This window comes from Onychostruthus taczanowskii, unplaced genomic scaffold, assembly GCF_017590055.1.
Source record: "Onychostruthus taczanowskii isolate IOZ18803 unplaced genomic scaffold, ASM1759005v1 scaffold35, whole genome shotgun sequence".
NCBI lineage: Eukaryota > Metazoa > Chordata > Aves > Passeriformes > Passeridae > Onychostruthus > Onychostruthus taczanowskii.
This window is the reverse complement of record NW_024500905.1, coordinates 5301513-5373601: the sequence shown is the minus strand read 5'-3', so window position 1 is coordinate 5373601 and position 72089 is coordinate 5301513.

Below are 72089 nucleotides of genomic sequence, written 5' to 3'. Positions count from 1 at the left end.
GCCCCAAACTGGACACAATTCTCTCACATGTGCCATTCAGAGGGGTGTGATCACTTAATACACCCCAAGATGTGCAAAGGCACTTTGGTGACTGATACTCACTTTATTGCCTGCCAGGATCCTCAGGCTTTTTCCTGCAAAAATGCCTTCTTGACCGTCAGCCCTCTGCATGGGTTTTCCCCATCCCAGCTGCAGACTTTGCACATGCTCTTGGTGAACTCCAGCAGGTTCCTGTTAGCTCATTTCTCCAGGATGCTGAGATCCCTCTGAGTTGGAGTCCTGCCCTCCAGTTATTGACTTATTCCACTCAACAGGAGGAAAGGAGACAAATACTTATAGTCAGAAAAAGATTCTTAGGGCTATCAAAATGTCTCTCTAGGTATTATTTTTATATAGAACCATAGAATATCTCAAATTGGAAAGGACCCATAAGGATAATGGAGTCCAACCAACTCCCTGCTCCTTGCAGTACTACCTAAAGCTAAAACATGTAGATAAGAACATTGTCCAGATTCTCCTTCACCTCTGACAGGCTTAATGGCATGACCAGTTCCCTGGAGAGATCAGTTCCGAACAAACAGTGTGAGAACTTTTCCTAATGTTCAGTCTGACCTTACCTTGATGCAGCTTCATTCCATTTCCATGTGTCTTATTTTTACCTTTGTAGCCTTTTTCAGAGAGCTATAAGAAAATTCACTTTAAATAAAGAAAAGGTTTGCAAAATGAAATATTCACTTGGCTGTAAAGGTTCTGGTTCTAGCTTGTGAGTACTTGAGCAGAAAGTATGATATGTGGAGTAGTTGGAAGTGTATCCAATGAAAGTGCATTGACTCTATGTGTTTGAAATTGTTCTGATAATAAAAATATTTCTGGTGCAAGCTCTTTTTGTTTCTTTTGCATAATATGGCAATGCTTAGAGTTCTGCCTCACAGGAATGTGAAATTTATTTCAACAGTGTAACTCTCATTAGCTTGCACCTTGTTTATACCTTGTGTTCGTTGCTTACTTGAAGTTTTTTTCCCTGTGCTTTTCATGCTCTGAATAAAGGCAATAAAATCTCCCAAAGCCTTCAGTGAGAGAAGAAGCAGGTCTGATGTGACATGAATGCTCCATTTCTGCAGGTTTGAACTGCTGGGTCATGTTATCACAGATGTAGGCAATGTCCACAGGTGTGAACTGAGCTGTGGAACAAATTCAGAGAGCCTGTCAGAATAGGTACCTGACATTATGGGATGAAGCTGTATATGTAGGGGGAAAAAAGCTTTGACAGAAGAATTGGTTGCACTTTTCTGTTAATTCCCCATACAAAAAAACACTGAAAGCCTTATTTTTGCATATGATTCTACTCAGGAAGATTACCTCGTCATGTGGTGATCAATGAAGTTATTCTTACCTTTTCAAAAGGACTGTGCAACCTTTAATTAGCATGAGGAAGCTCTTTATCTCTAGAGAAAGGCCCTTCAGAAGCACAGTGCCTGAAGCATCATAGTGATGTGGAGGACAAAATGCCTCTTATTAAGACATCAATCCTACTTCCCGCAATACCCGATCTCCGTCTGCCTGCAGCACCCCCCAGCATTTCTAGGTTTATCAGATGATATGGAAGCTGATGAGATGGAAGCTGTTGGTGTTCTTGCCAGTTTGCATGCAGAAGCACCAATTAAGCTTAAAAATAAATAAATGTTAGCAATACTTGAAGTGGTATATTTCCTCTGCTATACCTGGTATATACTGCACCATCTTCTGGTCAATATTAATTTCATACATGGATTTCCTTTTGAAAGACTTCTGCAACCAAAGCTCAGAGAGAGTATCTCCATCAGAACATGATTTGTGTGGTGGTCCCAAAACTTTGTGGTCCAATCCAGTCCCCCACAGAGCATGAGCTGGGTAGTCCAAATGAAGGCTGCTATCCAAATAGTCAAAATACACAAAATGTTATCAGTGCCAAGCCCTCGCACATGAAATGTAGGGTAAAATGTTATTTTTCTACTGCCATCCTAACCCCAAAGTGACCAAAACCCAAAAGTATTTTTGCTTTGTCAGGCTACAGGGACCGTAACTGGATTTAGCTTTCACGGCCCAGCTCTTCATCTGCAGGTTGTCCTCTAGGTATTGTGTGTATCAGAGACCTGCTGAAGCACTGTGTGGCTTGGGGACATGAGAAGTGCAAGGAAATATACGAAGTTTCTTTTAGGCTAGTGTGAAACTAGTTGTACACATGGGTTTCCTGCTAATATGCAACATGGACACATCAGGAGACCTGGGATGGCAGGCAGGAACAGGAGCTGGAAGTTGTCTGCCCCACTCCTGTCTCCACACGTGGAATTACCTTTGTTCTTGGTCCTGCTGAGTGGCTAAATCCCTATGCTTTTAGGGATTCAAAAACTAGAAATTCTCTCACCAGCAGGACTTAACTGAGAAGGTATTTTCCTAGCACAACTGTTGTACTGAATCAGGATGGCTTTAAAAAAGCAGGGGCTGGGGCCCTGGGTTCCCATTTCCCTACAGAGCCTCCCCTTCCTGCTTTTGCAGACTCATGCTTTCTGCACCTTCCCAGAAATATTTTGGAGGCGATATGAAGAGAAGGCCTGTTGCAGCCCTGTCTTTTCTCAAAAATATGTTGTCCAGCTGAGTGGGAAAAGTATTCATGCCAGAAAAGTGGGTACTTCTCACAGTGGAGGACTAATAAGTGCAACATTATGAGCTGCATGAAAGCAGCCTTTATTTACATACGTAGGCATAAAAAGGGCTCTGAGGAGGGATCTTAATTGACTAGCAATCACAGCAGAAGATATCACAAAATCATAACACTTCTTGCAATCTATATAAATATAAATATTTCAACATAAGCTGCCCATAAGCCTGCAAGTGTCACATTTGCCAAAGGCTACAGAATGACTTTTTCTACAAGAATCTACCTGAAAATATCCTGAAAATAATTTTCTAATTTCACAATAAGCATCATCATTATGATTTTGCTTCTACAGTCTCTTCTTACTTTCAATTATCTGTTCCTTTTGAATGCCTGTAGCTAAATCTGCTAATAATGGGATGGAATAAGGATTAGTTTGTTTATGTGCTTCTGTTGGCAGCTTTTCTTAGGGGAGGTGGAGCAAGATGATTATATCCTCTCTGGGGCTCCTCTGCTCTGGCTCTTGTGAAAGAACATCTTGCCCTGATGATGTTGTGAGCTGCTTCAAAATGTCAGCAGCAGCAACACTTTTGCTGTCAGTCTCAGCAAAAAAAGCTGAAAGTAATCAAATAGATTTCAATGCAGAGACAACAGGAAAATAAGCAGGTAAAAGGACTTGTAGGTGTTTGTAGGGGTGGGGGACAGTACTAAAAGCTTGACTGAGTACAGGCACGTGTGCTTCAACATTTCAGATGGAGTGGGAGCATGTTTCAGAATAGAGGACAGTCTTGACTGGTGCCTGGGTTAAATATGGGTTAAACGTGCAGGGAAGTGATTTGTGTCTCCCATATGGAGGGGAATTTTTGAGTGACCTGCCAGCTGCCTTCACTGCAGACTTCCATGGGGATGTCTCAAGATTAAGTGGGATGGGCAGATGAGGGGCTTCTTGTCTGCTGGTGGTGGCTTAGGAGCAGATGGTGAACAGGAATAAAGATTGTCTCCCTAAATTTGAGCTGTGGCTTCTCCTGCACAAGCTTTCCTGCAGTTCAGGCCAGCCAGGCACTGGCTTTCAAATGCCTATCAGCCATGGTCTTGTTGGCAGCATGGTCAAGCCTTAACCATCATGCTTAGAGTTAGGCAGTGCTTTTTAAAATATTTTTTCCTTAATTAAGTAAATAGTTCTGGCTGTACTTGAAGGTTTGAATATCAGCTTGGATGTATGAGATCCCAGGTGCCTTATGTGGTACTCTTTCTCACATAGTTTTGCAAGGAAGGAAGTAGGATATTTGAGCAAGTTGTCAAAACTCCAGGGTCCTAGACTTCAGGCTGAGTTTACCAGATGTGTTATGTTTTCACAAATCACAGTTGCAGCTATAGTGAATGATGACAGAGAAAGTTAAAGAAATTATATTACTTTTGGATTTAGCTCTTAGATTTCTGCACATCTTCTGTAAGCAGGAATATGAAAACTGTTTTTCTCATTCCTTTTTTGTGTTCTTTCCAGCATTGGTCTGTGGTGTCTGTGGCCCTGTACAGTCAGTCTGATTATCTGCTTTCCCAAATACATGACATTCTGATATTAATATACTGGCATTCATACTGGCACAACTAGTATATATGGAACCTTGTCAATAGACAACAAAAACAACAACAACAGCAGCGAGGATTTAGAATTTGTTGGCAATTCCAAAAGTTTGATGAAGAGGTAAAAGTGAGTATATAAATATTTATTAAATTGTGTTAGAGTAAAAAAAAAAAAAAAAAAAGCTCTTCTGGTTTAGTTGTGAAACAAGATACTAGAAATTTTATCCATTCTTCTGCAGCATCCTTCAAGGGTCTCTTGTACCTGCTTCTTTTTCTGCAAAACCCTCTGTCAGTAGTGTGGGACATAAAGCATTTAAGCCTAGACAAGCACATGGCTCTCTTTCTCCCCTGCTCTTGTTTTATAATTTGAGTGGTCTCTTTATTAATGTAGTAGTAGTAGTAGCATCAGTAGTAGTAGTAATAATAATAATAATGGCATAATTCTCTTCATACTTCTTCCTAAAGGCCCAAAAATGTAACTGCTATATCTGCTTCATTTCTCCCAATTGGAACTGATTTAGTGACAAAAACCCAGGGCTTAATTCAGCACTACAGTGCTGCCAGTCAAGGGACAGACCTGTGAGAGCATTAGCAATGTGCCAGTAATGGCCATCCTGAGTACAGCAACACTCAGGAACTTCACTGGTTGAGAACTGGACCCATTTCAGTTGTGCTGTAATGCAGCACTCAGGCTAACTTGAAGGATCTTCCAGGTTCACAGAAACCAGGCTTCTTCAAATGCTCTCAAAAAGAAAAAAAAACCCACAAGCACTGAGCACTGAAAATGTTGCATTGGGGGAAGTCAGTTCAGTTCTGGAATGAGCTGATGGGGAAAAAGTTCAAACAGGACTGTCTGAACATCTCTGCTTCCGCAGCAAAGGCAGCCACGGGAAATGTCCTAAGCAAACACAATGCCACAACAATAGGCAATCTGCACGACCTTCTGCTTATTCCAGCTGACATATCTGAAAATCAAATTAACCTCTGGCTTTTATGGGTCATGGTCTTTCAACTATTGTGTGTAATAACCTGTGAAACCCAATAGAAAAGATGCTTTTTAACAGATTAAAAGCAAAAAAGCAAGAATAATGATCTTCCACCAAATAACTGACATAGAATAAGCATGCTGACATTCTGCAAAAATAATTATTTGTGATTTCACATTTGTACCTACAGTGTGTTGTTTTTTAATTTAAAGTATTTTTTTAAAACATCTTTAATTATTTCTGTGGAGCTGGAGCCTCTTTTGAGAGCGATACATGCACCTCAAATACATTTAAGCAATGAAATTAAAAAATTAGCATGCCATAACCTAATGCTGGTTGGTGCCAGTTGTTTTTCAGCTTAGACATTGAAAACAGTTCTCACTGTGCTGCAGAGCACTTCCTTTAGTCCTGTGTTTTCACACTCCTTTACCCTCCACTTGAGTTCTTTCCTAAAGCCCTGCCTGAAGCAGGGAGGTGCCAAGGGCTCACTGCCCATGGCTGGCACAATGCCTCAGTCTCTGAGGATGCGGTGCAGTCATGGTGCCCCATGGCCAGTCCAAAATTTGTCACTAGCCTCAGGAAAACTGACTCTGGTCTCCCTGAAGACAAGAGTAAAGTAATTCTGCTGTGGCTTGATGCCTTCTTCTGCCCAGCACAGTGTGGGACTGGCAGTGAATGTAATGGGGGAGTTTCGGGGACTGCTCAGCCTGGATTTAGAAGCTCCAGCCTTTACAAATCCATCTCAAAAAATAGGAACCATGGTCGCATCTATGCTCTTGTCCTTGGTCCTTTGTGCCTGTGCTTTACTATTGCCAACCAATAAAGTATTTCCTCCATGAATTTCGTTATATCTCCATTTGCAGTTTTACAAAAGGACTTAACTGAACTACAGGAATTTACAGTTCCAAAAAAAGACCCATGATTAAGAAAAATCTGCAAAAGTGTAATCTATATTTGGGCATTATTTATTTAACAATAAAGGGTTTCTGTTGGTGAGGAGCACTGTGAGATACTTCTCTTCAGAGTGCTCAAATAACCCTGCTGGACAGACCTCTGTTTCAGCAGCAGTTAGGAGGAGATGACGGCCTGAAAGTCAGGGTGAAAGTCATGATAGCAGGGAGAGAAAGTCTGCAGCTCAAGAACAGACCAAAGAAAAGTGTTGACACCACAAACACAGCTGCGATGTTCCATTAAATCTGATGAAGCCTGAAATCCAAAGCAGGTTGGAAAGGCTTGTGTAAACTGCAGAGGAAGCATTTAAAAATGCTGGTAAGCAGGCATCTCTCCGACCCTGTTGGCAGCTACACTAATGTAGCAGATTTTCAAGGGTGAAGTTCTTTGAGAGAAGTTTCTCAGGGAAGTTTGGTCTCTTAGTGCTTTCAGTCAAACCCAGCCATGCCCTGAGTGTAAACAAACACATTTAAGGAAAACAGTGGCAACACTGTTAAGTTTCCTGTGTTGTTCTCATATGCTCCTCACGAGGGATTTTGTGTCACAGGACCATAGCTCACACATACAATTATTGTTTTATTTGATGTCCTCAAGCCACCCAGTGAAAGTCCACATCCAGGTATTTTTTTTAACAAGGGACTGAAGCTGGTGTTTGGCACTGCAGTATGCTGAGCTTGCTGTCCCTCTCTGTGAGTGCTCAGGGGGCTCACCCAAGCAGAGCAGTGACCACGACCCAGCATTTCTATGTGATCCCTCTGCCTGGAAGGGCTTCTCCCAAGGCAGGGTCTCTTCCCTGAGCACAGACTTGCAAATTACCAGAAATCTTCCCAAGAATGGAAATAAGAAACAAGTCTCTGCCTCTCCTGGGAAATAAATTAGATGCTTAAGACATGCTGAGAAGTGGTTTGTGGAGGTTAGCAGCTACCACACAGGGGAAAATGGTTGAGATTTTAAGATGGGGCAGCAGAATGTTGAAGTGGGAAAGGCATCCAGCAATTATAAAGACATTTATTCAGTAATACAGATTATTATAATTTTAGACTATTATCATAATATCATAATGCCTTTATTTGTTTCATAATAAGGTTTCAGCAAAGACTGCAGTTCTTGGTGAAAAAGAAGTTTGGGAACTATTGATTTCATGAATAAAGGGTGATTTGCTAGGTGTTAGTAAATATTAATGATTTAAACAACATTGCATGTAATTTTAGAGTTATGAAGATCTTGATGTAGAAAATTCATAGCCATTTAAGCTCCCTTGATGCTGTTATTCTGCAAAACACAACCATAAGAAACTAGAGGGTTAGAACCTGTTTCCAACTGCTTCTGAAGCTGCCAAGGAAAGCAAACCTGATTTTTAGAACGTTCTTCCACTTGGCTTCAGCCACTTTTTAGCTTCAACAAAATTGTGTGCTTAGCACCTCTTGAAAAGCAATGCATTTCCATCAGGTGCTCATAGCTGGTACTGGATCTGAAGTTAAGCACTGATTATATCTTGAACACTGACTCAGAAAAATAAACTTGCTGTATCATAATAGTGTACTGCAAGAATTCACACACCTAAATTAATTTTTATATGATAACTTGCCAGAACTGCTCACCCGTGCAAAATTAGTGATGTGCCAACATTGTCAGATAAGCACATAACCATATTGTACCAACACTGGCAGGATTAGCACATAACCATATTTTCTGTCCTTTTGTTTGGCAATAATCATTATACAAAAGATAGTAGTAAAGGGGAGCTGCTATGCATGTGGTTTTAGTTTTGATAGCTGGGGTAACAGTCACGGTCACAGTGAAATGAAATAATGCAGGTGTTAGCACAATAGAGTTTCCAGAGAAAAAATCCAGTGTTAGTTTTGATAATCTCCTTACAACCTGAAGCCCATTGCTTCTCCCTAGGTGAACTGAAGTGCTCTCAGCCAGGGCATTGAATTGCAAATTCCTTTGCAATTCAAACTTACTTCAATGAAGTCACAAAATCACAGAATGGGCAAAGTTGGAAGGGACCACAGTGGGTCATGTGGTCCAATCTCCCTGCTCAGGCAAGATCATCCTAGAGCACATTGCACAGGACTGCACTTAGACAATTCTTGAGTATCTCCAGCGAGGAAGGCTCCACATCTTTGGCCAATCTGTTCCAGTGTATGGTCACCCACACAGTAAAGAAGCTCTTCCTGATATTCAGGTGGAACTCTATGTACATCAGTTTCTGCCTACTGCCTCTTGTCCTATTGCTTGGCATCACCAAGAGGAGCCTGGTTTTACCTTCTTGACACCCTCCTTTCAGATACTGATAGACATTGACAAGATCCCCTCTCAGTCATCTCTTCTTGAGGCTGAACAGCCCCAGTTCCCTCAGCCTGTCCTCGTAAGAGAGATGGTCCTGTCCCTTAATCATCTTTGTAGCCCTCCACTTGACCCACTCCAGGATATCCATGTCTCTCTTGCAATAAGGAGCCCAAAACTGGACAGAATACTTCAGATGTGGCCTCACTAGGCCTGGCACCTGCTGTTCAGCCAGTTCTCAGTCCACCTCACTGTCCACTCATCCAGTCCACACTTCCTGAGTTTGCCTATAAGGATGTTTTGAGAGACGCTGTCAAAAGCCTTGCTGAAGTCGAGGTAGACAACACTCTCTGCTCCCCCCTCATCCATACAGGAGTTGTTTCGTTGTAGAAGGTCACCAGGCTGGTCAAACATGATTTACCTCTAGTGAATCCATGCTCACTCCTCCTGATCACTTTCTTGTCATTCCTGTGGGTAGAGATGGCCTCCAAATTGAGGCACTCCATAATCTTTCCAGGGATTGAGGTTAGGCTGAGTGGCCAGCAGTTCCCTGGGTTCCCATTCTTGCCCTTTTCGAAGACCAGGGTGACCTTTGCTTTCTGCCACACCACCCAGATGCAAAGGCACCATGGGGACTCTGTGAAAGAGATCATGAGATCACAGCAGCTTGTGCTTCTCAGGCTTGTAGACAGTTATCTTTTGTAGAAACAGAATGCTCAATACATTTTTGTATGAGTCATATGTGTTCTTCCTCTTCAGCCTCTTCCCAAACAAGTTCTCAGTGTTTATGCATATCACTTCTAGCCATTATCACAGTAATCACATATCTTGCATAATAAAAAGTGCATGTAAACTCAGAATACTCTCAGTAAAATAGAGATTAATTTTTTATTCCAACATTATTTATTATAACAACAACAACAACAAAATCTATGTAGAAAACTGTTGCCTTTATAATAAAGAGAAACTTTGTGTGAGAATCTCCTCTAGGGTGGTGGATCTTTTGATTTTTTAAATATAAATCTCTTCAGACTGCTTTTTCTTTTCCTTTTGCAGAATTTTTTTTTTTTTAAAGCTAGAAGGTAACATATTACCACATTTTAAATTTTGACAAGTTCTTTTGATTTCTTTCATAAACTCCATTAAAGCCAAAAGGGAATTCTGCACTTACATTCTGGAGCATCAACATGATCTTGTGATTCACACTAGAATTCAATCTGAATAGAAATATTTAATGTAGTATAAGGGAAAACAAAGCTACCCCAAGGTTTCTGCTTATTCTGTGCAGGGAATGAATTATCTCTGTAGGAAAGCTAAAAAGCTGTATCATGTACATGCATTCATGTGCCTGCATACATAGTTAATAGAAAACATCTCATGTTTTTGTAGATGGTATATGACACTATAAGTCACCTGAATTCAAGTGGAAGAGGTTTCCAGTCTGGAATGGAATGGGATGGGATGACTGAGTCTGTCCTGGTGTGCAGGGGTGATCCCTGTACGCACCTACCCTGCCCCTGCATGTCCACACTGTTCCCCAGGCTGCCTGCAGCCCCTGCTGCTCTGCACAGGGACAGGGCTGCACCCCTGGGCAGCCTCTTGTGGCCTGAGGTACACCACAACACCCCAGGCACTGTTGTGGTGTACTCGTGGTCTGGGAGAGAGCTTGCTCTTCCATAAGCATCCCAGTCACTCTGACTGGATGTGGTTTACGTCCACCAGTGCAAATGAGTGGCTTTGTGGGTGCACGAGCATAACCAGGTCAGATTCAGGACCAGTTTTGTGTTTTCCCCTGGTGTTGTTGCCAGCGAGGCAGTGTGATTCGCAGGGGAAATTACCACAAGTGTGTCTCTCACAAAAATCAGAGCTGTTGCGTTGTGGAAAAGATTGGTTCCACTCCCAGTTCCTTGCAGGCCCTATCCATCTTCTTCCTTTGCAATTCAAACTTACAGATACACTTGCATGCCCCCAGAGTGGAAAGGAGACACTCAGCTGTAATTACAAAGAAGACTTTTGAGATCAAAAGGTGTCAACCGTTTCTTGCAACTGTGTTTAGACTTCAAGCTAAGTCAGCCAACTGAATGCTAAACCATGTCCTGCTGAGATGCAAATAACTGGAAAGGTGAAGAGCAGAGGTCAGAGTAGTGCCTGGGGAGTTCTGGCCCAAATACAGTGAGCCATATCTCTCCTTCCTCATCCCTGGTGGGATGGGAATGAGAGTCAGAAGAAGGTAAAATCCATTAGTTGAAATAAGAGCAGTTTAATAATTGAAGTAAAGTAAAATACAATAACAATAATTCTAATAACAGCAGCAATGAAAAAGAGGATAAGAAAAGAGCATAATAAAAGCCAAGAGATCAAGTGATGCATAATCCAGTTTCTCACTACCCACTGATGCTCAGCCCAGTGAAGGGTACAGTGAGCACCCTTCCCAGCCAATTCCTCCCAGCTGATACACTGATCTTGATGTTCTGTGGTGGAATAGCCCTTTGGCCAGTCCAGGTCCTCCATCCTGGCCGTGTCCCTCACAGCTTCATGTGCACCTGTTTGTTGGCAGAGTATGGAAAACTGAAAAATCCTTGATTAAGTAAGCGCTACTTACCAACAAAGTGTACTATCAACATTGTTCTCATGCTACATCCAAAACACAGCACTGTACCAGCTACTAGGAAAAAATTAACTCTATCCCAGGCAAAACCAAGACAGCAGGGCAAAGCAGCTGCTGTTTCTAGAAGCCTGAGCTGTAGACCCATTCCCTGCAGGGCTCGCTGAAGGCTCTCCCATGTGTGAGAACGCCAGCCCCCTCTGCCGAGTTTTTCAAGAGCATTGTTGACTCCATATGTGTCTTTTGGCTCTCTGCTTTTTATTTCTGTGTTTTATCTACTGGCATCCTTAAGGTGTTAAAAGTTGCATTTAACCTTGTCAAAGGAAGACTGCTTCAATTTTACATTGAAGCATTTTTGTACACAAATCATATTTTTCTTGCAACATTTCCTTATGGTTAAATATTTGTGTTTGAATTCCTAAATTATAGTACAAAAACAGTCAAACGAGCTGAGGAAGAGCAACTTCTGTTCCGGAAGGGAGCACAATGATATCCTTAATATCTTATAAGTGAAACTACATTATTTCCAAAGCATTAGAAAGAATAGCTATATATTTTGTGACAGATAAAGCCTTTCTCTTTCTTTTTTTTTTTTTCCCCAAATTTTACGAGCATATCATGATTTCCTCAAATCTCTTTAGTGAAATGTCTTGGATTCTTTTATTTTGCAAATTGACTTCTCCTAGATGTTGACTGATAAGAGTTCTCAGGTTGAAACTTTATTTTCTCACACATGTAGCTGTTGGGGAAGTCACAGTCCTTTCTTGGATAAGTGTGTATTTAACCTGCATGGATTAATGGATTAACTTTCCTTGAATGTGCCAATGTGTGGCTTTAAGATTCACTTTCTTTTGGATGTGATTAGGCATTTTCCCTGAAAAAGAGTTTTAGCCATTAGTCCTACAAAATGACAAAACTTCACAAAAAATATTAAATTTACAGACTTCTTGCACTACGGAAGGAAATTAGGTTGGCTTGGCTTTTCTTAATCTGACCTACAACCTCAGTGCTTCAAATCCTTAGAATAAATTTCCTTGTTACCTTGCCCCAGGGCATTCCTTCTCCAGAATTCTGTAACAAATCCTGATTGTTACATGACTGCACACCCACCAAACATTTCTGCATTTCTCAGCCAAAATATTTTGTGTTTTATTCCCACAAAAATTGGTCCCTATCTGATTTAGTACAAATATGAAAATATCAGAAATATACCTAAATAAAGTGATAACAAAGAAAACTACAAATATCTTTGAAGAAAACTCTTTTTTATCCCTTTGAAATAAATAACGAAATCTCCCTTTTGAATGTATCCCCATTTTCTATTTTTCAATATATATTCCAAGAGGGAAAACGCATGACAGAGTTAAAATACATGGGAGGCAAATATTATTGTGTGGTTGCAATGCAGTACAGTAAGGTTCTTACTTCAGCTGGGACTTGATAATGGAGATAAAATAAATGATAAAGAACACTACCTTTTTCTTTAATATCTCCATGAAAATATACTTTATATTGACAAAGAGATAGCAGTAGAGCTGCATTATTTTGTTTCTGCAGAAAAAACTCTAGGTAAACAGCAGCCATTAATAAGCCAGATAATTTTCTCTAATACTGACAAAGATATTATGACACCAAGATTGTTCAGATGATGAACCTGCTTCTGTAATGTGTTTTGGATAACAGCATTATAACAGCACAGAGAGTGTGCCTCTGTGAAAGATACTAATGATTTCTTTTGAAGCAAAAATATAAAGTAAAAAACAGCTTCTGAAAATAGTGTTGATCTTGTGTTACACAGGAATTAAAGGTGCTGGTGGTGGTGTTAAAAACATTTTGTTACATTAAAATGAAATCTGAATTTTATGGGAGGAACGGGACTGAATTTTGTACTGAAAACAACATGCATTTATCTATTTATTTAAACTGTGCTCTTTGGGTACCTTTATTAGGTAAGTGTAAACATTTTATGTTAAGTCACTTTCAATTGCTATAAGAAACTTCAGTGATACTGTTGTACTTTCTATCTGATCTGTAACTTACACTGAATTTTAATGTCAAAATAATTTCCAAAAGTTTTGATGCAATTGAAAAAAGTCTAGGAATAGGTGAGAGATATTTTGGTACCTAACATTTTTTCCACCATAAAGTACTTGTAGCAAGCCTTTAGTTCAGAGGTAGGATATGAAATTTGGCTAGGGGCTTGGTCCTATATTCACTGAGCTTCTGTTATTTTTTCTGGGAAAACCTTCCTGTATTAGAAACCCAAGAAAGACTCAAGCTTTGCTGGTTTTCCTGCACTTGTTTCAACACAACAGGTGAGAATTACAGCAGAGTTATGCTGAGAGACTGGAGCTGCCTGCAGACATCCAGCAAGAAAGAGCAAGGCTGAGGGTTCTTGTTCCGCATACGAATGGGTCTGAGTGGCATTCCCAGTGCTGCCTGTTTTGCTTCATGCATTTAAGCATGTACTTTGGAGCTATGCTGTGTACTGCTCTATCCCAGTCTCACTGCAAGCCAAACTGGCTCTCTGGCTGTTATGGTGATAGAGACCATCCACTTGGTTTTATATTAGATGACAGTGATCATCTTTCACTCCATATGCAAGTAAATTGCACTTGCTGCCACAAGAATAAGAGCACGTTAAAAAACCAATTAGATAAGCATATTGGTTAATAAACACTTGAAATTGTGTAGTTGAAGGCTTAACTCAAATTTATTGTAGTTCTGATTGCTGTGTAGTGTGTGCATGCTATCATGATCCATGACTACAACTAAACTGCTAGAAACACTGAGCCTGAGAATTAGAACAATGAACCAGCTAATGGGTGTCTGGATCACACTACACAGCACATCATGCCATGCTCACAATTTTTATCACCCTAGTACCACTAAAATAATGATAATTGTAGGATCAAAGTGGTGAAGCCATTGATGAAAACATGCAGATTCTTTCAGACATCTCCTATGTCACAACAAATGGCTGACTTTTGGAGTGTGCCATTTAACTAGCTTGTCTCTATTCCCAGGTTTTAGTGAATTTCTAAACAGTTTGCAAAAGTTTTGGATTGAACTCTCCCAAAAATCATGAATCTAAGATGCAAGTCCTGCAGGTAAAGTATATGAAAAGATCAAAATTAGGATAACTGGACTTTCTCTGCTATCTCAGTTATTAGTTTTTCTCAGTTGTGTCTCCAAACAGTATCTTGGCTGAAAGTCCAAGTTCAAAAGATGCCTATTTAGGATGGCTGAAGAATATTCCCTGGAGATTTGTAAAGCTTCATGAAATTTTTTGTGTTTTCTCATCTGTTAGGAGCTCATAAGATTGTTCATGCTAGAGACCAGGAGGTCAGCTGCAGAGTAGGATTTCTCAGCCTGCCCCTTCAGAGGAGGAAGCATTCACTACATAGAATTAAGAAGCAGAGGTTCCTCTCAGATGACATCCAGATATTTATTGCAGGCAAGGAAATATAGACTACATGCTGGTGGCTCTTCCAGCTATCGCTCTAGACCTTGCTCAAGTGTTGTATGAAATGTTTGCATGGGAAGCAGCGGTCACAACTTCTCCCAGCTCACTGCATGTGGGCTTTTCAGGAGACGTGACCCAGGCACTTCCATCCACTGGCAAAGCAGCACAGACAGAGCTCTGAGCTGCCGTGGTGGCCGTGGTTGCCTCACACACACATCGCTTTGAAGCCTGCAATTGTGCTTTCAGTCCAGGATGGCAGATGTGGATTGGATCTATGGATGAGGACAGGACTATGGCCTGAGGACTTGCAGCCTGCCTTACATGAATGAGAAGGGACAGGGTCCTGGTTGGTGGAAGCATATGTAAAGGAGGAGGAATGAAAAAAATAAAGAGTTTAGGTGGGGGGGTATGGAGGAGCCAAAAACTGGGAAGAGTGGGTGAAGTAGATAGAATTGTGGGACTGAGTCCTGACAAGACCAAATCAAATGCATGTAAGTAGTCAGGGAACTGACACTGACAAATTTAGTTTGGGAAGCTTTTGTAGGCACTTGCAGTAGAAGGGTGCCTTGCAGGATGATGAGCATGCTTGGGAGATGTGTTGCAGAAAACTCAGGCTACTTAACTGTCCTGTCAGTGATGTATTTGAACAAAAATACATGCATATGGCAGCGTAAGGAGATTGGAAATTTTGTTTGTTCCTTTTAAATTAGGTGGTAACCAAGGTCAGGTTTCTCTGACAACAGGAAGATCATCATGAACAGAGTAAGAGGTAAAGGGAAAGAAGCTGTTTTCCCACTGGGTCAAAGAACACCTCAGATGTGACTGGCTCTGAAGGATCAGTGTGACACTTTCAAGCAAATACCTGAGCTCTGGAAATAGGGATGCCTGTTCCCAAACCAGGATGATCTGCTCTAGCATTGTGGGCTTGACAAGCAAACAGCTGTCCAGCACTGCTTCCCAGTCTCCTTAGGCCTTGCAGACAGAACATGACCTTCATAAAATGACCCCATTACAGTTTCTTTTTTGTAGGAAGGAAAGCTAGGAGAACGGACTGTCTGTTTATTCCTGTAGTCTCTGGCATCCTGAATTACTGATCTCTTGTTGCTATCTTAGCACAAATAATAAGAATAACTTCAGGTGATAATAGTTCCAGTTAGCCTGGAGTTCTGCTGTAGATACTTATATCCAAGCACTATTAGAAATGTGTCTGCTACATTTGGAGTAAACCTACATATTGCTGTACCTCATTCTGTCAATGCCTTAAGGCCTCAAAGCTGCTGGAGGCATGATGCTAAATGCCTCTCCAGGAGCCTGCACATACTGGGGAGCCATGGATGGAGATGAGGCTCCCCGTGGCAATATGGAAAAAAGTATATGTGCCTTGGCATTCTCAGTGACATCTGTTGGACAACTATGTTGGATTGGTTCCCAGCATTAATTTGCAATAGTCACATTAATTTACATTCAAATCCTAATTAATGAAGTTCTGGTGTTTATGGGATGGGGGATCTTGAAAGGATAGGATGTACTTTTTATTCTATTTCTGCCATTTTTCGTTCCAGTGAAACTCTACTCATGACTCACTGCTCATTACCATCTCCTGGCAATGTATGAAGAGAGAAATGTACAGCAGAACAAAATGTTTCTTACCCTGGTCATTTGCTTCTTTTCAACAGGCCTATACCCCCTTTATCATAAACTGGTAAATGGCTTCCTTATAAATTCAAATCTGCAAAGATATTTTTGTCAGGAAACACTTGAATATATGCCTACCTCAGGTTATTTGTATTTTAAATAAAGGTTATTTGTATTTATCCTCTCTGTGCTAAATGATTGGGGTAAGTGAAGAATGATAAACCCCTTTCAGCGAGATGTGCAGACAGGAAGCATTTAGGCTTGGAGCCTCCAGCAACCACACTGGACTGTCTCTGGGCCATGGAGACACCAACTATCAGCTGATGACAAGTGCTGAGGGGAGCAACTAACAAGAATGCTCTGAGGCAAAGAAGAATCCTTTATAGAGACAGCCACAGAATCATGGAATCACATATTGGCTTGGGTTAGAAGGGACACCCTTCATCTAGTTTCACCCTGCTGCCATGGGCAGGGACACCTTCCCCTAGACCAGGTTGTTCAAAGGCCCATCCAACCCTATCCAAATGGTTACAGGTATGGGACAACCACAGCTTCTCTGGGCAACCTGTGCCAGTGTCTCACCATCCTCACAGTCAAGAGTTCCTCCCTTATATCTAATCTAAACCTGCTCATGCAGTTTGAAGCTGCTGCCCCTTGTCCCATCACTACAGGCCCTTGTAATAAGTCCCTCTCCAGCTGTCTTGCAGGGCCCCTTTAGGTACTGGAAGGCCACTCTAATGTCTGTCTGCAGCCTTCTCTTCTCCAGGCTGAAAACACCAACTCCCTCAGCCCTCATTCAGATAATTAGTAAGGTGATTCTTAACTTCAGGTAATAGTAAGTTAATTAATTTATTAACCAGTACCCACATTAAAGCCCCACTGGGTTTGTGGTACTTTCTTCAGTGCCCAAGCTGGTACTGGAGCTCTTTGAATCTCTGACTTGGTAAGTTCTAAAGTACACTTTTATGTCTCCCTGCTTTCTTGTATGACTGCTGCTTCCAGATGAAGGACAGCTACATTGGCTTTGTCCCCTCTTGCTGTACAGGGTGATCCAGTAAATTGTTGAGCTGCACACTGGGACAACACCAGGCCTGTATGGCGGCATCCTGCATAGGTGTGCACCACCCCTTAGTGCCCAGTGTTGGTTTTGAAAGAAGTCTGGTTGCACAAGCATGGAGACAGCCATGATGTGTAGCAGTGGATCTTCTGGTCCATGTAGTACAGACATGGCTATTAGGAATGAAGATCACCAAGATGTAACTTAAGTTTCCATTCACCTGGGGGCATAAATGTTGCATGCGCTCTTGCCTTGGAAGAATCAACCATTTATCTTACAACCATGCAAAATTTTATAAAATTATTAACTACTGATATTTGACAGGAAAAAAGCCAGGGATGTTTCTTGGGTTTTCTGCATTTGATGCTGTTCTGGTGAAATTACTTTAGGTGGAATCTTATTAGTCAAGGGTAAGGTCCACTACAAAAATGATTTTTTTATGCTTTGGGAATGAAAAGTAGATGTCAATTTACTTTATTTAAAGATTTGGAAGCAGAACCAGAGTCCTAAGGATTTCTTCCAACTCTGGTTTGTGAGCTAGTCAAACAGCACAGAACACTGATGATGTCTCAGCAAAACAGGCATAATGCAGGAATGGTGATCTGAGCCTGGGCCAGGACATTTCCTAGGGGAGAAGGACTGTCAAGCCTAAGGATAAACCTCATGTGGAAGGTGAACCAGATTAGAGGGAGCAGCCTTTGGGAGATGGGTTTGCTACCACTGAAGAGATGTAAGGAATGGGGGCAGCAGCCACCTCTACACCTCTCCACCCCACCCAGCCCTCTCTAAGCAGCAGAAGCCGGATGAGCTCTGCAGAGATGTAGTTTCACAAGAGAGTGAAGAGAGGACAAGGCTCTTTGGCCACCTGTAACACTCTGATCCCCTCTGCAAAAACCTGTTTTTCTGATGCATAAAGCCAGTGCAGGGAGGAGAACTAGGTGCATCTGGAAACTGGAATCTGAGTTGTAGAAATGATGTAGAAATCTGAAAAATAGAAACACACTGAAATTATCCCAGGGCATATTCAGTTACTGATTAACAGAATGCACATATTTCACATCTGACAGTGGGACAAAGCATTGTAAAAATACCTTTAAGAATGTGAATCTCTGCTTTGATACTTAAAAGGCAACATCTGATGAGTGTCTGTGTTTTATTAACAAAAGACCAGGAGGATGAAAGCTTCTCAGATATAATCTTTATTTCACCAGGTATTTTTTATAGTATATTGTAGAAGAAGACGACACATTTCATTCAAGTCTATCATTCATACACAAGAAAGCATCTAGCAGCAGTTTATAAACCTGCAATTTTTATGACAATTTTAAACTTTGCCTGTTTTTCAGTCTCTGAAGGTTCTTGAAAAAAATGCCTTTGATGACCTCTGAATCAACTGGTGTTCACTGGTCTGTGTGGGGATGTGAGCTGTTGTACACCAGCTGTGGGGCTGCCTTTGGTATAAGCAGCTCAGTTGTTGTGTCAGCAGTTTTCACACTGTTTAATTTTCATAAACTTGGTTACACAACACAATTCTCAGACCTTCCAGCTGTGCCTAATGAAAATTCATACTGACACTCATTCAGGTCTCAGCATCCCTCTTGCTCTGATGTTACCTTATTATTTTTTTATTATTCTACTTAGAAAGAACTGCAGCACTCCCAGTACAGGAAATGTGATATATGTTGAAGATAATCTCCTGTCACTGCAAGGTTTCTCCTCTGTTAGTTCTCTCTCTGTGCTTCATTCCACCTGTTTGTCACCCATTAGAAAGGATAGTGAAACATTTGGTTCTTAAAGGGATGACTGCTTCATTTTATGTAATGTAACTGCATCAGCAGAACAGTAATTTACGATGAATAACTTGTTTGGCAATCTTAGGCGTTTTTCATGGATTGTCTTTGAACAGATTGTAATTTTCTTGAATTCATTAATTATTCAAAATGTTAATGATTCTGGGAGAATGCTTATGAGCAATTTCATGTGAGCATTTGGTATGCAGTACTCCACTTCTACAGCCATTACTCTCTTGTGTAGGTAGATGAAAGCACTTCATATTTTCTCTATTTTGTTGTCAGAAGATGGTAAAAATCATCCATGAAATTTTGCTCAGAGTATAAGAGTTGAGGGATAGACAAAAAAAATTAGAACATTTTCTCTTAAATTCCTGTCTAGATAACAGAGTCTTTCTCAGACTAACTTATGATCATTGTCAGATTCCTTTTATTTACTTACCAAATTTTAATCTGTTATAGTAACTTGCACAAAAGGTAATAGGGCACGTACTCATAGTCTCAGTCCTACATCTTAGGTTGTGATTGCCTTGTGCTTTGGTGAAAGATCAATTTCTCTGCACAAAATATTCTGAAAATACAGTTATCATCAGATGAAAATTTCTCTCAAGGTTTTTGTGAAGGTGAAAGTGACTGTAGGCAGTTTCGAGTCCAGAAGAATGGTGTCAGAAGTTTGTGAGGTTTGCTGGTCTCCTAACACTTGCTTTCTATTTCGACTGAAGGATGTAAGTTTCAAGTCACCTTAAATTAGCATTTTGTGTGGAAAAAACCTCAGTTCTTGAACAACAAGGGGTTTAAAATCGGTGTTAACTTTTAAAGTAATTTGAATGCTTGAGTGCTTGAACAGGAAATATTTTGTAGTGCTTCCCTCCGTCTACTTTTGCTTTAAGAGGGAAAGGAGAGAGGAAAGTTGCTGTGAGGAGGAGGTACAATTTGGGTCAAATTGTAAGTATGACAAACTTGAAAAGTCACATGTTAGTTACAATACTCCTGTGATTTTTACAAACATGAGAAATGTTTTGTGACTGGCTGCTGCTGGCTGACTGAAGCTTTCTGCTGTGTCTGAATCAAACCTCTGTGGGTACTGTACCTCCACAATGTACCTTGCTCATGGCTGTGAAGAGGAGGTCTGTTTATGGAGTTCTTTAAAAAACTAACTTCTACCCAGAGTTTAGAGTAACATGCTGCATGCTGAGTCCCTCTCTAGCTGTTCAGGTGAATAAAGAGCACTTTCCTCCTATGGCTCTGTACATGTTGAGCTGTAAGTAATGCACGTTGCAGACACTGCAGAGGACTGTCAGCCCAGCACAGGAATGGTTTTACTGCAGCCTGCATAAGCTTGTGAGAGCTCCTTTCTGTAGTTCTGCAGTCATTTTCATGATTGTTTTCCACTAAAAGCCCAGCTTTTGCTTTACTTCTTTTTCCACAACATTCTACCTCCTGGTTTGTGTTTAAAAGACAGATAGTTCTGTACACCAGATTGCAACAATGCAGGATGCAACTAGCTTCTGCTCTCCAGGAATTGGTAGCACATTATGCGTCAGCTTTTAGACAAAGATAAGGGTTTGTTGGGTAGAAAATGAAGAACAATCTATACATCTTAAGGTTCCCACAAGCAATGAAAATGAATCTATTTTAAACTCCTTTTATCAGTTAAGCTTCTTGGGGTGGGGATTTGTCTCCAAGTCACTGCAACATATCATGTCATATACATTCTACTCTATTAAATGAGTAAAAAACATTATCCACAAAGCTCAGAAGTCATGCCAGAAATTAGTGTGGCACCTAAACCTGGTTTGCATTGAAACTTCAATATCTAGCTCTGCACAGGAAGCACTGAAATGAAAACTCATCAACAGTTAACAGTGCTTTGGCACTTCCCTGGCCACAACTGAGGCAGAGTTGGGTAAGATCTCTTCCAGCCAAACATGGAATCAATCTAATTTTCTTCAAACTTCCAAATGTAAGAATCCGAATGTGAGTAAGGACATGATACAGTCGCGTGACTACGTTTCTGGAGCAACCGGAGCTGCTCGTCTGCCTAGCTGTGGTTATGTGACCCACCCACCCACGCAGGCTGGGCAACTGTGACCAGTGGGAGCCTCATGGTCACCTGGAGAAGCAGGACAAGCTGGGTGGGATAAGCTAGTACATCTTACATGAGTTGCATGGTATGCCTCTGTTTATCAACTGAATCAATCTATCCACTGAATTCAGTGGATATTTACTAGTGCTGAGTAAAGAGGGCACAGAGCAATTTGATCACCCTAAAGTGAACACCTATGTGCTTGAATCATGTATTCTCATTTTATCAGACTCTTTAAAAGCTGTCTAGAACCTCTCCCTCAAATGTCAGAGCTACGCTGCAATTGGCCAGCAGGTAAGAAGTGAGTGTGGGAGGTGCAGAGTCCATGTCCCATCTCCCTAAATCTTTTAGATTCACCAAGACTGCTAACTCACAGCTTTCCAGCCACATGCCACAGAGTGGTTACTAGTCCACAGATTTAATCCCTTCACACACTGCTATTGCACAGTTATTCTGTGCACACAAAGAAAAAGGTAAGTGAGCAAGAATTTGAAGTATAGAAGTACAAGCATGTACTTGTGATTGTGCTACACAAATAGCACTTTGTGTCAACAAAGTGGTCTAATAATTTCCATTTCCTTTCTACAAATGCCATTAGAGCTAATGTTTTTATGAGTTAAATCTTTGTTTGCTAATTCTGAAATAGGGTCTCTATTGTTTTAACTTTCTGCACTGGGAAGCCCTGCTTCTTCTATGTACATGTGCCTGGGTCTACTGGAGGTCAACAGGTATTTACTAAGAAAGAACTAGATGAATTTTCTTCCCTTGAAATACATGGAAGAGTTATCACTCTGAACTGTACAGAAATGTAGAGTGATAGGAAAGCAACAGGGAGAATAGACTTATAAATTTAAAGGTAAAATTCAAGAACAATGTCAGATTTTGGTACTGGGAAAACACAACTTGCCAACAGGGTGAGTTTATGGAATGCACTGAAGTACCAGCAGAGGCTTATTCTTTTTTGACCACTTTTAACTTGACAAGATCCTCAAATGTATTTTTATAGTTTCCTTCCTGGTATGCTCCCAGAGATAAGTGCTTGAAGTGAATATCAAACCAGAACTAGCTGGAACAAAGCTTCTACTAACATTGTGTGAAAGGAGTCACTGAATTTGTTCCTAATTCCTTTGTTGAGCTACCACAGCTCATAAACAGTAAAAAGATAACAGATTTTTAACTTGTTCACTGCTGGTTATTCTGAAAATAGTAGAAAGAAAGGTAAAAGCTGATGCACACAGGAATACTGAGTCCTGCACTTGATCAGGGTCTTCAGTAAAAAGAGAAGAATTATAAACTCTGAAAGAATTCTTCTTTGTCTCATATGGGAAGATACTTCCTGTTTCACTCATTATACTGGGCTTTCCAGCATGAATATTCCCAGTACAAGTCTGCTTTGTTCCTGAATTCTCATTCATATGTACGTCATTAAAAATATTGACTCTTGTCTGTCCTAACATTTCTGATACATTTTAAAAATTATTCTTGCAACAGCAATACTCAGTGCAAATACTTTTTGAAGTGGTTTGCCATTTTTTTGATTTTTGGTAATGGGGACCAATACATAACAAGTAGTGTTTGAAAAACACCAGAAAAGAGTAGATCCTTCACCTCTGCAGTTGCATTTGATGCTCATACACTTTTGGATGCAGTCCAGCTTCTCCTTCCACTGAACACACACCATACAGTGTGTGAATGACATCAAAGATTGACTGCAAAATCTGTGGCTTTGATGGGGCAAATGTATATCAGTAAAGTAAGTCCTGCTGGAGCTGACAAGGCAGCAGTGGCAAGGGTCTGCTCCTGTTGCAAAGCAGACTCCAGCATCCCAATGGGATGCTTCTGCATCACCCCAGGCTCTCTGAGTCTTTGATGCTGTAACAAGCAAACAATAGGGATATCATGCTGATACAAACTCAATTATTTCACAGCTTTTAAGTACTGAATGACTGAATCACTAGCCAAGAGGGAGAAAGACCACTGACATCAATGGGAAGACTCACTGACTTTAGGATTTAGTGATCGCACCAAGAGATGTGGGATTACTTATAATTAAGGTAGGTAAAACAGAAACTGCTCTAAAGGAAACCTTGTTCTGTAGCTTACATCTCTACTAGCTACATCTTTACTGAAGATAGTTGTCCAAAGGATCAGCAGCATAAAGTTAGCATGAAGACAATTTCCTATGGAGTAATGTTTACGTAGGAAAATAAGGGATAGGTTGGAAAAAATACCCCACCTGGAATTAGAGGAAGGTAATTGAAGTAAATCCCTGCAAACAAAAAAGTTTAGAACATTCTGGTTACAGTGAAAGCAAACACCAGACAGCTTCCCACTTCTCAGGAGAGACACTACATAAACCTTTGGAAACATCCTGTAGCACAGTCTATCTCATTAGAAACAAAGGAACCAAATCAATACAGAGCTACTTTACCTTTCCTAGTGTCATCTTCAGTGTCACCTAATACAGTGTAATGAAGTGCAAATGAAATTGTTGTTAGAGAGAACTTATTTCTGGTAATGACCAGTTAGAAGCTGTGCTTGTGTGGAGAAGCCAGGAGGTTGTTAATTACATCTCTGTATGAATGAAATGCACCTTCTAAGAGTAAAGGGAGCTCAAAGATGAGCAGATTCCTGCTGCTTGCCTTGTCAAGACTGCAGCTGTGGAACATATAATTAGGCAGAAAGTAATCAGAAATCAATTCGAAAAAATGCTAACAAGATACAAAGAACCTTCTAAAATCTGTAGAAGTGCCTTAAAAAAAAAAGATCTGAAAAGCTTCTACAGAAGAACAATTTCAGCACAGGAAGTGAGTATCTTTAGGTATAAGGACCCCTAAGGTCTTGGGGTTTATGAACTGAGAGGAACTGAGTTCTATTCTTAGACTTTCTTTGTATTTTGCAGTGACCTTAAAATTTAGTATGCTGATCCTAAATTAGCCAGTGAAAGTCAAAAGGCCAGATCAGGAGCTTTGCACATTTGAAGTGCTCCTTAAATGTTATATAACAAGCAAGAGTGGAAATTAAGCCTCATGTAGACCTTACATTACACCCTTCACAAAATTAATTTTGCCCTGGAGCCTGTAAAGAATTTTGCTAGTGCCAGGCAGAAATCACTGTATACCAGCCAGGGGAACCCATTCATTACACTGGTTAGGTTATAATTTTAACTACAATTTCCCCCTCCAAAAAAAGGCCATGAGGTTTGTTACAGTGCATGTGGCACAGTGATGAAAATTAGGCATTTGGAAAAGCTGTGGATTGAAGGAGATCCCAGCCAGCTCCTCCAAAGAGAAGTGCTTGCTACAGAAATAACTTACTGGAAGCTCTGCAGATTGTGTTGTATCTGCATGTGGCTGTTTGCCTGGAGACGTTCGTAGTCAGGGAAATGACAAAATTTTTAAGTAGGATCTGAGCCCTGCCACGGCAGGGTTTTGACCTCCACACAGATTCTATCAAGATAAATCTGCCAGAGAAAATCAAGGAGTGCAAATCAGCTGTATGACATCTTTGGAGCAAATATGGCTATTTCAAATATGTTAAGCAATAGCTTATTTCAGCAACTGCATGGGAAGATCCTCTAAAGCTACCACTTCTTTAGAAGAACATCATTATAGCAAGAAGAGATTAAATCCAGCTCTCCTGACTTCAGCCATCTAAAAGCCAGACACTGGGTAGAAAACAGGTAGACAAGCATTCTCTGAAATCAAAGCAGAGAGATATAAGCCCTCCCATGGCAGAGGGATTCATTGTTGTCTAAAGAAGCCATCTGGCACAAATCAAATGAGCTCCCCCTGGGAGAGGACTCTCTCCTGATAATGGACGAAACCCAGACACCAGGCAAGGTACCTGAGTCCTTGAGTCTAAGGTTAAGTCACGGGAATCCTACCTTTCATGAGCAAAGGTTGCATTTTAGTGGGAATCATTTAATACATAACATAGATACACAGGAAAAATTAAAGACAAAATATAAATGGGGAGAAATAAAGGGTCTTTCCCTTGAGAAACAAGCATAAGGAACTAATATATTTCAATGTCTGTTTAGAAAATCTTGAGCATACAACTTACTAAATAAATAAAGAGTGAAACATGCAAATGAGTAAAGAATACATATGCATAGATGACTCATATACAGTTGTTTAGTATGATAGAAAACTATCTTACTTCCAGTGGATTATGCTTTCTTGGTTTGCCTAGTCACTGGCTGGAAGCTGCCCATCCAGGGCAGGTGGAGGAGATGTGGTGTTCCCTCTGTACAGCACCTCTCTGTGCTCCCAGTGCTCACACCTCATGGGAGCATCTCAGCCAGAATCTCAGCCAGTCCGCTCTGCCACGGCCTCAGCCCACACTCTAGTTTACCTGGATTGTTAATTTGTGATATAGCTACTTTTAGCCAGGCTTTGTGGAGGAAAGTTCTTTCATACCTATTGTCTCTGACAGTACTTGCTTCTCAGAATTTTCATTTATTCCAGTTCCTATTAGCATGACTTACATCAGTCTGGGCAGTTAAGTCACATAACCTTAATGTAACTGTCTCTATGGAGTGCTCTACAGTTCAATCTAGAGGCTATCAGCTATCTAACTAAAGAGATGTTTATCAACTATGTGTAGCTCTCTTGAATAATTAATTTAAAAGATAGCATGCAAAATTACAAATAAAGCTACAGGCACTGTATTAGAATTTCATTACAATTCCTTTTTTCTCTTGAGTAGGAAAACTCATTAGAAAAAAAGAGGTGAGACATTCAAATGTTCATTCAGAGGAAGAATTTCAGATGATACATAGGTGATTACCTGTTGAATACTTGGTATTGTTAATGTGAATGGCTGGTTTAATTCCCTTGCTATCACACCACAAAATTACCCTTGACATGATCTTCTGTAATGTGATGAGTATTATTGCATAGATTAAATTTCTAATATTCTAATTAATTTTGTTTGGTGAGACAGACTGTGAAAAGGAAAAAAGTAAGCACCTCTTTACCATGCATGATTTCTTCTGTGCCAGCTTCTTGAGGTAATGTCTGGATTGTGATTCCTTTGTTGGTAGTTCAGTACATTAAAAATAAGCTAATGCAGCATTAACTGAGCACTAATAGGCCATTAAAGACAAATTTTTATACTGCAGAAAAGAAAAACATTTCAAATGTAAATATAAGTCAATTTTATATGCCTGAATTTTTGCTATCTGATGCCATTTGTATTAATAATTAATACTTGTGTTTCGTCAGGATTTTATCAGGCTTAAAAGATAGCCAAACTTTCTTGGCTGAGTATTATTCCTTTTCTTTGCAAAGAGTTCAAGAGGCCAAGATAACACTGTGCATTTCTTTATCCTCTCCTGCTGACTACCTGGCAAGAGGATGGACCCCACAGAGCGGTGATGCTGGCTTCACCACAAGTAATCCAACAGCAAGCAGTCATTGAAATGTGTCCCGCTGTCCAAAGGCCTTAGAATCTGCATCAGAAAAATCCTTTCTCCTAGTTAGGGGCACAGGGTCCCAGGACATTTATTCAATGTGCAGATAGATACATGCACAGTCATTCTGGGAAGTTCATAACCTTAAGTGCCCATACACACAAACCTTTATCAAGTATAAAGGCAAAGTCTTTTGTAGATCTGATTAAAACTAACTTTCTTGCTCCAGCATTCATCAAAAAATGACAAAAAAGTATGCTGCAAGGGCCCTGGGTGTCACAGAGTTGCCTGCCTGTTGCAGGACCCCCAGCAGCAAGGGGATCAGGTCACCCCAGCTTTGCTGGGGACCATCTGGGGGGGATTCTCACCATATCATATGCCCCATGACATATTACACATCCTCCTGTTCTGAGAAATGAAGGTTATCCTTCTAGCCAGGCATCAAGGCAAGAGTCCTTTTATAAGAAAATATATCCTTTTTTTGTGTTGAAGAGCTATTTGATGGGAATAATTTCTTAACCAGAGTTTAACTAAAAAAGAGTGTCTCCTTCTAGTGTGGGGGTGTTTCTTGTTAGGTTACTCAAACTGTACCTTACAAATGATGTGCATGGCTACAGCTAGTGATCCTGGCCCTCTGCTAGCCTTTGATCTTCTCTTTTGCCAGGGAATACACAAGCTAATAAAAGACTAGCTTGTTGTTTATGGTCAGTGAAAAATCTTTTGGGAAGAAAAGGCTTTATTCTTCATTCTAGTAAAGATCAGAATGTAACTGTACCAGGATTTGTGTTATCCTTATATAGCAGACAGTCCACTGAAATCAAAGGGAGTACTTGCTGTGCCCAAACTTACAAATGCGTCATGCTTTTATCAGATCTGGGCTCGTAGCAGATATATTTTAAGAGATTATCTTTGAATTTATCCATCTACACAGCTGACAAGAGGAAAAGAAATTGTGAATAGGTGATGAATACAGTAGTTTTCATTTCCTAAACCAACTCTCCAGATAATTTCCTAATGAAGGAATCTGTCTGTGTTGTTGGAATTACGTAAGTTATTGCATTTGGCTTTGGTATAGATAATCATGATAATAATATTTCCCTGTATCAAAATGCCATAGTAAGGCAGGGGTGTGATTTCCATCTGTATTTCTCAGCTTTTTTTTGGTTTGGTTTGGTTTGGGTTTTTTTTGTTTGTTTTTTAAATCCATTCTTTCAGATAGGAGCTGCTCACATAATCGAAGTCCAAGACATATTTTCAGCTTTAGTCTACTGATTTGTTGATTCAGTCGCCTGCCTTCTCCACACTCAGAGGCATCTTTATTACAGAGAGTTACCAGAATGTTCTGTGTTAGCATTTAAGTGCCACGATGTGCACGTGTACCAGACAACTGCAAAGGGGCAGAGAGGATATTTTTCTCACACAGAGAGTAAACAGGACATCAGAAAAAAATTTCTTGCTTAAGTCAAGTTTTCATTTGAGACTCAAATAAGATTTTGGCCAAAATCAAAGCACAAAACCAAATAGCTCCTTATTGGTACTTGCCTGCCACCATTCCACTTAGTCCTAAATGGGAGACAAGTCTGTCTCAGACCCTGGAGGCAGCACTGTTTGGAGGTGGGTTTGATGCAGCAGAAGCAGGATTACAGATCTAAAAGCCACAGACAGATGCTTTGATTATAATATTTTTTAATTATTACCTGTATTTAACTGGAATTATCTCTGATGAGCCAATACTCTCAACTCAGAATGATGTTCTGATAAATATTTTCTCATCTTTGAAATATCAGTGTAGCAGAAATATTGTGTGTCTGAAATGGTGGCATTTTAACATGTGGCACATTTGGAAATTAAATCTTCTCCTGTGTCCCCTCAAAACTGAAGCAGGTGACGTTAAGTGCTCTCATTTTTCAGCTCCTTAAGATTTTTTTGTCTGGATGAGTCATTACATATTCTGGTCACTCCTGTTACCAATGCAGTTATGAATTTCACAGGGAAAATGTCAATTGTGAAATTTTTATGTGACAACCATTTTCAGTGCAGGGAATGTTTAAGTCATTGTAGAAATATGGAAACCAGCCCTGGCATGGTATTTCAGGGGTCATGTAGTCTACCCCACGCCCCAGGGCAGGCTCAGCTCTGCCAAATTATCCCAGAGGTTGGTCTGATCTGCTTCTGAGGTACTCCACACCCATGCCCACCATCCCCACAACTCACAGCTTCCCTGGAAGACAGACTGACATGATGTTAGGTTATTTGAAATCTGTTGTTTAACAAACAATCCATGTGGCACTTTTCAAGACCATTCCTTCTCATCCTGTGATCCATGGTCTGCAGCACAGTTCTACAAATGATGAAGCTTTATTTACATTTTGAAGTTTTTTTTTACACTTCTCCTCAGCTTTCTCTTGCCTGTATCAGAAGAATCAGTTCATGACCAGTGAAAAATAATTTTCTGTTGGGGAAATGTTTCAGAAATGTAATCACCATGCTAACCATTTAACCCGATAAAGCAATAAGATACAACCTGGCAAGGCAACCTCATTTTTCCCTGAGCTTGAGATTATGTCATAATGTAGGCCTGTTGGAGAGAATCCAGAGGGCCACAAAGATGACCAGAGGACTGGAATCCCTTTGCTGTAAACTAAGAAAGCTCAGTTTGCTCAACCTGGAGAAGAGAAGGCTCTGGGGAGACCTTAGAGAACATTCCAGTACCTGAAAAGAGTTACAATAGAGCTGGAGAGAGACTTTTTCCAGGGCATGGAGTGACAGAACAAGGGGTAATGGATTCAGACTGAAAAAAGGCAGGTTTAGGTTATATACAACAAAGCAGTTTTTCACTATAAGGGTGGTGAGGCACTGGAATAGGCTGACCAGAGGAGCTGTGGATGCCCCATCCCTGCAAGTGTTCAAGGCCAGATTGGATGGGGCTTTGAGTAACCAAATCTAGTGCACGGTAACCCTAACAAAAGAAGGGAATTGGAACTAGTCTTTGTCTTTCTGCTTCTGCCCTAGTCCCGCCTTTCTTAAAGCATAGCTGAGACTTTACCAGTTCCAACAAAGGCTGAATGTGTTTCCCATACAACTCCTTTGTGCATCCCACTGGAAAGCTACATTGCCATGACAGCACAACATCATCGACCCAGGTCATCCACACCCACAGCCTTTAACAAAAAGCTGTTGTTTGGTCCATAATTTCCCATAAATTATCTATTTCAGACTACTTCAGTTTTTCAAAATAACTCAGAATTCCTCTTACATACTTACCTTGTATCCTGTACAAGAGAGCTCCATTGTCTAGTGTCCAAACCATTAAATATTGAATAATCCAGACACAGGAGAAAATCTAGCAGAGATTTACTCATCCTTTTCTCTATAAGTATAGTTTTCCAGTCACTTTTACATAGTGACTGGATAGTGTTTTCAATAAAACTGTTTCCTTAACGTGCTTATGAGACTCCCTTGGGAAGCAAAGTCAAAAGCAGTGCTACAGCCTATATACAGAAAGCTACTACTCTTGCACTCAGTGTACTGTGCTTTTCGTCCTCAGGTTCTAGCAAATGTTCTTTCCAAATATTTTTTCGGTTCTTTTCTTGTTACCTCCTGTGTTAATTCTGTTGCATTCTATGCCTTGGCCTTTCTGATTTTGTCCTTGTATGTTTGTTCTAGTCTTAACATATATCTTCCTAGTTACTTGACCTACATTCAATGTCAAATAATTTTCAGCTCACTGAAAGACTCCTAAATTAGCAGAAGTGGCTTCTTACTATACCTCCTGTATCTCCTTTGCAGGAAATAGTCTGTGCTTGTCTTTTTGAAGTTACCTTTTTAAGAGCTTCCTTTAAACTTTCTTTTTCCTCTTGTGTTTCTTCTCTCTCAATTTTCTAAGTTGACTGATGCTCTGTTTCCTCAAATCCCCTATTTTTATTTTACTGCTTTTCATTTATTCTCTTGCTAGATGTCAGGAGTACCTTTCTTTATGATCCCTGTCACAGGGCTTGCCTTCACCCTCTGGACAAACCCCTCTTCTCTCAGCAGAGACAAGATCCAAAGGAGCCTTTCCTTTTCTGAGAAATAGATAATAATATCCATTGCAGCAGGGCTGCTTGCCCTCCTTTTTATGCTCAAAGACTACTGGTGCTACTGGTGCTACTAGCAGACAGACACAACCCTATGCACACCTCAGAAATGTGACCCTCTCTCTCCACTTATCCAAAATAAAACATAAAGGTATTATGTCCCTTCACTTATAAAAGAAGTGATAAGAACTGATTTCTTATCAGTTAAGAAATAATTCTGATTGTGAATGAAATTTTTCTTCAATTAGTTTTTCATGTTTCTTATATTAGCATACAGACCTCCAAGGTAGTCATCCCACTCTTTTCTTTCTTGTCCCTTTTCATTCCCAGGGGGTTTAGTGCTCTGTTTTCAGAACATGCAGTATCTGCCTCTTTACTAGCTGGCTCAGGCTGTGCCTGATAACATTCTCACTTCTCTGTGTGAGATGTATTCTCTTTATTCAAGTATTATTGCCTCCTCAGTGGGAAGCTGCAGTTTTTGCCAAGTCCCATCTCCTGGCCATCCCATCCTGTCCACATGCTGATTTCTGTCCCAGCACTTGCCCTCAGCTGGAGGTGCTGGGAAGAGCAATCCCTACCCCTCCTTCCCAAGACCCAAGCAAAGGGCTCCCTCTCAGCTTTCCAGGGGCTCATTCAATGGGAGAGGTTTTCTAACAGGCTTGATCCAGGCTCTCAACATTCCCTGTCCCTTCTGGGATGTCAGCTTAGACCTGTAAGCAGATATCTCTGTCACCTTCATCCTCTTTCCTTAGCAGGCTCCCAGTTTTGCACATCTTAGACTAACAAAGGAGACTCTCCTTAAGTCTTACTAGTGTTGATTATTCACTTGGTACCAAGGCTGAGCCTGGGTAACTACGTACATGGTGCAGAATAAAATACACAGAAATAATACCATAACTGCACTGTACCCTCCCATTTTCATCAACACAAGAGTGGTTTCTTGACAATGATCATGTCAGTTTACTGTTTTTATGACAGGGTACACACACTTGTATGTTCCTGATTCAGCAAAATGTCTAAACATAAATTATCTAAAGCCAAAATTGAATGTTGAAATGATGAACTTATGTCTTCTTCTTGTCTAAGTCTAGACAAATGGCAGTGAGTAGAGCTCTTTTTCTAAAAATAATCTGTGCTACTAAATACTCTGAAAGTCATAGGTGAGAACAAAACTGTTCTTATTATCAAGTCTGAATTTCATTCCAGCTTGCAAAGTATTGAACACTTTTTCTCTTTGGCCCTGTTTCTGAAAATCTCAAATTATATGAGATTCCAAAATCTTATTAAAACACAAGCAATTATTTCAGCAACAAAACAGCAAACTAAAAGAGTTTTTTATTTGTCTTTCTTTTTTTTTTTTAAATCTTGTTATTTGAAAGTGAATTTTGTGACTAATGATTTTGAACTGTTTGGACTTGCCATAGTGCCAAGTAAGTGTGGCAAATGCTTGCAGGACTGAGGCCATTAGCTCAAGGCTCCAAACAGCACTGGGAAATAGACAAAATCAACTCAGATTTGGAATCTTGTTTCTAAAGATTGTTCAAGTACAACGCTTACAAACAAGAAATCATTTAATACAGTGACTAGCAAGTTCCTAGCAGGTTAGAATTTCATATATAACCTTCCAAACTGTTCCACTTAGTACAGAAAAGCAGCTGGAGAGGTTTTCTTACACAGGGGAAGATGCTTCTTCCATATTTTAATGGGAAATAGGATTGCCACTATGATATTGCTATTGCCTCAACATGCCAAAGTTAAACTCTCATGCTCAAGGCTACAAGAATTAATTTCTTTGGTCCACTGAAGTTAAAGCTAAAACAGGAAGACCTTTCTCCATCCGCATTTACAGCAACAGCAGGGATATCAGGGTGACCATGGCAGGGAGCAGATGGCAGAACACCGCTCGCTGCAGGCACAGCTGATGCAGGTGAGCATCACCTGTAATCCAGCACCACTGCCATCCTCATCTTACCTTACAATAGCACCTGCTATTGGAGGCAGTGAGGTGAAGCTGCTGCATGCAGACACAAACAAGCACAAAAATCTGTGGGGAAAAAAGTACAAATCCCTTCTGGATCCCAAATTCAGTATTTCTAGATGAAAAGGATTTATACTGCAGTATTTTTTTCTTCTCTAAGATGTAGCTCTTAACAGATGGGAATGAACAGTTTGAAATTAAACTGTATCCTGCTGAGTTTCTAGATGCCTTTTTATACAGCACTGTGCTCTGGGCCACATTGTCACCATTCACACTTTTTGGGAAGTAGTTCTTAGCTGCTCAAATAAATTTTGCTAAAATGTGATTTCTGCTATTGATGATGTTTTTCCAAGATGTCAGATGTCAGCATTTCCACAAACTACCCACTGGTGAGAACTGACTATAGCTCAGAGGTTTTGTGCCATGCTCAAGTTTGTGATTAACCTATGGGGAATGAAAATGTCCTTCAAGAGTGACAAGTCTGTCAAACATTTCATTTTCCAAATGGATAAAGCACTTGACAAGTAATTGCAGTGAGTAAAATGCCTACAATAGGTAAACTGCTCCTCAGGCCCATTGCGAGCTTATGTCATGAGATAGGCCAAAACCTGACAACAACCATGAGTGGTTGTTGTCGTCAGAAGAACACAAATGTCCACTCAAAGAGGAATCATTTAGGAACATCTTGCATTTGCTCTTTGTGCCATCTGATTAATTTAAGTAAGCAGGCTAAAAAGGTCCTTCCTTCTGACAGAGAAAATGAGAAATAGTCAGTGCTTGGTTGCTCCTTAAATGGCACCTTTCATTCTGGTGGCACATTAACTCAGAGGTCATGCTCAGGTCTGAGGGTGCTTTCACTGTACATTTAGGATGATATGACTTTTCTATCCACTCAGTGGTTCCTGATAATTTTCTATAGTGGTTTAGGAAGCCATTTTGTCATGGGAATTTGCTGATTGGTGTCAGAGGTGAGTGGTACCATGCAGACAGAAAGCATTCCCTTCATTAAGCTACAGAGGTAGGTGCTTGTGGGGGCAGAGCATGCACACTCCTGCTTACTGTTGCTGTGAGCCATGTGGCAACCACTTTGCACCCTGAGAGCAAAGGTTTGTCCATTGCAGAGCTTTCAAACAGCTCTCATTGGCCATAATGCCTTAAGTAGCTCAAGATCTGGCCGGGCATCAGCTGTGGGCTGGCTCTAAGGCACAGCTATGCCCACCTCAGCTGCAGCTCCCATGCGGCCGAGGCTGACCCGCTCCTTACTCACATCCTTTGTGTGCACCCATGTGCTCAAGGGAGTGCTGCAGCTGGGCTGGGGACATTCTTCATGGGACAATGCTGAACAGAGCCAGGTCTGCCTGGTGCCTGCCCTCTGTTCCCTCTGGAGCTGGGAGCAGACATTTGACGTCTGGCAGACAGTGCCAAATCAGGTCTCCTGGAGCATGGACATGAGAATTGGTCCCAGCCTTCAGCTGTAGCACTGGATGCTGCAACAATCACATAGGAGATTTTAATGCTTATGGCCTTGCTTTCAAACGTGCCCTGATTTCACAGATAAATTTTGTTCCCTGGCCTGGCCTGTTCCTGCACAGTGCAACTAGGCCCTCACCATGCCTTGAGTGAGCTGAAAAACTCAAAATTCATCTTTAATGCTTTACACTGAAGGGAGCTGTGTTTCCTGTGATAGTCTTCAAAAAACTGAGGAGAAAGGACTCGGGTGTTTCTTCTAGCAAAAACTGCTTGTGGTAAATGATAGATTTTGCTTAACAGCCAAAGGAGAAATTATAATGATTCTGTATGTCAAGTGAAGTGGAAAAAAATCAGGGATGTTTGAGTGATATTGCAATTTTTCTGTGGAAGAAAAGGCAACCAAAAGTATCCAATTTAGGGAAGGAAAGAGATAGAATACAGAAAAGCAAATTCAATCTGTCTACTTCATAAGAAAGCCCTGGAGTTAGAGAAGAAATTTCTGCCTGATATATGTTACAGGATCTGTGCAACACTGTAATTTTCAGGTTCTTTACATAAAATATTTCCCTCCTGTGTCTTTCTAACTAGATTGAGACACATCAAATAACATATATAGATATAAATATATATTGCCTTTGTTTTTTATTCTTTTCTGATTTGCTTGATGATAGTGATGGATGAATAATGAGGAAGCTTATTGTGGGTCAGCAATTAAACAAATACATATTGCATCTTCAAGAGAAAAGAAAATGGGGGATAAAAGGTGAATCAGATGGAGCACTCCTGAAAAAAAAATCCAAAAAACCCCAAAAAACCAACCAACCAAGAACCAGAGCAAATGAGTGATAGCCCTGTAACTGCAGAGAGAGATACGTCAAGCAAAAACTAAAGATCAAAAGAAATGCCATTCATAAGGAAAATATGTATCTTATCAGGATGGATCAGCAGCTTTTAAATTATCAGTTAGCATTTGAAATTTCAGATTATAAAATGTTGACAATTAAAGCTATGTTTTGCCTGCCAGGATGTCAAATGCTGCTCCTTGGAGGCCTGACTCATTAGGCAATTATTTGAGCCACTCCATTTCAGAGAAATTACAAGCACAAAATAAGCTTGGAGCTCAGCAGAGACATTAGCTATTATTGGAGTACAACCTTCAGTGTAATTTCTCTGTAACTGACTGAATGCAATAAGAAATTGTGGCCTCCTTCTTTGCATCTTTTATTACGCTCCCAGTTGGCACCAAGAAAGAAGTGATTATTAATATGCCTTTTGATATCTTATGACTCCCTTTATTGGTAATAAATGTGCCAGGAGTCTGTCTGTGGGTGACCCAACTGGTAGCAAGAAGCCAAGTGGTGACAGGCTACCAGCTCTAGCATGCTCTCATTAATAATAGTATTTTCAGGTTTTTATCCTTTGGGTGCATGAAATAAAAAATAATCATAGAACCACAGACTCATTTGGGTTGGAAAAGAGCTTTAAGGACATCGAGTCCAACCATTAACCCAGCACTGCCAAGTCCACCACTAAACCATATCCCCAGGTGTCATATCTACACAGCTTTTAAATACCTGCAGGGATGGTGATTCAACCACTGCCTTGGGCAGCCTGTTCCAATGGTTTAAAATCCTTTCAGTGAAGAAATTTTTCCCAATACCCAAACTGAACTTCCTCTGGTGCAACTTGAGCCCGTTTCCTCTCATCTGATCTCTTGTTACCTGGGAGAAGAGAACAACAAACACCTTGCTAATGGAATTGACATATTAAGGGGCTACAAAAGAGAAAACTTTTTTTATGACAAAAGGAAGAAGAGCTGACAGTCTCAAATGTCTTGCCAACTCTTTATTTTGGTCGTGCTGGTTTATTAGTTACCTTCTACACCAGGCCTTGGTGTAGCATTTGTGATGCTGTGTGTAGACATTGCAACATCACAGGGGACCTGCACTTTTACAAAGGTGCAGTGACACTAAAAAAATCCCCAACAAATACACCAAATCCACCAATTCAAAAGATATAGACTTCAATACTGGGTATTTCTACAAAACTAGATTCCTTAGTTTCTGAATGTTCATATTTTCTATGTGCATGTTTAGGGATGGGTAGTGAAGGCTAATCAAGGTAAGGATTTAGCTCAGATATCACCTGACCTTTGAAGCACTGTGTCTGCAAATGACTAATGGCACACATAACTTCTATTTTAGCAGTTTAGATGCCTACAAACACAATAATTATAGAGGCCAAGTTTCTTTGCTTAGAAGTGTCAGGCTATTTATAGAAATAACTTGCAAAGGTCTCTCTGTCTCAGCCTTGTAGGTAGCATATTATGCTCTCATAAAACTGTTGGCAAACTCTGCTGTCTAATGGCTCAGTTTGCAGACCACCTCATCCCACCTGGAAGACATGCTGGCTGCATCAGTCTGCTCTCATTTTTTGGATCAACTTAGTATATGTGGATGGGCTAAATGTGTCACTCTCCCACAGATTAATGACCTGTGAATTGTCTGGACAGTCTGTAATGTTGAGAAAACACAGCAGACACCCTTCCTCTTCTACCCAGCCTGCAGGAATGTACTCAACTGCTCTGAAAACAAGACCCAGCTATGGATGTTTATTCAGCTCCCTCTTCCCTCCCTTCCTGGAAAGCACACTGAAAGAGGGACATTCAAAAATAAGAGTCAAAGGAAATTTTAAAAAGCTGAACTGAGTTAAACAGCTCTGTGCAATATTTAAGAAACTGGAAATAGTAAAAAGATAATGGCTAACCACACAGAGACACAGGCACGCACAGACACACATACACACATATATATGTAAATTATTCTAAAATTCAGTAAGGCCCTTTCCCAGCGTTATCCTACAGTGTGTTGAAAACATCGCAACGTTGTTGATGCTTAGAAGCTGAAGAGCAGGCAGATTGTCTTCCTCTCAGTGCCAGTTGCACCAGCTGTGTAAGTGGACTTTCTGTAATCCCACATCAAAATAATGCACTTCTAATCTTACCCTTTAAATGTGACTCCTGAAAAAGGACACTGCATCCCCTCCCTGTCACTGCATTTTCACAAAGAACCATATTCTTCATTTCATGCTTCAGAATTACTGTGCTGTCCTGAAAGAGCTTTGCATTCAGATGATCTTAATTTTCTAATAAAAACTATCATTACTTAACAACAGGAGACTCAAAGACACAATTGCTCCTCATGTATCCTAAACATGAAAATATCCCTCAAAATGAATTAGTTATGATTTCTTCTTCCACATGCTTTAAATATCAGTTCTCATAGAATGGTCCTAGGATCATTTTACTCCTGTTAAATTGGGATTTTCTCAGAAGAGATTAAGTCCCAAACCTGGTGTGCAGTCCTTAATCACAGGATTAGTCACACTGATTTAATGAATTTCTTACCTATAGTAATAACAGCAAGATCAAGTTACTAGTTTGTTTTTTTATTCTGGATGGACAGCAGCAATATCTTGGATATTCCAAAATCCCATTTACCTTCTTATCTATGCAGCTACCCATACATGTAGCCCTTGAATGTGTGTGTTGGAGGTACACACAGGGAACACTTACAGGCAAAATCAAGTTACTGTCATGAGCCTCGGGAGCATTACCAACCTAGCCCCCCCAATGGGTTACGCCTATCCAGCCTGATCCCTGTTAAAAAACAGAGTCCCCTCAGCATCTCTGATGGTCAAAGCCTCCAAGCAATATGTAAGAGGGAAAGGGGACTGAAGAGTGGGAAATTATTTTCAGCCTCAAAAGCCATTTGAGACTTGTGATGTGAGCAGCCAAACAACCTTGTTTCAGTTTTAGAAAAGAAAGCGTGAAAAGAGATTTTGACTAAAATTTACAGAAGTCCAGTTAGGTTTGGAAAGGAAAGCTCTTCATCCCACTCTTGTGACAGATTGTATCTAAAATGTTATTTTCCTTTGCCAAAATTTGAAGTTCAGCTAAATTAAGAAAAAGTGCGTGATGTGAAAACATGATATATAGAACACCAGAGGTAAACACCAACCAAACAGGCTGAGGGTTATGTTTCCCCAACATTTTTACTGTCAAAATAGGCAAACAAGGCAGCTGTTTGAACAGCCTGGGATACTGGGCCCAATATGAGGGCACCATTGCTATGTTCAGCTGCTTTCCCATGCTGGGGGCTTCCCTAAACACCTTTTAAAATGTAAGGTAACAGTGATTCTATCCACAGCAGGAGCCCAGGTACCAGGGATCACCAGCAGTGCCAGCAGAAAATGCTATCGAAGCATATAAATTTTCACCTAGAGGCTTAAAATTAGTCCCAGCCTTTTTGAGGGCTGCAAATTGTTTACATACAGCTAAGCACAGAACGAGGTATGTGTGCATGAGGTATGGGTGCTCCGCAGCAAACACGTATGAGTGATTGGAACCCCTGGCACTTTTTTCTGGGCAGCAGAGGTTTGCCCAGGCCAGGGGCAGCACAGGGAGCACAGCAGTCTGACACAGCCGGCTGCTGCCTCGCCGAGGGTCCAGGGAGAAGAAGCTGCAGCTTCTATACTCATAAAACTCAGTTAATTTCCTTGGACCGATTTATTTACACAACCTCCAGATGAGTACACATAACATTGCCTTTGGAAATGATCCACCTCCTTGCTCGGAGCAGAAGGAGAAGCACAAGTCTCCTTTCAGAGGCGCTTGCCGGCTGTTAATTTGCTGCCAGGTCTGCAGGGAGCGATGGGGGCGATGGGCTCCCTCACGGGGCCTGCCCGAGCACAGCCGGCCGTGCCAGCCCATGCTCGGTGCCGGCCGCTCGGCCCTGGGTGGGATCAGCACTGCCTCAGTCTCCTGCCTACTCGGGTGCTCCTGCCTGAGCCCGCTCGGCAGAGCTTTCTCGGCGTTTTCTGGGTGGTTTCTGAGTCTACCAGGGCGTGAATGGATCATTCACTAAGTGCTATTCTTCCCCCCGAACTGGTGAGGAAACGTGGAGGCATGCCGGAGGAGACTTCAGCGAGTTCCAGCCGGATGCGCAGGAGCCAGAGGCCCCTTCAGGGTAGCAGGGAAATGACAGTTTAGCAATGAGAAGGACGTGGGAGCCTGCACAAGGAGCCGGGGCTGCCGCTGGGTAGGGATGGAAGCGTGCTCACAGACACGCAGGCACACTGCTCCTCCAGTCCGCCGGCTTTCCTCAGGAAGATCCTTAAATCCAGCCGGAGCAACCAGAACAAGCATGGCCAGTGAGCCCACGGGCTGGGCTGGCCTGGCCAGAGGCCAACAGCAATAAACAGAAGCCAGCGGGGTCCCCGCTGAGCAGACCTGGACACTGAGGCTTTTTGCTGGCTCTTCGTTGGGGACATAACAATAGCCGCCGTCTTCCCAGGTCTTGAGTATATTTGGAATAACTGCAGAAGCCAAAAGGATTAAAAGTGCCAGCAATGCAAGGGTTTCTTTGTATGCTTGTGGGAGAAAGAAAGTGCTAAAGGAGAGAGCAGGAGAGAAGAGGTATATGAGGACTGAAACAGATCAAAGCAGAGACATATCAACTGAGCAGAGGTCAAACATGATAAAGAAGACAGAAAAGACTGTAAAGGCTTCAAAGAAAGGAGATAATGAGAAATAAGAGATAAATATAGGGAACCATAATCAAAGCAATCTCTGGCTGCTTCCCTGTGTTTTACAGTGCAGTGAGTCCAGGGCCATCTGTGAAGTTTTAGAAGAGGGGTAGCATAGGAAAATGCATTCCTCCTTCATCACACAGAGTTGTTCTAGAGAAGGAAGACCACAGAAACTACAGGCCTGTCAGTCTCACTTCAGTGCCCAGTAAAACCATGGAAAACACTACTCTAGTAAGTATTGAAAAACACCTGGAGAACAACACAGTCACTAGTCACAGCCAACACAGCTTCATGAGGGGAGAAGCCTGCTTGTGGAACCTGATTTCTAGTTCATCTAGGAGAGCCAGTAGATGTAATTTTTTTGGATTTCAGTAAAGCTTTTGCTGTTCTCTCTCATCCAGCATCCAGCATCATGTCCAGCATCCTTCTGGACAGCATGTCCAGCATTCAGCTAAAAAATCATGTTATGCCATGCATTGAGCAACTGGCTCCCAGGTTAGGCACAAAGAGATGTAATGAATGGGGTGACATCAGGCTGGTGACCTGTCACTAGTGAGGTTCTGCAGGGCTCCATCCTCAGCCTGGTGCTCTTCCACATCTTCATAAATGACTTGGATGCAGGACTGGAAGGAACAGTAAGAAAGTTTGCTGATGACACTAAATTGGGAGGAGATGTTGACTCCCTCGGGGGCAGAGAGGCCCTGCAGGATGTCCTCAACAAGCTAGAGGGCTAGGCAATCACCAACCACACAGGTTTAACAAGGGCAAGAGGTGGATTCTGCACCTGGGACAAGGCAACCGTTGTATGCAGAGACTGGGAAATGAGATACTGGAGAGCAGCACTGCAGAAAGGGGCCTGGGGGTCCTGCTCAGGCAGGTTGGATATGACTCAGCAGGGCCCTGGCAGCCAGAAGGGCGACCCATGTCCTGGGGTGCATCAGTCACAGCATAACTAGCCAGGGTGAGGAGGGGATTGTACACTCTGCTCTGCATTGGTGTGGCCTCATCTTGAGTGCTCTGTGCAGTTCTGGGAGCCACAAAATAAAAAAGACATTAAGATATTGGAGGGTGTCCAAAGGAGGGCCACAAGGATGATGGAGGGTCTGAAGGAGAAGTTGTATGAGAAGGAGCTGAGGTTACTTGGTCTGTTCCTCCTGAAGGAGAGGAAAGAGGAGGAGGGGAGACCTCATTGTGGTATTCAGCATCCTCACAAGGAAAAAGAGAGGGGCAGGTACCGATTCTCTTCGCTCTTGTGACCAGTGGTAGGACTCAAGGAAACATCGTGAAGCTGAATCAGGAGAGGTTTAGGCTGGATATCAGGAAAACGTTTTCACACAGAGGGTGGTTGAGTACTGGAACAGGCTTCTCAGAGAAGTGGTCACAGCACCAAGCCTGACAGAGTTCAAGAAGTGTTTGGACAATGCTCTGAGGCACATGTGTGATTCTTGGGATGTTCTGCATAGGGTCAGGACTTGGACTTGATGATCCTGATGGGTCCCTTCCAGCTTTGCATAGTCTATGATTCTAGTCTACGATTCTATGAGGTCAAAAGGAAAACTAAAATGAGAGAACAGCTGTGTCAACAGAATAAACAGATGTGATAAAGGCTGGTATTTTGAATGTTGCTTGAAATTGTTTGCAAATCTTTCATGATAGAAAAACTGTGGGAGTGAAAAAGGGAAGAAACTAAATAAATGTGGGAGGGGCATGACACAAAGGCAAGTATTTTAAATCTAAGACATTATATTACTTATATGTATAAGCAAGGGTTATTCCCAGATCTCACGATATTTTCGGGTCAGAATGGGACAGAGCAGCTGTAGACCTGGAGGAGCAGGAACACTTGTGAGTCAGCTGTAACATATTTCAGGAGAAAGTGCATAATTTTTTCCGTCTCAGTATGAATCTCAGTGGAAGAATGAGAGAGAAGTACATGTCTTACACCTTAATGTCTATTAAAAGAAGATAAATCAAGGGATTAAATGTATGATGAGGACTTGCAATATGTCAGCCAGATTCTAGGTACAAGGGCCTCATAAATAAGTATGATAGGCATCAGGGCTCAGAAACTTTGACTTTCTCAGGCAGCCATACCAGTGAACTTCTTTAGGCCTCCTCCCTGGGATTTTCAACATCCTAAATGCAAAAAGCCATAAGGAAATGGCTATCAAGAGCTGTTCCTTCAGAAGGAAAAACCATGATCCATCAGTGAGGCTTTCTGCAGCCCTGCATGTGTGAGCAACCTCTGGCAGTAAGGGTCAGGTCCATTGCAGCAGCTTCCCCTCAACCACACGAACTGGGCACAAACTGATGCTGACAAATTTAGTGTTGAAAGAACAACACTTCCATGAAGGAATAGTGAGTCTGGTCTATCAGTTGCCTCTCGGGGCAGTGGCATATGGCAGTGGCTGCAAAATCTCTGTCACAGCAGAAGAAATTGCACTGCATTGATAGAATTTATAAAATGATCAGGCAAATATGCTGTGGCTACTTTGGCCAAGAGTCTTTCCAGTGCTAGGAGGGACAGCATTTGGATTTGTGAGGTTGGACAGCCTCTTGGCTGTGGGCAATTTCTTCCAAAGAGTGGAGTAAGAGAGCGCAGGTCACTGCTATGAAAATTCTGATAAAATAATGTTGTTCCAGTGAAATTAGTTTGGACTTCTAAATTTCTCTTTTGGGAAAACAAGTCTAAATTTACAATGGAAGGGTGGAGAATCTTTATTTATGGAGATTTTTATGAACAGATGAGACAGCTGACAGAGAGTCAGCAGCTGCCTAACTGACCTGATTTTGCTTTGGGTTGGTCTCACTAGAAGACCACTCAAAGTCCCTTCCTAAATTAAAAGAACATATTGCATCCTTCATTTTCACCTAACACGAGGAATTCCGTTTCTTTTTTCCCAACATTTCAAATTGAGTACAAGAACTTTATGTTTACAGATTGTTGGCTTTTTTTTTTTTTTTTTGATCTGCAGTGGTAGGACTGCAATTATCTCTGAAAATAGCTAGTGTTGCTCTTGTATCAGCCACAAACACCTTTTCTTTATTCAATTCATGCTTAGTAAAACCCCATGCATTTTATTGAAATAATTATATTTATAGGCATCTCAAATGTGTCCAAGAGTGCAAGTAACTCCTAAGTGATTTTGTCATTATTTCTCTGCTATTCTGCTATGGTCAAGACAATTTTTTCTGTCCTCTTTCAATAAAAATCAGCATCTCCATTTCAACATCTGGAAAACAAGGTGCTGGAGGACTACATGACCTTGTTTTTCAGGGTATCACCTAAGATGCTGATCCTACAAAATTTTCCATCATGCTCTTTGAGTACCACTGTACTCGAAAAACAAAGGGCAAAGCTCAAGCATATGCATTTTTCATATCTCGGTACTAGTTAGGTGATAAACAGTGGCTGGGAAAACTCTGAACACTTTCATTACTAAGTGAACATACTCAGTACTTTAAATATTAATGACACTTGATACACCAAAGTATATGAAAGATAAGAAAAACTTGGCAACATGAGAACGAGTGTTCATGATTTCAGCATATGGGCTGCACCCCTGAAAAGAGAGAGGAAAAAAGCAAATCAGGTCATGCTTAACTCATACTATTTGCAAGCTCTTGCAGAGTGTTTGTATACAGATAGCCACAAATTCTTAAGGACAGGTTATTTAATGTGTGTGAAACAAAAGACTGATTTTGGTGCTTGGCTTGAGGACAAAATACACACAAATATAAGATTTACCTGTATTTATAGATGGACTAATATCTATAACACTCCTATTACTAAGGGTTTGTCATCACCACTCAAGTCTCTAAGGTAATATAACTGACATAACACAAGTGATGCTCAGTAGTTATATGACCTTTGTAGTTTTGAACATCAAAGCATGCCCTGAACTGGGTCATACCACTGTACCATTATATATAAACAAGAGTGCAAAGAGTAAATGGTTGACCAAAAGTTATATACTAAACCAGAAGATGAATAGGTTTAAATTTTGCCTGCATAATCTTAGTCTGGTGAGTTGCTCAATTTCTCTGCAGCTGTAAATGTTTAGGAATCATATGCTGGAAATTGCTTCTCAAGACTTTACCTTCTAGATTAAAGATTCTTTATTGCTTGTAACAAAATGTTTACTGTCGCTCTTTCCACTCTGTAGACTATAAGGGATGGACAAACTGATGGTCAGTTACAGTCCAGATGCAGCACAGTCAGGTAGGTTAAAATGTGCCCAGAGCTGAGCAGGATGCAATTTGGATGTCTGTTTGACAAGGCTGCTGTGGTTACAGCCAGTTCTTGGGCTGCCTCTTTAGCCACCTCTCTCTCAGTTCATCAAAGCTGATGGCATCTCCTCCACTTCTACCTTCAGGCAGTCCTAGTACATGGTGCAGCCCATACAGCCCAGAAGTGGGGAGTCTTCTCAGCTCATTATGCTCTTCTAGGACCCTGGAAAAGGACTGGTTTTTCTTCAGGGAACAGCAGCCAAGCTGAACACAGACCTCTCCTCTTACCAGACCCTCACAAGTCCAAGCTAGATTTATGAGACCATGTCAAGGGCTAGCTAGTAGAAAAGAACCTTGGCAGGGCTATTTACTTCAGGACCTTCTAGAAAGCTTGGCCAAACTCAGTCACATCCCAAATCTTTCTAAAAGACACCAAGGAATCAATTCCATGGCTACATACAGTAACTCTAAAACAGGAGGGCAGAGAAGACTTGGTTAAGTTCTCAGGACTGTAAGATCTTCATGAAAATAAAGCACAGAACTCACAACACACGTATCTGGGACTGATAGGAGCTTTCAGAAGTCTCTGGCCATGACTTTGTAACCCCTTTCTCAGCTGAACAGGGCTTTCTCAGGCAGATAATTGCTTTCAAATCAATAGGAAGTCTGGTATGAATAGTAGCTTTCAGCTCTTTCTGGTGTGCTCTGCTCACATAACTTTACACTGTGCTGTGGGATTTCTTATGCCCCAGCACAGTGAGATGTAAGCAGTGCCCAGGGAACCACACTTGCTGCACATCCCCAGAAGAAAGTTTTTTCCTACAGGAGCCCCAGCTAACCTCACACCCCAGCACTGGGAGGACTGGGCAGTTTGCAGAGGGGTGTCAGAAATGGTTTGCCTTGGGCTCAGAGGCGCACAGCCTCATTGCACGGCGCAGGGACCAAATCGCTGCTCTGCATCTACAGTGTTTCTCTTACACAGACTCAGATCAATAGGCATTATTTCCAATATGACCTTCATGGTGAATACTGCAGCATGGAGAACACATGATAGCTCTTACATCAATAAAAAATGTGTAAATAGCAGCTTTTAGCTGTAGTCATCAGTTTATATCATGGGGCTTTTCCTGAGGCTGTGTTGTTATTTTGTCCAATCTTCCTTATTAGCCCCACAGCAACTTCCTACTTAGTTGATGAAGTTTCTCAAAATGTCTCCTCTAAGTGATGAAAACAGATTTTTATCTTCTAGCCTTTTAATGTGATGTGCTCTATTCTAAACTAAAACAGATTCAATTTTTGCTTCTGTGTCTGGTTATTTTTTGTCTTTTTCACCCTAGTCTCCACTCCTTTTTTTTTTTTTTTTTTTTTATCCACAGTTTGACCCATATAGCACATTGTTTAAGAGTGACATCTGACTTGATTTCTGAAACTCAATTATTCAAGTAACTTTGCTGCTCCCATTAAGTAAAATTATTTAGTTCCAGAGCTCTTGATTAAAGAAAATAAAAGATGAAATCATTTATCAATGAGTTAGGATGATGATAAAAGGCCATGAGACTTAAAAAGGAGAATTATTAAAATGTCACATACACACAGCTGTTTATTATTTTGACAGTCTTTCAGAACTCTCCTCTACTAACACAGAATGATACGTTATTTACAAAAAGACTTAAACCAGTGACATTAATGAGAGTTATTGAACACACAAGATATGCATAAATCAGACTGTTCCTGAACCTGGACAGAAGAACATGACATTCATCTTCTACATTTGCAGAACAAAATCAGCTAGCGCGTTGTCTTTGACAGACAGAGGCTTTACAGTGGCCCTGTGACATCAACAACCCAACCCTCTAATCTTCACAATACCTGCTATTGCAGCATTTTGGAAGGCCCTAGCTGGTTTTGGCTTCCCTGGGAGTGATGGCAAAGTCTTTCCTTGTCCCACCACTGCTGCAGTGGCCAATGCAGTGCAGTGGCCTTGTTTCTTCTCAGAAGGAAGAACCTGTTGCTGACACACGTTTTATTTTGAAGCAGAAAACTATTTCTGGATGCCACAGGGCTGAGTCACAAGCCTGAGTTCAAATCCCCAACCACAGGATTCAGTTCCTTTTGTTTTATTGCTTCAGTTTTATTTCTTCAGAATAAAAGAAGAAGCTTCTGAGCACATGCTGAAACATATTCTCAATGTCTTTCCCTTCTGTGCTGGGCACGGGCTTGGCAGAAACCTTGTTCTGTGCCTATCTGCTTTCGGAGTTTAGAGAAGATGTTTCTTTTATTGCTTCATCCCAGGGCCATGTTTCACCACAAATATCCAGTAGTAATAAATAAGGGGGGTCTTTACCCATTCAGGTTCTGTGTTCCTTACTGACACAGAGCTCACATGACCTACAGGCTGTCACTTCATGTTGTTTTACATGCGGGCCTTGGCAGCTGCTTGTCAATCAGCAGCTGGAAGCTTTAATGTCATCACTGAGAGGGATTCTCTTAGCAGAACTGGACCCTATGGAGCCATTATTTGAGACCTGTTTGTGAAGGACTTTTAAAGAGGTCTGGCTAGCAAACCTACAGGCCTGCTGGATCACCAATTCCAGTCTCTTACTGTCATGGGCAGTCATGTCTCATAATTTTTTTAATTATCAAAGATCTAAATTTAAATTAGTCCTTAGAGAAATAGAGGCATTTGAGAGATCTGAAATTCTTTTCTTGAGTTCTGACCAAAATTATATTTACAGGCAATTTATACCTGTCTGTTTCTTAGCCAAGAATGTTCCTCATCTGAATAGCTTGTCTCCCTCCTAACACTCACCCTCAGTGTATGTATAGTCAACTGTCACAACTATACCCAGCCTTATTTTGCTGGGCTAGACAAGTGTGCTGTTTTAGCTTCTTTGTTTTTCTTTTGTCATCACTGTTGCTTTATGCCTGTTCATCATTTCAGTGGCCTACCTCCGCTGGACATCAGACTGTCTGACACAGGACTGCAGGCAACTCTAGAGAAGTTTCATCTTGCCCTTAATACTGTGTTAAAAACACATTTTCACCAAGAATATTCTATTCAGGTTGGCTTTTGTCTTTTTGACAGGGACATCACATTGGTGGCCTAATAATCTTCCTGTAAGTGGTTAAAAGACCTGTGTCTGCCTTCTCCCCTGGCATGGGAGTGAATGTACAATGAGAGTGAATGTACATCAGGGGACATGCTTCATCAGACTGGGACATGCTTCATCATACTGGTGCTTGCATTCCCTCTCTTTATAATACGTGGGGAGTTAGGCATCAAGGTTCATATCAGGTAACATCTGTCTTGGCAAGTCATATGGCCCAGAGGGATGTGCTTGCATGGAGCAGGGAGATGCCTCCAAATTGCAGGTTAGCACCTGGGCAGGTACATTAAAATGTGAAGAGTTGTTTACCAAACTTGAGAAATCATCAGAGGTAGCATACATCAAGTTAGCTTCAGAAAGGCTAACAGAAAATCAGATAGCAAAAACAGTTTCAGGTTAGAAATTAACCCAAGTTTTTCTCTAGTGGGGGATCAGAAAGAAAACTTAGTTTTAGCTGGTCAATCGATACGTTATTTAAGTTGCATCGATTAGGATCAGACATTATTAAATAATATGCAGTTACTCTATTTAGATTAGGAGAATTTCCTGTTACTGGCAGTAATATTGGAAGAATAGTATAATTTTCCTGTTGATCAGTATGTGTGCAGAAGTAAGTTTCCCTTGCACCCTTCTCACTACAGCTGAGCTGCTGCATAGCAGGAAGACAATTCCCTGGGCTGAGAGGGCAGCAGCATATGAGAATGTAACTGTGCAGCAGCACAGTGTTACATGTCCATGTATGAGAAAAGTGTTCTCTGGTTCCAGCCCTCCACTCCCTGGATTGATTCTGCGCCTTATGTTGGGCAGGCATTTGCTTTAATCTTTGTTTAAGTTATTGAAATAAGGCTTACAAAGAGAACACTGACAAATTCTGAAGGATAGGGGCCATTTTTCGTCTGTGCTCATATTCAGCTGAAAACTATAATTTTACTCTTAAAATTTTTATTCGAAGACTCTATTTCAACAGCATTTTGCCCAACTGTCCAGAGATGCCATTGTCGAAGAAGGGAGAGGCGACACCAGATGGTCATCAGCAAACTCTCAATTTATTGATAATCATACACTTGGTTAAATACAATACTTAATTAGCTCATACATAGTGCAAAACTGTAGCTCATCATTGGTTAATGTGTTATTTGCGTCATTACATCATCTGAAGGTCTCTTCTGCATTTTTGCGGTTTTAGAGCTAACTCTCAGTCCCTAATTCTGCAACTTATTGATACAGTCTTACCGAGACTTCCCCTTCTGAAGGACACCCTATCCTTCAAGACATCATTAGTCTCCTTTCCCATCTAGTTTTATCAGGCCAATTTGACTATGTCCTTTCTCATCAAGCCATTCCTGCACAAAACTCTCCACATGCCATAATTATTCTTATCTTGTTTCTATTTTTTTTTTTTAATTCAGCTCAACAAACTGATGAATAGCCTGGGATTGACTGACCTCTAATGGTTACATTGAGCTCTTCCACCTTTGTTTAAATGCCACTGAAATGAGAAAGTATACTCTGGATGTGCAGGTTTTTGGAGCCAAAATACTCCACCTTCAAAAACATGTCTCCTGCTTTTAATGGTTGGGAATAATTTACTATTTTTACTGGGAAAAGTAATATTTTTTTGCTTACTTGAGTAAATTATCAGTCACTTTCCTATTTCATGTAATTAGAATAGGGAGGGGAACACAAGATGCTGGGGTGCCTGATTAGTGGTTTTTAAACAGCTCTGTATGCTCTGTTAATGCAAAGGAATCAGTCCCCTCAGCAATTTTAAACTGTTTACCTATGGACAAATTAGGTTTACTTAAAAGCACATTACCCAGACCATATCACAAAAACATATGGAAAAAAATACGGGAAATTGGGAGCAAAAGATGAGAGTATTGCATCACGAGCAGGATTTATGAGGATTCTTGCTTACTCTGACCTCTGGTGAACAAATATGTAAAACTAAACCCCTGGAGTTCAGTACTGTGCCTCGTTACACCCTATGTCCTGCCAACCCCTGACTATGCAGGCAAAAGAGGAGGCTAGAGGGAGAATGGAGGCATTTTAACCTGCTTGGATTAAAAAAGATTTAAAATAAGTCTTGATAACGTTATAGTATCTACCTAGCTGTGAGGTTTTGAGGCAAGGGACCTTTTCCCCACCAAGGAGAAGCAAAGGGCAATTCTGCCCCTGTATACCACTTCCATCACCTGCTAAAAAGCAGCCCAATGGGACCACCATTCATCTGCTGTCCAGTGCCCCTTAGGCCAAAGAATCAGAAGTTATAATTTCTGTTTATGGTCATGGCTCATAAGATATTATCCTGTTGCCAAGGAAGCAGGCAGAAAAGATAACACAATATAGATGGACAAATAGTATTGAAAATGGCATAACAAACTATGCAACATAGCTGGATGCTGTCTGAAGTACCATAATTCTTCAGGAAAATCACTGTGTTTCCTCTTGAAAGCTTAACTGCATAGTCAGAATGAGCCAATCAATCACAGATTATCCTCAACTACCAATATGCTTCTACTGCTTTTATGACAAAATCCTTCAAGGTATTAACAATGTTCTCTTTCTCCATGTTTTCTATGTAATATATGGGTTCATCCTTTCTATGTGATATACTGAGCATGATGCCACATGGAATGGAATATCCCTTTGGTCAGCATCCACTGCCAACTCCTTGCACAGCTCTAGACTTCTCTCTGGTGGGATGGGTTAGAGACAGAGGGGCAAAAACTTTGATCATATATAATAAAATCCCTCCTTTTATCAAACTATCTTTATTGTACTTCCAAGTTATTAGCTATTTTATTTATGACTGTTCTCTAGAACCAGCAATATGTTGTTATCCTTGTAGTTCTGGAGGTCTTGTGTAACCTCATGGAAATGAGGGGAGTGAAACATCACAGGTTTTGAATTTTACCTAAGTCTGAGCATCAGATTTTCACAGAAGAGTGATTTCACACAGCTCTGTTTCCTCACATCAGATCCCACAGGTGAACTAATACTTGTTCATTAGCAAGGGCCCTCAAGGCTGTTCATTGAACTATAATTTCCTTGTGGACATGTGGTGATAGTCTTACAGAAGCTGTAGAAATATACAGCACAGACTCCTGCAACTAAGCATTTCCTTAGGGTTTTTTTTGTAGTTAACAAAAGGTATTTTTAGGATGTGGGTTTCTTACTTGTTTGAGATCCCTGCTTCAGGATACACAATCTACATGAGCTCCTCCTCTGAGGAGGGCAGTTCTGCTCTGCTCTGTAAATGTTTGCTTTTAGCCTGCAGAATTTGGAGGGTGGGGGGAACCAGCCATACATGCTGTGAGCACTGAACTTTTGCTACATCCACAATGGTGTGTGATATTGGCAACAGTGAAAAAGGCGTCTCCGTGTCCACATGCCATGTGGGGAAAAACTGACTGTCATTGAGGTTTGTGATGGCTGGGGTAGAGTTATCTTTATTTACAGAAGCTAGTATAGGGCTATGTTTTGGATTTGTACTGAAAAGCAGGTTGATAATATGGAAATATTTTTACTACTGCTGGGCAGTGCTTGCATAGCATTAAGGCCTTTTATGCTTCTCATACCACCCCACCAGTGAGGACACCTAACACAGGGAGTGGCATCAGCTCAGCCAACAGTCAAGGTCTCTGAATATCGAGGGGAGAAATGTTAACTCTGGCAAGACAAAGGAGCTGATTTTCTTGATTTTCATTACTTGTCACCAGCTGGGTAGAAGTTCATCTGTGATTTTTAAGAGCGCTCTTTGAAATGCCAAAGAGAAAGAGCTTCTCCTGGGGTTGCCCATTTCAGTGCTTCATGGTTTCGGTATCAACAAATTCTCTTTGTAAGGTATTGTCAATGGGATATGACAGAGTCACAGAAGTAAAGCTTATGGAGGCACCAGCCACCACCTATGCTCTGTTTCTCTCTTCTTTTAGCTACAGTTCTGGGAATGTAGTCCTGGATGGAGCAAAATTATAAGCTGATCATAAAATGTGCAGCAGCATGAGTTTGCAAGAAGAGCAAAACCCACTGCACTTGCTCACTCTGCTCTTTCCTTTTCAATTTGGTCTCAATATTCTTCATGAGGAAAAGCAAAAGTAGATCAGCACCTGAAGAACAGCACTGATACATTAACAATGTTTTTCTATGGCTCTTTGTATAGTTTTAATACTTCTAAACAGTGACCAACTCTGGTTACCTGTAATCATGGTATTTTAACTAAGCCTCTGCATGTGGGACACTACCTATTGCAGACTATCCATGGTTACTGATTTAAAAGCAAAATCTGAAGAATTCACCTCATGTTCCAGTGAGAATTCACTTTATGCTCCCTCCTTTCAAACAAACATACACCTCAAGTGATACTGGTTAAATTCAAAGAGTAGATTCATTACATCAGCCAAACAAACAAAAAAATTGGGCCAGGTGGTCTCATTTCCCATAGTTCAATCATGTGTTACTGCCTATATCACCAAGAACAAAATGTTTTGCTTTTTTTTCTTATGATTTTCAGATTTTTGATGCATAGGTTCATTTCTAAAAAGTGCCTTCTTTTACTGCCTACAACACCACATAGTGCTGAGCTAATTTCCCAAGCAAGAGCAGTAACCCTAAAAAGAACTCCTTCTGGGTTTTTTGTATGTAGCTGTAATGTTTATTTGTCATACTTTTGCTTTGCAGTGTGTCTTAGATGCATCTTCAGTCAAAATACAACAGCTCCTCTATTACCAGATTTGTACCATTAGTCCTGCTGTTTTTTCATTGGTTTGCCATCAGATTACATACTGATTTCACAGTTTGCTGCATTCACATTTAAAGTCCTGAGCCTCTGCTCTGACTGCAGAGCTGTCTCCACTAACCTGCTCGTCGGTTGTGTTCCTGAAAGTGATGCATTAAGGTCAGAAACAGCAGGGTGCTGTGTTTGCTTTGCCTCAGTTATTAACTCAGGTCAGTTGGAGACAGGGGTATGTGGCAACCCCGTGCTGCAAATTAAGTTATGAAATTCACTCCTCAGTCTGTATCTTGGCACTCAAGAGAAAAGTAAAGAGAAGAATAAGCACTGATAATTTCATTTTGTAGTTATTGGTTCAACACTCTGAGACCAGACTGTGAAGGATACTACACAATATAAATAGCTGGAGTACCTTCCTTCAAGCATTGTCTGGTCTTACTGAAAATGGTTTTTTTTATAATTCGCCCTGCTTCCTTTGGAAGGCTGCATCATAGTCAAAGGTATCTCTGAGCCAGGAGTTTCTGAGGTAGTCAAACACATTTTCACAGGTGAACTTTGCCCTGTAGCTCCAGCAGTTTATCACTAACCTTGCAGTTTATGACCTACAAATATTATACACTTCAGAGATGCAACACAACAAGAGGAAAAAAAAAAAAAGTTGATGAAAAACTGATGGAAGCATCACATACAGATTTCAGATGATGGCAGGAGAAGTGGCTTTCCCTGGGTGACTACAGTGGTGGTGATGTAGAGCAATTCCACAGAGGATGAAATCAAGTCTATGAAGTGCAGTGCTTTAAAAATAATTCTTTGTAAATTAATCCCTGCAGCCCCTTAATCCCTGTTGCTCTTTCCATTCCTTTCAGGGTAATTACATCTTTCTTCTACTTAAGTGGTTAGGACTATAAGCAGCTTTTAAGGGCAATCTCAGGAGGGGAGAGAGGAAGGAGTCTATTCCCTGCTGACTGACACAATTATTCCAGACTGCATCCTTAGACTCTTCCTTGTTACTTTTTTGATCTTCTTAAAGCAGCAAAACATTTTTGGCTTGAGGATTGTCTGTGTAAAAAAGAAAGGAGAATTTACAAACAAAAACACCAAATAATTTTATTCCAAATATTGCTAAATCAGAGTCACATAGTTATTAAGAAATGGTTGGAAAAGTCTATTTTTTCCTTTTGTCAAGTAGGATATGTGCTTTTCGCTAATTAACCCTGAGGTCCTTACTATGTCCTACCAAAACTGTAATGTGACTGCAATGGTTGTTGTTATTGACAATAACTGTTTCATGCTCTCTAAAAAACTCATTGAAAAGTAATACATGTAAGGAGAAAAGAGCTGCTATTTCAGCCAGTTTCTTGTTGGGACCACTCCTGGATTTTGGTGTAGCATCTCCAAATCAACCATGAGCCCTATCTCAGTGTGTGTTGGAATTAATAAAGCAGTTTGTAGATAAACAAAGAAATATCACAATGTAATTCATTTGCTTGTGTTTATATAATTATTTTATTAAAAGACAGAAATAAAATATTGTTACTAATCCATATGAAAGAAATGATGGTTTTAGTTAGAAAGAAGCATTTCAGTAAGTAGTCTGGAGGCAGGCAAATTATAACTCTTTAACTAAGTTCCACTATTTCTTTCTGTTCATCATAGTTTTTGTATAATTCTTCTCTGTAGCCCCCTCCAAAAATTTTGTAGCATTTTGCTTCAGTAATAATAATTATTCTGATGATTTGGAAATGGAACAAGAACATGAAGATGAATCAGTGCATTTTTCCCTGTAATTCACCACGAGACTCCTTTGGGAGCAGGATTTTGGTGGAACACCTTTCTATCAAAATCACTGTAATGAGCTTTAATATTTAAATCCTGTTACAGGCCTCTGCATGAACAGTTATGAGTTGACAGCTTTTCCTCATTATTTTATGCAGTCTTTTGCTCCTTCCCCTTACTCCTTGTCCTCTTTCTGCTCCTGTTTGTTTATTAGGCGTGTGAGTGTTGCCTGGCAGGGGTAGTGAGCTGAAATGAGACAGGTGCATTGATGAACATGATCACATTAGCAAGAAACAAAAGGTGTGGACAAGAAATTAAATCATTGTAATGAGACCAAGTGAAGAGGCCTTTGAGCTACAGAGCAGTGGAAGCAATGTGGGATCACAATGGGAAGAGATCAAAATACATGTTTGCCCGTTCTTCTGCTTATTCCAGTCACCTACCTTTGCTACTGGCCAGAACAGGATGCTGGAGTAGCTGGGACCTGTACACGTCTAATGTTCTGCTGCTATGACATGACTGAGCAAGGGAGTGCTCAAGGGGGTAGCAAGTATCACTTGGCGTGGTTTAACCCACTTTCTAAACCCACTTATTTCAACGTCATTAGCTTTTGGTTTTAAAACAGCCCAAACACTGTCAGTGTCCATGTAAAAAAATCTTCAGCTGTTGAAAAAGTGTCTATGACTCACCCAAATCTGCAAAGACAGCCTCTTTCTGGAAGGAATCATCAAGAAAGGAAAAGCAGCACCCTAGGAAATTTTTCCATGTTCTCTTTTAACTTGATTGGTAATTGCTCAAATATCAAGAATTCATTCCTTAGTTTATGCTTTATAAATTGATAAAATAATTCGTTATTTGGCAGTGCTCGCACATTTATCAGCATACCCTGAGATGTCCTTTTGCATTAGCTGCTTTTCCATCTCCCCAGCTGTAAAATGCAGAGATATCTAATTGATTGGTGAATCAGATGTTCCCAGCCTGGGGGCTATTGTTGTACTTATTACAGTGCATTATTTAAATCAATATTTGGATAATATAAAGAGTAAATGGGTACTATGGGAAATAATATCTCAGACATATAGAACATATATCCATCAATCTATTCCACCAGAAAGCAGTGTATGAACATTATGTGTTTGACATACCTGCAGTTCCAGAGAAAGGCTGGCACAGTAATTGGAAAATGGGCAAAAAAGCCCCTGTGAATCAGTTAGTTACAAGATGTGTTCTGAAACAGTTACCATTTTTCTAAATTCCAGGCAGCCAGCTGGTGTTTAATTGCAAGAGACTGATAATTCTTAAACTGTCAAGCCCTTTCAGTGATTAATAAATAATTGTGATATATTTTGGTGAAATAATAAAATACTTTGGTCTTAAAGGATCAGGCTTTTATATTAGGGAGCCTATAAGGTAGTGCCAATAACAGAAATCTAAGGAAGACAAGACTTTGACAGAAAGGTAGTCCATAAACAGCTCTATCCATGTTGGATAGAGCTCTTGTTGGGTGGTAGTGTGCAGGATGAGATCAGTATGTCATTTGCATGTGCTATTTGTGACATTCAAAAAGACTACAGGGAGTGGAGAGTTATTGTATGGATGTCCAAAGTCATGGTCCCGTGTGCTTCTCAATATTGTAGAGAGTGAGCACGTACCATGTGACATAAACATTTGGGATCATCATGACTTCCACTGTGCCTGGAAAATGCTATGGTTGAAGAGTAGCTCTCTGAGTTTGTTGGGAAGATCTTCATTTCAAAAGCCAGGCGCCGACAGTGTTTTTGAATAGCACCCCTGGAAACTTGTGGCTCTGGATTTTGCTCCAGCGTGGGATGGCTGCTGCGGCTGCTGACGAGGCCTGTCCTAGTGTGAGGCCTCTCTCCCAGGAGAATGCTGGCCCAAGCCCCACTACCAGGGAGAGAAGGAGCTGCTTAATTTTCCTTGGAGCTTTTTCTCCCCTCAGCATGTCCCCCTTCTCATCAGCCGTGGGGAAGGCGGCTGATGGCAAGTGTTACCTGTGTCCTACCTCTCACAGGCTCCATGCCTGAAAAGCCACCAACCCACTGCCTGTCACAGGCAAATCAGGTAGCAAATGGTATTTCCAAAACCCTGGATTATTTTATCCCATAGGATAAATGTGGTTTAAAAAAATATTTTGCGCCAGAGCATAATACATATTTCAGGACAAGAGCTTTGCAGTAGTAGCACATGTCCACAGTGTGGTGCCAGTGTAATGGTGAGCTGGGCATTCTGGAGGCAATGGAGGCAGTTTCTGGGGAAGCACAGTACCTCTTGTTTTATTGAGGGGTTTGTTTGGTTTGAGTTGAGTTTTGTTTGGTGGTTTTTTGTGGGTTTTGTTGTTGTTGGTATTGGTATTTTCTTCTTTTAAGCACTGAGACAAACACAAGTCTTCTTCATATTGTCCAAGTACTGACACAGATCAAGGTGTTCTTTCAGCGCCACTAGTCTCTGTTCTCCCAGCGTTATTTAGGTGCTAAGTAACCTAGTCCTACCAAACCAGTACGACTCAACCATGTCAGCTGGACACAGCCCTTTAGCAGGGTCAGCATCAGTGCAAAGGTTGAGTCCAAGAGCCATCCATGATGATGGATGCATGGGCCTTCCCCAGCACCACCACTGCTTCTTTGGACTCCTGCTCCTACCAGTGACTGCAGGAGACCCAGAGAGAACGCAGTGCGAGTTTTCAGACTCTTCCTGGTGGCAAAATGAGGCTTTAAATACCTTCACACACAAGATTCATTTTTCTGTGGAAAACCACAGTTTTGACTGGAAACAAACTCTATTTGTTTTCATTTATAGGGACCCTGTGGGGTAGACAGGCAGGTCATCTAAACTCAGATAAAACTCAGCTTGATTCCTAAACTCATGTTTGAGGAACATCCTGCCTGTTACTTAAGGACAATTCAGCCTCGGATCTGAAGGAGAAAGCAGGTGTCGAGGTGCCTGTGTGTCCCAGAATCTGTTAAATTTTTAAAGAAAAATTTCTTTTTAAAGAAAATTGTCCTACTGGTACAGAAAACCCTCTGCAGAGCCAAAATCATGATGATGGATTCTGGATGGACTGACAAATCCAACTGAAGTATTCTGCAAGAAACTGACAGCTGTGTTGAGGACTAGAACAAACTATGAATAAATTAATTGCTGGTATTTCTAGTTCAATTTCTAGTTCATTCACTCGGAATGAGTGTTTCTGGAGTCTCCTTGACAGTGAGTTACACAGACAAAGGGAGTCAAACCCTTGACAGCGAGTTTAACAGACACAGAAGACAGAGTGCCAGCTTGTTTTTCCAGAGCTAATATAGTGCTGTGTAGGCAGTATCTTAATGATAATGAATGTTATTTGTCCTTAGGAGCTTATTGCCTTTGTAACCAGCAAAGGCTGACTTTCACTTCTGTCTCCCAGACATTCACTGTTAATCATTGCCTACAGGAGAGACTGTAACAGTTACAGCGGGGATGCTCCTACCCAAGGGTTACATAGCTTTGGGTCAGCACCAGTACAAACCACAATGGTCCCTCCTCACACAAAAATGCGCACTTGAAAAGTTCACTTGTTATTACTGCAGTTGTCACTTGCACTATACTCTGTTTTCTTGGCCCCAAAACATCTAGTGCATGGCATTTCTTTATGAAATATCATGTAAGAGTCTATAAAATTCTCATGATTTTTAACCCATTAGGCTGATAACACCTCAGTACACTGCAAAGAATGAATGCTTTGTGACATAGATGAAAGCACATTTCTGAATCAAAGACCAGTTAATAAAAATTAAAAATTGGAAGGTAATGAGGAATTCATGCAATCTGCAACATAATAAAGAATGTCCACATCATCACTTGGGAATATCTGCTGCGTGGCTATTTATGTTTTTGTTACTGGGGTAGCTACATGAAGGTTTTCTGTAGGCTTAATAAATGTCCAAGTATCTAAAGTCTGACAGAAATGATTCTGTATCATTCACAGCTCCTCTGACAATACATTTTAGATCAAGGCCCTTAAATATGTGAAGAATATAGGTAGAATATTGCAACATTGTGTAAATTCTTAAGGTATGTGGCAAGCACCAAAATGTGCGTGCGGCCTTAATAAAAGGTGTGGATGGATGTTGAAAAGGAATAATTTACCAATAAAGTGCATAACATGGAGGAATTTCAGTGCAAAAAGTGCTTTTCAGAAGGAAGAACTGAAAGGTTTGTAGGAGAACTCTGATAGAAATTGAAATTCTGTTTGGAAATAAAAGTCAAAATCTGTAAGCATATCAGACACAGGGGACTTAAATTAATTGCTTGTAACAATTTAAAGAGTCCTCATTGATAGCCAATCTAAATTATAATTTTTCTTCATCTGGAAACACTTTGAATCCTCTTCCAGGGCTGATGGGTAGTGTTATGGAAAACAAGCAGGGATATTTTTGTCTTCTGCTTGTTGGAAAGTGAAGCCAGTTCTCAGAGCCACTCTCAGAGAATGTTCAGATGCTCACATGAGCTTTGTGGTGTGGTTCCAAAGCACACAGCAATCCCAAAGCACACAGCTACCCCCAAGGTAGCTAGCAGGGCTTAGGAAACAGCTGCAGCACAGCCAGCTGCACCACTTTACCACTGTGTTTTTAACATGGAGTGTGTTATTGCCATCAATGGCTGATTTTCTTCGCAAGATGTTCAGGACACCTGTGATTTCAAGCACCTCCATTTTCCTTTCTTAAATAGTCAAGCTCTTATGATGAACATCCTGTCTCACAATTGAATAGTTCACACAGCTGAATAGAACGTGAGTCTTATTTCCAAAACTGGAATTTTCATGTTTTCTCTTTGAAAGTGTAGGAAAGAAAACATGCTTTGAAAGAAAAGGAAGAAAAAATTAGTTGAATGATAGTGTAAGAATGTTTTTAGAGGAAGGTTCATCCCATTATCATATTGCAAAATGATTCTTTTTCAACTTGCATATGGTGGAAGGATGTGCCCTCTAAAGCTAAGGTTTAATTTCATTTCAATGAAAGAAGAACATAAAAATATCCCAATTAAACTATTTTTTTAAATCTAAAAAGCCCTTGCCTTCCTGGAGTGGGTGGCAATTACAAACATGAGATAGATAGAGATTATTTTATACCTGTGAATTAGCATATCTACATTTTTCTTTTTTGCCATATGCCTTTTAATAACTAGGATTGTGTCTTGCTTATAGAATTGTCTGTATAATGGTAAAACCAGTGATCTTTTGTAAATCATGCAGGACAGATAAGTTTTCCCATAGCAGACTTCACAGGAAACACCTGCTAGAAGGTGCAGAGATGGCTTGCTCTTACTTTCCCAAAACGTGTAAAATGTCATCCACAGTCACCAAATGCTGTCCTAAATGTGTCAGCACTCCTGCACCTCTCAAGAATTTTTTTTACACTAGTCAAAAGAAATGCACATGAAAATGTAGAATGTTTTTCTTCTCCACCAGGGAAAAAAATCAGAAGTAGACTTGATTACTTGACAGGTGGGATATGTAAATAATTCGGGGTTTAAAAGAGAGCAACTTTTGCAAAGAAAATGAGAAGTTTTCTGAGAACTCCAAGTAAAAGCTGTTTACTGAGAGTCTTAGAAAGCAAATGCTTTGTAGGTTAGAAAGACAAAAGTACAGAATTGGCTACTGGTGGCAATGACTCTACTCTGTGATGTGAGACAATTGTCCAGATCCCAGGCGTGAGTGCTTAACCTGGCTGTGTCCTAACGATTCCCTGGGGAAATCAGCATCACCCTTTCTCACTCCCTCACATTACTTTTAGAAACTGATGAAAATCTGGTTGCATAAGAAGTTGGAATTATCAAGAGAAGATGCTGTGGGTTTGTTGTACCAGTACTTACAGGTATATCTAAAAATATCATATCTTACATCCCTAACTTTTTTAATAGATTGTCCAGTGAACAGTTATGTAGTTCTGTACCCAAAAAAAAAAAAAAGTTCCTTGGTGAGAGGATTTTGAATTTATCCAGACATGATAGAGCAGTAATCTGTCTACAAATTCAAGTCCTATTTCTGTTTGAATGCCACATAGACTAACTTGAACAGCTGTGGGAATGTCCTACTCCTAGACTAGATTGCTGATGCACAGATACTTAAGTGCAGCTCAGACAACTGATGAATAGGTTAAAGTGGAGTTTAAAAATCCCTGCACAGTCAAAATAGAATTTACAAGTCCTTGTAGCTAGTGAGGACTTCAGGGCAGGAGACTGGTTACTATAATAAATGATAAAACAATTTTTCTACTGCCAGTCATTCAGTGGGATTAAATAATAGTTTTTATTTCTGTGAAAAGTACTACTCATGCAATTTTGTTGCTCCTTTCTAACATTCCCACTGACTAGAATAGATGTAAATGCAGTCCTAAGCTGTAACTGTCCTGCAGTCTCAAACAGCAAATTTAACTCTTGCATTCTCCTTCATGGGAAAGAGGAAAGGTGCATGGCCTTTCCTTGAAACAGCTGATGACTTGTGGAGGTGTCTTCAAGACAGCGTGAAAGAAAAGCAACCCAGATGCCAAAAGTTGTCTGTCTGCTTCTGCTTGAGACTGGAAAACTGATTGAATAGACTATAAATTTATTTGTTGGGTTTTTTTTTTTTTTGGTTTTTTTTTTTTTTGTTTGTTTGTTTTTGTTTTTTCCCAAGGGAATAGAAATCAGTTTGTTTACAGAAATCCCAAGGGAATAGAAATCAGTTTGTTTACAGAAATCCCAAGGGAATAGAAATCAGTTTGTTTAGCTCTCTGCTGAGAACCATGCTTATAGGTCAGAGATGAACTGTCCCTAGGGTGAAGAGTAGAGGGTGAGCTAATGGTAAGAGTTTGCAAAGTTCATGTTTGTGCTGCAGTCTTCTTCCTATTACCAGTCATGACCCAAAAAATGGGTAGGGATAGTCAGCTATTCTAATACTTACCATAAAAGACAAATTCAGCTAAAAACAACCCAGCCAAAACCAATAAACACAGTAGTGAGCTAAAAAGAGCAGGGCTTTTAGGTTTGCTTAGATCTTCAGCTTCAAAAGCAGATGAATTCATCTTGAAGTCCCATAGTGATTTGGATGGTTTCCCTCAAGGCTCTTCACTCATGTAAGGGCCTTGAAAAGAATATTGTTTCATAGCCCAAAGGCTGCTTCTGTTAGCCAGGGGCCATGTAAGCTTCACTTATCTCTGCAGTGAGCCACCAGCCATAAAACCTGCTGTTGCAAAGCACTGGCATGTGGGATTTTTCCCGCCCTCTTTCACCTCTGTGCAGTTTTCCAGCCCTTAAACCTTTGATTACTCCCAGTTGGTGTGCCAATAGTCAGCAGAACAGCTAATTCTTAGATCTTCACTGCTCCCCAGTAACTTGCTTCATGACACCTGTATCCTGATTCATTTGCTGGTGAGTGTCATCCCTGTTTTGCAGGAAGGACCCAGTTTTGCCCAGGAGACCCCAAAGAGGACATATCCATCTTCCTTCCATTGCCCCCTGCCTCAAATGCTTTGGTACTGCACCAGGACGCAGCATCACAGCTGGCACTAAAAGGCAGAAGATAGACTCAGACTGGGACTGGGACTGGCAGGTGCGTCCCCAGACTGAGATCCTCCAGAGCAGCAGATCAGCTCCTACTGATTCATTGCACAGCACTGCCCACAGGGAGTCCTCAGCTCAGTGCTGTACAGCACCAAGAAATTGCACTGATTTCTGTAACACGACTTTGAAACACACATAGCAGACTATTCATGTCTACTTCACCCCAATATTTGGCACACCTGGCACAGGGGAAGTCAGTGCCCTTTCAAGGTTGCATCCTTCTACTGCTGCTCTTCCCTTTGTCTGTACTGCTGTGGCAACAAGTGTCCCTCCTTCCCTTCCTTCTGTTTTCCATTTCCATGTCACTAACTGCAGAAGACAAGAGACAACCAGTCCACTGAGCTTTTTTTTCACCCTGCACTCCCTTTCTTACAGAAGGGGATGGATCTGTGAGTCAAGCACTTAGCTGTTAAACATTTAAATCTTTGTAAGTCCACAGGTTGTATGTACACTAAGTATTGCAGCTTTCCAATGTGCACAAATGTCTATCTCTGAGCCTTCCCAGGGTGTCTGAGACCTGTCAGATGCTGCAAGACCGATGGGTCCTGGTTTGTATTGCCACTCGACACTGTAAACAACACAAGGAGTATCTATTTATTCTTGTTAACAAAAGCAACATGAGAGCATAGATGTCTCTCTAAATTCAAGGTTTTACAGTAGTTTTGTACCAGCAGTGAAGTGATCTGCAGCTTGTTTCCCACTCAGATCCCTCCCAGGCAGATATCTGTAGGCTGTAAATTTCTACTGTACCCCATGACTGCTATATTTTCACTAAGAGATATTAATTCTTAATAGAAAAACTCCCTAAAAGTTCACACACATTCCTTTCCAAGTTTTCGACACATGCCATAAAAGTGCTTACCTCATTCTTTATTTTGTCTTACCTTGGTCAAATCATAAAAGAGACAGAGTGTTCTTTGAAAAAATGGTAAATCATTCAGGGTCATCTAAAAATTTCTACTGGCTTTCAACTCTTGAACACTTAATTATCATTTGCCATTTATATCTTCTTTTTCTGCGTGAATTTTTTATTTCTAGCCATAAATATCCTTACAGCAGGGAGTAGAGGGGAGTTCTGTAGAGGATTACGACTTGCTTTCAAGGCATTTGTAATTTGTCAAACAATGCTGGTCCAACTGGGACTATCAGATTGCTATTTCTAAAGGAAACTCACTTTTGAAAAATGTAAGGTAAAAAAATCTACTCTTAGATTTATGCATACAAAACCTGATTAAATCCAGCTATTTCTATCCCGGTTTTTACATCTTAAACTAAAGAGAAAAATAAAAGGAAAGAGACCACTGACTTTAGTGATAATGCAAAGATATAGTATGAATGGGAGCCATATTTTGGCCTAGAGGCAGAAGGACTGAGAGGTTTTAGAAAAACTGTATTAAAATAGTCTTTTCTTTCTAACTGATCCACACTGAAAAGGTTATAAAGGAGCCCCATCCAGAGGGTAACAGCCCTTATGCCTTCCACTGGCAGATCTTTAAAATATTCTCTGAGATTAGAGGAACACACAGGAACTGAAAAGCTAATATTTTGGTGTGTGATGTTTATTGCATTATTTGCTAATAATGAAAAATTATGTACTTCAGAGTCTGAAAGGTACATAAGCTTCTTCTATAGTCCTTGAAGAAGAAAATATGTTATTTGAATCTCTCCTGTTTTGAAATGCTCAGGATCAGGCTTTCAAAGCTCTGTCTCTTTACCTAAGGCATATTGCACTGAACTACATGCAATGAGCTACACTAATCAAGGTTATGCAGCACTCCATCTCTTTTGTCAATTTAAAAGAAATACCTAGGAATAAGGGTTTGACTGTAATCCAGCAGACTTTTAACAGAATTGCCTTTAGTGTACTCATTAGAGGGAATTTTCAAAGCAAACAAGAAAGTTTATGAAGTAGGAATCTCCAAATACACAGTCCCAGGTTTTCCCAGGAGCTCAAACATTAAATGTCATCAATTTGAAAAGAGATGCTCTAAATATTTTGCTGTTGTATAGTAATAGTAACACTAATACTAATACTACAACTAACAACAACTATTATTGTTGCTGTTATACTGGAAAGAAATGTTACAATGGAAGAAAAATCCGCTCAGAAGTCATATCATATGCATTAGCAAGCACTTGATGATTTCTCAGGCTTGGTCCATGCACAGAGGTTACTGAGAAAAGGAGGATGCAGGACTCGAGTTCACAGAAGAGCTACTGCAACTTTGGCAAGCTATAACAGTTTCTTCTCACTTTCTCAGAGATCAGCAGCATCCTCAGGGCAACGCAGTACTGAAAGAAGACAGGAATGGCCAGTCAGAGTCCAATACTCCCTGACTGGATTCGTTTAGATATTCCACACATGGAAAGTGAAATGTTTAATGTCAAATGTAGTTATTTAAATGTAGTTAATGTTAAATGTAGTTATTTATGTTATGGGGGTTTCTGATTTAGCAGAGTAATAGAAAATATGTTGAAAACACAAAACTGCTCTAATTTAGACTTACCAAAACATCAATTGCAACTGCACTAAACAGTTTAATTGTGTGATTCCCGTTATCAATCTCCATCATATACTCATTGTCATGACTCTGGGCATCTCCAGTTGTTGGAAAGGAATTTATGGGCTGAAAGCTGCTCAAGCCTGTTCTCTTCAAAACACTTTTGCAAGTTGACTAGTTTTTTATACTCCATGTCAGGCTGAGCCCCATAATCAGTCCCCCATGCTCTTCTGGCTAACTCAGAGAGACATTTACACTCTTTTAATGAATTCAGTGAGAAACATTTACACTACTATTTAAGCTACTCAACTTTTCATAGATGTTTATGTAAAACAAAGGTCATCCTCCTTTGCCAAGGAGTCCTGTTGCAAAAAAGTTTTCTTTGCAGCAGCTGTGGTTAGTCACATCCTACATTAGTCATTGAACTTCATAATTACATCACCCTTGACCATTTCCTCTCAGACTTCTTCCTTTGGAGGCATTTATTGTTCAGTCACATGACCAAAAATCTTCCTGCCCCATCTCTTTCTCATTCCCAAATTCTTCTCTTTTCAGTAATTTAAATTCTGCAATTGATGTAATTGCTAACTGCTTGCTAACATTTCCAGTTTGATTACACAACAAAAGAAGACTAAATTTTGGAGCTATAAGACCAAAATGGTTCCAACTTTCAGTAAAATTATAACATATATAGTCAAAATCAAAATTTGGCTTGTGTCTCAGCTGGATTGAACTAAATTTGACACAGAATAGCTGCAGGTTACTGGAAAGGCTGATGACAATGCATCTTTGTTATTTCTGAAGTCTAAAATGGTTTTAATCCTATTTTTGTGTAAGATTGGGTATGGAGCATCTGTTGCTGTTTTGACATTATTTATGCTTTCATTATCCTTAATATTCAGTGGGCCAGCACAAAATTCAGATGCTGTTCAAAAGCCTTCTGCACTTCATTTCAATTATTTCAGATTCCAGGTACCCAGCTCAGTGGGATATGTCCAGCCTATCAGCTTGCTGATGTGTGAAGAGAATGCCCTATGGTCAGAGAGAGATCCTTCTGAAAGCAGAATTGCTACATCATTTAATGCTCTTTTGTGCTTTTTCCTCCTGCAACTCCACAAGGCCAATTTGTAGTAAATTATTAAAATGGTAGTTCGCTGTGAGGTCTTATGGAAGGAAAAGATGATTTTTATTTACTAAATCTCTACATCAATTTTTATTCATTAACATGTTCACACACATATCCTCAGCAGCACTAAGACATTTATGTCAGGGCTTGCAGTGAGGAATTGGTGCCGATTTGCTGTCGTGCCCTTCGGAAGTGGGTTTTATTTGAGATCTTTTGCCTCAGTATGTCAACTGAGCCCTCATAATTCTTGCTTAAATTATCTGGTTATTTTATGGCTCAAGTCATGTTCTTCATCTTCTTGTTACCTTATCTTTAGGTCAGTTTGTTCCTCCTCTTGCTTTGAATGAAATCATACACACAGTGTATTAATCTGACCTGTCCTTCTAAACTTTGTTCTGCTGTTTCATCTGCAACTTTCACACAAATATTTCAATCCATAATCAACTAATAAATCTTCATATTTCTGTAACAAATCTCTACAAATTGCATTAATGCTGCAGTGTCCTGTCCAGGGCTGTGACGAGCTGCCAGTCACAGTGTGCCATGCCATCACCTCATGCCAGTGTGACCTGGTAGGTCCTGGCTGGTAGAGGGACCATCCAACACAGCTCTGCATGGCCATAAATTTCACTCTAAAAGTGACATCCTCAGCAAACTTCCAGACACTCATCAGTAAGAAGCAAGGAGAATTTCCATGATCCTTGAATGTCTCCCATAATCTCTTTTCTTTAATCCTCAATTGATTTAATATAGAAGACTGTATGAGATTGATTAGTCAGGGAATTGAACCCCCCACAAAGCACAAGGTAAACAAAATGTCATATCAAATCCCACCTGGATTCAGATGGATGAGAAAAGCACTGAAATTCAATGATTAATACCCAGCTGCAGCTGAGCAAAGGCTCATAAAAGTGAATCATGTTGAAACCAGTAAGTGAAATGCTGCATTTGGACATACACATGAACTCATTCAGCTCTTAGGCCAGGCCTGGCTAAAAGAATGAGAACAATAAAAAGTAACAGAGCAAATAGCATTATTTAAAAGATTCTTTAAAGCTCTTTAAAAGATTGACATGAGGCAATCTGATTGGAAATGGAGAAGTCCATAAAGGGAAGACTGCATTTGTACCAATGCCACAGTTTTATCATGAGTGTCAGGGTTCAATGGGTAAGAATAAATTTTCCTGCTGTCCTCCCCGTAGCTGCACAAGAGACTGGCCTGCTGGTTATATATTTGCCTACTGTATCCCTTCAGATAACACTCATTCAAGCCCAGCTCCCAGAACAACTGAAAATAACACATGTATCACATCCCTTTAATTCTTTGCCAGGTTGTCAAAACTGAAGTTTTACTTTTGCCTGAGAGTGCACACCACAGAGTAAAGATAATTTTGTCCTTGAAGTGCCAGCATTTTATAAAAAATAAACTTCCCAACCTCTAGGGAAAAACATTTTGAACAAAGAGAAACCAGGAATGCTAAGGCTGCCTCCTCAGATACAGCCTGCTGTGGGGACAGTGTGCTGGCCTTCTCTGCTCCTTGGGGTCATACAGAAGTTTCAGAGCTGGTGTTATTTCTGTCTCACACATTTCTTCTCCCACTATTACAGTGACAGAATTGTGGCCATTTCCTTCTTTGACAAAGAATGTAATTTCTTATCCCACTGCTACTGTTGCCTCACTATACATAACAGGGCTGCCAGTCTTAGGAGCAAGTACCTTCGTGGTAGAAATGCTTTCACTGAAAAGTGCTGAAATTAAGAAATGAGTCCTTTCTGATGGCAAACACAGTCACACAAAAGATCAAAAGTAAATTAATTGAAGGCATGTTTGCATGACTTCATTCTTAAAATCAGTATCTCCAATATGTATAGTATTCTGTAATTTACAAGTCAGATAAGCATAATAATCATGTTATTATGCTTGGAAAATATTTCTGTAGTATGGAAGAATTCTCTCATCCTTGTACATGATTGCAAGACGGAAAAGAACTTCAAGTTAAGAAGATTAATAAAAAGACTAAGAATGAACAGTTTCAAACACTTTTCATTTCAAATTAATTCAATTTTGAAAACTTAGTACCCTCTTTCTGTTATGTAATACCTATAAATCACAGAGTCTCATTAAATTGCATTTTAAAATATTTATGTTTTATAACTGATTAAACCAAATGTTTGGAATATGTTATGAGTGTGTCTGCTAATTAGCAATATGTTGGCTTGCTCTGTCTTTTTCACTGAAATGAAAGCTTGAGGATTTGCATCTTTTTTTCCAACTCCTTCTAACAAGCTCACAGAGAAGAATCTCAGCTATGTCATGTGCTACTCAAACAAATAAGCAAACAAACTAACTAAACAAAAAAGAAAAGAACCCAGAAAAACTCCTATTTAGTTCTCATCTCATCTACAAGACACTTTTATAGACCTGTCCCTCCATGATCTGGTTTTTAATTGTTGAAGAAGTTCAGCCCCTATTTTTGGAAATGTTCTCATCCCAGCTAGCAGCATGTGAAAAAGGATTTTAACCACTTGTCTCCTATAAAAGACTCAGTTTCTCTCCAGATTCCCACAGAGGCAAGGGCAAATGAGTACTCACACTGCTGCTCTGGAAGACCTCATTTGAGGGTACTCCATCGTACTCCAAGGGTGGGAGTTGTTTCCCAGTTTCCTGAGCCTGCTTGGTTTCCCAGAGTTTGCTAATCTGGGGCAGGAGTTGAGGAGTGTGAGCTCTCTGCCCTGCAGCAGTGCGGATAAGCCCTGCCTGTACCCTCCTCCTGGCTTCAGGAGAAAGGACACAAGTGCAAGTGTCCCATTGAGTTTCTTCACTCCTTTGTGTCCTTGCCTTCAGCAGGATTTAAAAACTCTAATGGAAAGATACACACAGGAACTCCATCATGTTTGTCAATGCAGAGTTCCTCTTGCCGAACCAGAGTGTCTTTCCAGTGGGAGCTGGAGTGTGCTGAGGTGGCTTCTGGAGTGTCTGCTCCATGCTCCCTCCTTTCCCTACACTCAGGGAAAACCTGGCCTCCCCACACAGGCCAAACGGTACATGGACTTGGAGGCACACAGAGTTTGTTTCTGTTTTTTGCATAAACCTGACATCTCTGGTGAAAAAGGCCATTTTTCATCATAGGTCAAGTCTGGGGGTTTTCCACTAAACCATTACATTGCCTTAACTTTCTATTTAAACACTTATGAAGAAAATATGACCAGAACCACTGAGTCATTTTTTGTGCTCGTGCTGAAAACCATCATTGATGGCATCTGGTGCAAACCATTTTACGCTGATTATATTCTCAAAATTGTTATAATTAAGTAGTTTCTTGGGGAAACAGAACCTCACATGCACTATGTGGCAGGCATACCTGACATGCCACTCTCCTTTTCCTTATTTTCCCTTTTTACTCCACACAATATTACCAAGAATTTTAGGTATTACCCTGATTTCACCCCCACCCCATCCTAACTCTTCGTGTAAATAATATCTTTCTATGTTGTACATTGACCTTAGGATTGTACAATCTGAGTATTTTGAGAGTTCTGTCTAATTAGAAATTTTCTCACAAACGTACCTTTAAGGACAAAGGAGATGGAAAGGTTCAGCATGCACAGATGGGACACACAGAGAGATTAGATGCAGAGAATTTTCCCTTATTGTAAGGCCAGAGATATCATCTTGGTGTGAGGAAGTAAATTGATCTCTAGGCTGTTGGTCTTCCTTGTGACACAACTAACAAAGGCACCCAGCCGGCAGAAGCTTAGCAATATGGGCCCCCTTGGTTAGTGATGGCATCATCAACACCATCCAAAACAATATGATGCTAGATGGTAATATTTTGTAGTTGCCCTTAAAGAAAGTAAAAACATTAACTAATAACATGGAGGTGTCTGCAGAGATCTCTCAGAAAAACCTATAGTACTTGCAGACAGCTGTAATGTACCAATTTGAGCTAGCTGTCTACTTGCCATTTAAAAAAAAAAAAATAAATAGTTGTATCTTTGTATAAATGGAGATAAGGGCAGTGTTCTTGATATCCTCTATCTGATGACTCCCTGGTCTCCAGAAATTAGTTTTGTATTGGCCACAAAAATAATCACTCTCACTCAGATGGGCACACATGCATTGTAAGTACATTTATGCAGATGAATTCCACCTTTGTTTCCTTTAGTTTAAAATGCCTATATTGAGGCACTTGGGTCATAAATTTGGAAAGAAATGAGATTTTGTTGTTTAATTACACTGTGCCTTACACTGTTATCTGTGAGACAGAAGAGGAAGCACTAGTGATATATCTTAGGTTGAAAGACAGAAGAAAAATGGGATTCTTCATGGTTCTTTGGATCATCTCATCTCAGTACAGCATATTTAAAATACAGTTCTGCAGGGGAATTGCCATAATAGATGAAACAAAACCCAACTCTCAAGCAAAGAAAAAAACAACACAAAGATAGAACTCTCTCTTCATTTTCCATATTCTATTCAATTTAATAGTATGTTACTAACTGATAAGCCCCAAACCTACCCATTTAATAAAGAACATTTGTAACCATATATTACAATTTAGGATTCTTGAGCCTCTGATCATCACTTCATGGTGGACTAGGTTATCAGAGATACATAACTAAATCCCTGCTCTTTTCTGTTGAAAAAGACAAGAACAATTTGGTTTGGAAAATGAGATTATATACAGTTGCACAAATTTATCTTTTCCTTTTTATACTGTTTACTGCCTATAATTCCTTGTTGCCCTGACTGCCCTCACAACGTTTGGAGTATTGGAGATAATGGGATCACATAAGAAATGAAATCCACCTGAATGCCAAAGTGTCTTGCTGAAGTCAGTCCTTAGCTCTATGTCCCTACATGTAACACTTGGAAGCCACTCCTCCGCTCCCACGGAAAACCTGAAATGTCTCACATTTAGAAAATATAATGATGGCTATTTAATAATGTTTGCTTCTTCTCTGGAAGAGGATTATTCAGATTAATTGTGCAGAAAATTAGTCTGATGATTTGATTTTTTTTTTTTTTTTTTTTTGCATCTCAGCCAAGAATAAAGTGAATTGTTTTCTGGGGTTCCCTCAGAGGTGACTGGCACATACAGTATTTCAGAGGGTGCATTTGTCTACCCCAGTTTGCAGATTTCTTACTCTGCATAGCTCTGCCTGCTTTACAAAGAGCCAAGACAGAGCATTGGCTATCCTAATCTGTTTTTGCTATACTATTTTGTACTGTTATTACTCTTATTTAGAAAAACATTTGAGCAGCACCTAAGCAAGTTTCTCCTTTTGATAATAATGCTACAAAGTTACATGCCTCCTAGTCCTCTCGGTTCTTCATCTACTGCTTCTCTCTTTCACATAATCTTCAACCAAGAGCTTTCTAAAATACTAGGAAGATTGTTGCCTTTTAGCTTGAAGATTTAGTCAACTATTATGGTATTTACCCTGACTATCACCTCTTTCCAAAAAGGGGAATGATATTTAGGCTTTTTCCTTTCTCCTCCCAGAAAACTCTGTGTCTCTTCATATTTCCCACAGGACACTGTTTTGGGGCAGCCAAGGTCCTACAAGTCACATGCTGAATGCTTAACCTGGAGAGACCATTTCCCTTTTTTTCAACATAGCCTTGTAGCCATCTCAGCGTAAATACTTAGATTTGTAAGGAGCTTCATGCAGTTACAGTCCCAGGAGACGAGGAGCTCTTTAGCTCTTTTTCTAAATATATAAAACATATCTTAAAATTGAAAAAATGGAAAGCATTTTGATACTTTCAAATAACCTTTGAGATCAAATGTTTTATTTGCTCTCTGAGTCACCAGTTCATCTCTCTCCCAATATTCACTGTGGGTTTTTTATAAGATCCATATTCCTCCTTCCAAAAGCACTTTGAAATTAATGTGCTTTAGTGACAGCCCCGTCTGCTGCTGCCCCTGTGATCCCTGTCCCCATTCTTGCTGCCATCATTACCAGGGTCAGGAGAGACTATGGCAGGGGCAATCACAGCAGTAACAGTGGAAGAGGCTGAGGCAGTCACTGCCAGTCTCTGATTGTCTGTTCCACATCCTCCAGAATGGGCTTTGTGCCCTGGAGAGCCAATGACAATTTTGCCATATTTTGCTACAAAGGTGTAAAAGCTGATGGGACACCAACAGACTGCTTTGCCAATGCTGTGCTTGAAAAAGAATGTTGAACTTGTACACAGTACTTCTTAGCCATGTGTCCTGCAAGAATTTATGGAGAAAGATAATCATCATTGCCCTGTGTTGTGGTGCAGGATTCATTTGGTGTGTTCTGTTACCCCCTAAAGCTATAATGGTTCGGTCCTGGGATCCCCCTCTCCCCCTCCCCTGGAACCTCTCTCTCTGAGAGTGTCAATTCGTTCTCTCCTCCCCTGTTTCCCTGGTTACCTTCTGTCAATCCCTCCCCAAGTTCCTGTCCATCACCCACTGTCTCCTTCCCATATTCCAGAAAGTTCTCCTTTCTTCGGTGGGTGATTGGATCGGGAACAAGGGTCCCTCCCTGTCACATTCCCTACTGGCTAGCCGGCATGTTTCTCACGAGTTTGTTCACTCCCCAGTTCTCCCTCATTGGTCAATGTGTTGTGTTTCCACCCCCTTTATAAGCTGCTGTATTCCTGACTCGTGGTCCCTGCCCGGCTGGTGCACCTGGAGTAATAAAAGGCTCTGGATTTTACCCCCGGGAAGGGTCCCTCTCTTCATTCTTCTACTTCGCCTGCCTGCTGCTCCCTGCTGCCCCTTGCTGAGGTGCTCCCGGGACGCCCCGGCGCATCTAGGGAGTGCCCCCCCGGCTGTCGGCTGCCGTGCCTTCAGCTCAGCCGGCGAGACCTCCTCCCTGCCCGAGGGAGTAGAGAAACTCAGACAGCAGCACAGCAGCCCTGAACTGAGGATGGATAGCTCAGGCGCCTTTTGCTTGCAGAGCACTGAAAAAGGGCTCTATCCCAAAGCCTCCTCTTCCATCCACCCCCCTGGAAAAACAAGTGTTGGAAATAGGAAAAAATACTGGGATTGTGCAAGAGATTCTTCCGCTATTGGAATAAAGCTCACCCATATCCAGCAACACCTTGATCCACCTAGAACTAGAGAGGCTTGCCAGTCCTCTCGCCATAGAGCTGAAGACAGAGCTTTGCACTCCTGATGAGGCCTCACAGCCTTGCTTTTCATAAATTAAATAACCTAACGGACTGTATCAAGAATTCAGCTGAAAATGTCCTCACGGAGAACTAAGGCTAATTTGCATGTAAACTGTTACTCTAAGCAAGTCTATACTAAGGCATGGCAAATTACTGAGCAGTTGTACCAAAATAGTGATACAGTGTTAATTAACACTGAACTGGATCCAGGGCTTTCTGCAGGACCAGTCCTGAGAGAGGCAGACCTGTGCTGGC